We start from the raw sequence: 72,089 nt of genomic DNA, 5'->3' as shown, positions 1-72,089 counted from the left end.
TCATTGATAAATAATTGTCTGAAGAGATGTCGTGGCTCAGTGGATAAGTCATTGGACTTTGAACCACAAGGTCCGGAGTTCAAATCCCACCGCAGCACTCTGGCAAGGTGTTTATCTACTTTTGCCACTCTCAGGGGCGTCGATCCATTTTTCAGATTGGGGGGGACAAAATCATTAACGTTCCAAAGGCGCTCGATCGTACAAAACACCAACCCACACACACACATAAATATATGTACACACACACACACATATGTGTGGGTGTGGGTGTGTGTGTATATATATATAAAAATATATATACATATATTACTCATGAGACACAGACACGTATCTCACCAACAAATTAATGCGAGCGCGAAGCGCGAGCTGATTTTTTTAGTATACTGACACGAAAAGCGTGCCTGTTTAGGACTGTTTGTAGTAATTCATGAGGAGGATACATATCTCGCTACACAGATAGTACAAGTGCCGAGAGTGAGCTGAAATTTCTTTATATTCTGACCTGAAAACTTGATATTCTAAGCATTTTTGGTACCAATGATTAAGATTTGTATCTAAAAGAACAATAGATGCGAGCGCTAAGCGCGAGCTGAAAAATTTGATATTTCGATGTGAAAAAAATGACAGTTTAATGGACGTTTTTGATGAAGAACAAGATATATATCCAAGAAAAGATGATTGCAAATCAAAGCAGGAGTTCTTTTGAGGCTTAGAACTGAAAATGGGACATTAACATTCACTTATTTAATCATGAAAAGTATATTGTTAATTTAATTTCCAGGAACACATAATATAATAACATAACGAATTCTCATATGAAACTTAACAATATACAATATACATAATAACATAAACAACAACCAATGCCTGGGGATTACCTAAAAGAAATAATAATTTCTGTATAAAGGCTCTCGTCATTGGTTGTATATGGGTTTTTGCTACAGAAATGATGCGAGCGCGACGCGCGAGCTGAAATTTGTATATTCCAATCTGAAAAGCGGACATTTTAAGCACGATTTTAAATAAAGAACGAGTTGTGTATCACCATCTCGCTTGCTGAACATTACAATCTTGTTTTTTTAATGCATGTCCGGAATTATTGGGGGGGGGGCAAAATGATATGTTTGCCCCCCAATATTTTCATTGGTGGGGCGATCGCCCCCTGCCCCCCCCCCCCCCAGGATCGACGCCTCTGGCCACTCTCCACCCAGGTGTAGTAAATGGGTACCTGGTAGGAATCAATTCCTTGAATGTTCGATGTGCCCGATCAGAATAGCCGTGCTATACCCGGAGTAATAAAATACAGCGCTGAGAAACTATATCATATTATAGTTAATTATATTAACTATATTATATTATAGTTAATTACATCTTCTGCCTATGCGCTTCGCGCGGAAGATGATAGTATTGTCTTTCCTGTATTCTGTGCCGGGGGTGGGGCACTTCCATTGACGTTTGGATACTTACCACGCGTGACAAAATAAAAAACACGTAGAAAGGATGTCTTTTTCAAGATAGGGCACGTTACGTATGTAACGTAATAAGGGTGTCAAAATGATAAATAATAATAAAAAGGTATATATTTCGCTTGGAAATTAAAACTTTGTGTTTACGGTTCAATTTGCGAGGGTATAAAAAGACTGAAATGCTTTATAAATTATGTACTTTTTGAACCAACACTACTTGTTTACATGTTTAGGGTCCTGCGGTAGATGGGGTGGTCTCGGGAAATTTACTAATAAGTTGTTTGTTTGTTTGTTTGCTTCTCTGATGTAACTGTAAGCTACTCAAATGTATACAGATACCAGAAAAATGGTTGCTGCTATAAATCTTGTTCAGGGTGTCAAAGTAAGGGAAGACTTGTCAAGGGTTCCATTTTGTTTCCAATAGTTGTTTAGGGTACGGTTTCACACTCCAATACTTGTCGCATTTCGAAACCCCATTGTCACACGTGGTATCCACTCCGGTTCTGTACACATCCGGGGTACACATCCCCCGGTTTCCAATCATTGCTATATAGACAATTTTTTTTTCGCAAGGCGGCTACTACATCATGTACAGGCAAGCATAAATCATTGCCGCATATACTCACAGTTGTTTCCATTTCTCATATCGTCTCTTTATCCTGCCTGTTCTTCGGTGCTTCCCTCTCATTTACCTCTTTATTTCCCTCCCCCCTCTCCCTCAACCGTCTCTATACATGCCTCATTCAGTTTGTTCGTCATTCCTCTCATCTCCCCTGTCTATCCCCATTCATCCTTCTCTTATGAACGTATTTATATTTAGCATGCTCTCTGCATCTATCTATCCTCCTCTCTTTGTCACAAAACTTTTCTTACACACCCGTCTTTCCTCTCGCCTCCTCTTTTTGTCACTTAATGCATCTCCATACACCCCCCCTTCCCTTATGAAATCATTTCAATTTAGTATGCTCTCAGAGGCTCTATCCTCCTCTCCATCACAAACCTTTCTCACGTCCTGTCTAACTCCTCGGTTTACCTTTTCCGTTCTTCATCCGTCTCTCTCGGTATTTCGATTTGCTTCCCTTTCAATTACACCCCCCCCCCTTGATGCTTGCCTTTCTTTTCTGTTATCCACCCTCTCCTCATCGTCTCCCTCTTTTCCATTCATTACCATCATTTCTCCACGGCTTTTTTATTTATCCCTTCACCGTGTACACCCGTCTCAAACTCTCAACTTCTGTCTTATCATCTCTTCCCCTCATAACCCATTTCCCCCTTTCCTCTTTTCACCTGTCTTTCCTCTTTGGCCCGTATTCTAAAGTCGGGTTTGAATTAGACCCTGGTTTAAAGTTGTGGTTTAAGTTTGAAGAGCCAATTGGGGCACAAATCCGTAATAGTACATATCCAATTTGTTAACTCAAATGAAACTCAAATTATCTGGGAAAGATAACTGAAGTATATTGAGGGATTTTTCTTCAATATGAAATCAGAAGGAAACAAATAATAAACGTAAGAAATATACAATATGAAAAGAATTTTTGGCTCCCATAACTTTAGCAGAGTTAGACCGTAGCCTAAATTAAACCTGACTTCAGAATACAGGCCTTTTGCCTCCCTCTTCTCGTTCTCTCTCCATCCCTTCTCATAAGCATAGCTGTTATACTGTGCTCTCACGTGACAATTTCATTTAACAAAGTTACAAATAAATCTTTCCATTTTCAAACCTGCACTGTTTCCAAGAAAGCATAATGAAGTTACTGGTGTTGATTCATTAAAAAAAAATCTTTATTACAGCCGTAATATTTCATTTGGCACATACAGACCAGACAAAGAATGACTTTCTTCTTTCTAGCTCTTGATTTGGATTACGAATAAGCAAAGAAACAATAAATGCCAGAGGACAGGAGGGAAGAGGAGAGAGACAGAGAGAGGCGGGGGGGATTGGGGCATGAGGGGAGGAGTCATAAGAAATACATGCAGAAAAACAAGTATTATAGGAATGCAATTATTGTTGTACATGATCGTTTCATTAAATCACATAAACATGTAGACACCAGTGATATCTTATATTTATCTGTTAGCAGATACAATGATAATATAGACAAATTTAAATGATATTTGAGTCCCTTTGAAGCCTATTTTTGAAGAAAACAAACGGAAATATAAACCAAAGAGTAAACATAGCTTGATCTTTTAGAACCCCTCCCTCCCCCCCAAAAAAAAAAAATCCCCACAAACTTACAAAAGAAATCATTAAAATTATTCAACACATGCAATCCATGTTAATTAAATTATCATAAAAGCAGAGTGAATACAAGTTAGAATGCTAAACATTTCTATAATTGGAAGTGAATATTACTCAACTCAGCAATAAAAGACAAGCATTACATAAAATCAATTACCTCCAAGTAACATCAATAAGGCAAATTTGCAGAAGAGGAGAAAAAAATGAACAAAGAAAAAGAAGTGTATCAAGCACTGAAAAATGAAGAGATTTAGAGACATTACTAAGTTAAAATGTTATAAGAAAGGAAAGGGAACAAGTAGAACACTCTGGCAGTCTCGCTTGCATTACACAATTTGATATAGCAGCAGTGCTGCCTTTGAAAACAGCTAAGGAATGATTTTTCACAGAAGTAAACACTAATGATATTAAAAATAACAAATAAAATAATAAAATATGTTCATAAACCAAAAATGAATTTTGACCATGATCATGTGACCTAAGACCTAAGTGCAAAGCAATCATTCATACTTGATTACCCTTATATCATGTTTCATGATCTAGATCCATAAACTTTCTACATTATGATGCCAATTCAACACGTAGTCCAAACATGACCAGAGTTCATTGACCTTTAAATGACCACTGATCTTGGCCATGCACACAGGATGTTAAAATACTTGATTGCTCTGATGTCCAAGTTTCATGAACTAGATCCATAAAATTTCAGTTATGATGATAATTTCTCAAATACCCCCAACATGGCCAAAGTTCAATTAGCATAGGTGACCTTTGACCTTGGTCATGTGACCTGAAACTAGTACATGATATTCAGGGATACGTGGTTAGTGTTATGCCCAAGTTTCATGAACTAGATCTATAAACTTATAAAGTTACGATGACAATTCCTCATATAACCCCAATATGACCTAGGTTTGTTGACACTAAGTGACCCTTGACATTAATCATGTGATCTGAAACTCAGGCAGGATATTCAGCAATACACATTTCCCTAATTTCTAAGTTTTATTAACTAGGTCCATATACTTTCGAAGTTATGACATTTAAAAACTTAACCTTGGTTAAGATTTCGATGTTGATTCCCACAACATGGTCTAAGTTCACTGACCCTAAATGACCTTTGACCTTGGTCATGTGACCTGGAACTCAGGCAGGAAGTTCAGTAATACTTAATTACCCTTATGTCCAAGTTTCATGAACTAGATCCATATACTTTCTTATTTATAATGACATTTAAAACACTTACCCTTGGATAAGATTTCAATGTTGACGCCGCCGCAGTCTCTGACAGAAAAGCGGCGCATATAGTTTCACTCTGATATGCAGTCGAGACAATAAAATGATAGAAAGAGATAAAAAACAAAAAGAGTGGGGAGAAAAAAATCATGAACTTAAAGTCAATTTTTAAAAGATCTTTGCAGAAAACAAGTAGATACACTAGTACAATGAATAGAAAACACATATCTTAGCATACATGAAGCCCCTGCCCCCTAAGAAAATAAATGAAATAAAATAAACCCTGAAAACCTTACAGAAGAAATTGTCAGCTAATGACAATTCAGTAAATATATATTCAACAAGTGCAATATTTGTAAAGCAAAAGATAACACAAGAGAGAAAAAAATAAGTTGGAATGCTATAAGTATATGTAAAAAGTTTGAATAAATCTCAACTGAGCTATGAAAAATCATTACATATTATTACCTTCAAGTAATGTTGGTTATACTCATATGTAATTTGAATTGACAGAAGAGCAAATAAGTGTACCTGAAACATGTGTGAAACAATTAAACGATGAAAAAAATATGAAAGGAAATAATGATAGGCGAAAAGGAGAAAAAAAAGAAAAGGGGAAGGAAAGGGATGTGAGAGAAGGGGCATACATGTAAACAAATAAAGGAATTAATTACTTAGATATTTATTCATAAACTACTGTACATTTATGATAAACTGAGCAGCTGCCTCAACTCAAAACTGTTTATATTAATAAAGAGGTGTGAGTAATTACAAATAAAGAGCTGAAAAGGCTAAAATTGTTTGTTAAAAGCTGAAATTCAAAGAGCTCTAATGCATTTTTAGACCTAGTGATTGTAAGTTGTTGCGACATTCTTGAAAGAAGCTTTAACACAGAACACCCAGCAGTGAGATACACAACAAGTTTCCTCAAAGAGTCAAACCTGTCTATTAAGGCGATCCAAGAAAAACTGAAGAGGTCACTTGAGACCAGTAGCCTTTATAGACAGGTGCTATAACACTAGACCAAAAGCTTAGGTCTCTGTTATAATGGTTGTTCCGCTGAACTCCGTTTAGCTCCACTCACTAATTAAGGAGACTGAAGTTCTAGCTCGATCTGCACAGGGACTCAATGGCCATATGTTTATGTATTAAGTTTGGATAAACCAGCAAAGTGGGAGTTGCGCAACAGCCGAAGTAAGTCACTGTTTTTTGTTCTTTTAAGTTTACTTTTTCCCGTTTTGGTGCATTTCAGGCCATAACGGAATAATAATCTTTATTTTGGTCCATTTTTTTTTAATATACTACTTGAAATAAAGACAAAAATCAATGAGCCCCGTCGGAAGGATTTTGCATTGTTAACCCCCTAATGGCGGCTGCACGATCGTGAGCCGTCTGTGTATGAGAAATTAAAGAAAATTAAATGTTAAAAACTCCTCGAAACAGACGACTGCCAGCTGTCTACTATAACACATATTTGTTTCAAATGGGAGACAACAGTAATGGCCAATAAAGACAGATTTTTCACTTTAGACAGGCGGGCACTGAGACAGGATGACTTAACACCACAGACACCCTCTCTTGTGAAATTGGGCAAGACAGTTTTTTCATTTACTTTGGTATATGATTGCATTTATCAAAACGGATCAATGGACCCACACAAAGCACATCTTTGTCCTATTCAATGCGGGGTTGGCCGAAATGGGAAATACTGGTGGGAAATATTGGTAAATACCATCTCGAATAATTTTTAGGAAAATAGCTGGAAATGCAGGAAAATAGTATGAAATATACTTCTTGAATATTCTCAAGTATTGCCAAGGTGTTTCTCAAGCATATTCTAGCCTTTCCCTGTATCCCCAAGTACATCTTAAGTACTTACCAGCATTTACAAGTTTCTTCCCCAGTATTTCCCAGCTGGGCAGGATAAACCTAAATTTCCTAGGAAACTGCCAACCCCGCTTTAATGGCAGGGAGTTTTCCCCGACTTCAAGTTGCATAATAATAGTCCACTGAGTGTACATGTATTATTCAAATATGCAGGGTCTAGGAGCAGCTAGACATTATCTCTTCTTTTTTCCCCGTCTGTCACCTTTTAATTTCCCTGACGGGTTTTTGGCACTTTTCTCCCACATGTAATAGATGAGTAAGACGACTATCGAGGGAGGGACGATGAATCGAACCAGCTTCATTACACGACTGGAAAAAGAATTTTCAGGTTTCTGTAAATCCACGAGCTCCGTGTCAAAGACGAGTGTTGAATCGGCTGTGAGATAGAAATGAGCAAGTGAACACATATACATATGGACATGTTTTCATTCATATCTTATGAATATTAAAGGGGTACTCCAGGTTGAAATAATATGATTTCATGTAATAACATCCAGAAAAGGAAAGTGGGGATATGACATCATCAGCCCAACTATTGAATATTCATGATGACGTACACATAACCTTTTTCACAAAATATCGCTTTTAACTTCAAATTCAATAACTGGTATTTATCGGATTTTGATGAAATTTCAGCATTTTGCTTGGTTACTTTACCTCTAATTATCCTAGAGTACCCCCTTTAATTTTTACATGAACAAGTATCTCAAATGTACATCTTTATCTCACATTAAACTTTAGGGATTTTTTTTACATCAATACACTCACATCCATGCATGCATGCTAACTGATTTCATGAGATGTGCCTTTTTTCATATGCTGATGTTCAATTGATGTTGAACAAGGACCTGAACAATCAAATCATAATTAAGAGTAAATTACAAGTTGTTTTGAACTACTAAATCTGTTGATATTTAAGCCAAGGAGATTATAAATTTTAAATTTCTCAAATAAGGTGTTTAATTGAGAAAAAGTTCCCTGAGAAAGGATGCAGATATGATCTAATTTCCAAGTACTATTTCTTCATTGCATCATTATGATGGCAGCAATGTAACACAAATACATGTGATAAAAAAACAGTACTTGGTAATACAGACTTGAGTTCAAATGGGGCTGCTAAATTCCAATCGTGAGCTACCGAGCTAGTAATCTAGAAAGTATTTGTGAGTCTCCTGAGATTACAAACATATAATTTAGTCAGTAAATTTTAGATAATAAATGTGTAATTGAGTCTGTGAATGTATAATTTAGTCTGTAAATTTTAGATTACAAATGTATAATTTAGTCTGTAAATTTTAGATTACAAATATATAATTTAGTCTGTAAATTTTAGATTACAAATATATAACTTAGTCTGCAAATTTTAGATTACAAATGTATAATTTAATCTGTAAATTTTACATTACAAATGTTTAATTTAGTCCGTAACTTTTAATTCTACTTACGTGGAATAGGTCCGCTCCCTCTCTTCCCATAACCTAGATGAGGAGGAATGATGAGCTTTCGCTTCTCCCTACATAATAATAATAATAAAAATAATAATTTTATATATTGCAAATTGCCTCTAAGCAGTTATTGAGAAAGGAAATATGAAGTATAAAGGAAATAGAAATACTTTGCACAACAAAATGTATCAAAACTAATATTACAATTTACAACTTTTTCTCACCAGATCATTAATAAAGATGACATGACACATACAAATCAAAAAGACATCTTCAATGCTAAATTCATCCCTATAACAAGTGGCGTTGCATCAACATTATAATCAATATTATAAAGATCAAACAACCCAGCAAAATCTTTGCTACATTTTGAAAAAAAAATAGTTTAAATTATTGCAGTATTACCTGAAAATTGATAGCCATAACATAGAGTGTAATGTGTATGCAAATTTGTAATGTGAGTTTGTCACTGTTCATTTCAATTTTTTGTTATGCTGCCCCTAAACTTTATAATACGATCCCATTTTCCATTCTATATGCTCTACATTCAAGAGTCACCTCAAAACTTATTTGTATGAGCAGTTTTTTTTTTATTGAGACAGTCTACATAATGGCTTTAATCCAATATTTTTTCCTTATCTATTTTCCTACTAGGCGAATAGAGATGCCCATGGGCAGTGATAAAGTACCAACTACTGGCTTGTATTGGAATCACATTTAGACCAAGAGAGTTTTAAAAAAAATGCTGATTCTATTGCAATCATCCTTATGTCTTTATATAATGTGAAACATAATAAAATACACAAGTGACTTTAAACATTGACCTTCTATAAATCAAATTATCACCTAAATCAAAGATTTTTTTAGACCAGGGGTGAATTTCATGCATAAGTGTCAACACACCATCTGACTAAAAATGCATCCCATCCGCGTGATCGGACAAATGCAGTGTACATAGCATTAGTTATCACACACAACTTGCATTTAAGTGCAATTTACGTCAAAGCTTAAATCTTTTTGAAACATCTCCCAGAGCATGCAAGACAGGTGTCATCTACATCTTCTAGGTTCTAAGGAGAACAGATTTCTGTATAGAAAGTTTTGACTAATACCTCTTCACATTTGCTCTACAGTGGCTGTACGGCGAGTAGAAAACAGCCGTTTTATTCATTATTTTTCATACCATCTATATGTAGCTATGGTAGAAAACTGGTAAAACCGTTGTTTTTGACTCGCCGTACAGCGACCGTAGAACAAATGTGACTGAGGTGCAATTCAGATTATGCGGTACCTCAAACTTACCCGACACACATGCCAACGATTCCCATCTCCCAACCCTGGATCACCATCTTGCCACCAAGCTTGAAATCAATCGGATCTCGGTTATCTTGCCTCGATGAGTCAAAGATGGCACCATTCTCAAATTTACCCTGTAAAAAAAAAACACAAAGGAAAAAAATCAAAGCCAGAGTAATTTATCCAGAGAGTATGGCCAGTACAGACATCCTGTGAATCTGCTTTATTGAAGGGGTTATTCATTTCCATAGCAACTTTTCCGCATGCCAGACTATTTTGTCTATAAAGAAATGTGAGAATTGGTAATGTAAAAGCTCTGCCTTGTGACAAGGCATGTTATTTCTTTTGTCATCGTTTCATGAAGCTATTGTCAATGCCAGCAAATTCAACAAAAATTTTGACTGTGAATCAGTTGGAGTATCAATCATATACATGTATCAATGATAAAAGTCCTTTTTTTGCAATCTTTTAAAAAAAAATCTCAATCTGATATTCACTGCACAGCCCTTTCCCATGAAGATTTGCTTTCATCACATAAAAGCCCATTATAATCTCATCAATCTGAATTCATCTATCATACTTACTGTGTAATGCACTTTGACAGCATCTCCAGTTTCTGCTACGACTGTACATTCTTCTGGTTTGTACTGCAAAGTTCAAATCAAGTGGAATAGAATTTGGTATAATGCCAACAAATAATATGAAAGAAACATTTGCCATGATTAACAATGAAATGATGTTAGTTTATAACTTATCATTTTTCCTAAACCATATGATCCCAACATGACTTGTCTGTGCTTTGGCCTCTGGTTGAAGATCTTTGTATGCAGAACCCTTCAAAATTTTACAATGTGCCTACTTTCATTTCATTAGTATCTCCACTCAAGTTCACAGTAAAAAATAATATATTATTACAAAAATTCCAAATTGGCCATGTGATATCAAATAAAAATACTAAATTGCCATTTGAAACTAATCATGTCAAATGTTCAAATGGACCTCACCCAGCTTTCTTTTCTTTAAATTTGCACCAGATTTAAACATGTTCCCCAAAATGATGGAAAATCCTTAACTATTTTTTCCCAAAGACAAGGCAGGGTCTACAACTCTAATGATTACATTCAAGCGAGATAAATAAATCAATTATTGCATTTAAAGCGGAGTGTCTGAGTTAGGTTTAGACGAAGATGACTCTTCTTCTTCTTCCAGTCTGGTACAGTCCGCCACTGGCGTATTATCATACCCTTCGCAGAACCGAGTAAAAGAATGAAATAATGAAAATAATAATAAAACAAACAAACTGAAAATGTCATCAGCAAAATATGATGGCTGTTGTGTCTCAAAATAAAACTTGACTTGACAAGTCATCACTGTCCTAGCCAGGAGGCTTCTAGAGAGTAAAAATCATTTACTAACATAAGGTTACTCTCATACGAAGCCAGGTCTTCTTTTCTATACATTTGTGTGTACCACCAAAAAACCTGAAAATTTTGCCCCCGAGATTTCTACTTTCTCTCTAAAAGATCTTGCCCTAAATCATGTACATGGGATACAACTTCATTTCCGACATTTCTATGCTATGGATTTTATTTTTGGACAAGAATTCATCAAAAAAATGAGAAAAATATCATGAAGACTTGCCCGATGTTTACGCTGCCATCTTGTTTACTATTGTTCTTCACCCACGATACGGACGCTTATCATGATATTTTTCTCATTTTCTCATTTTTTAAATGAATTCTTGTCTAAAATTTAAATCCATGGCGTAGAAATGTCGGAAATGAAGTTGTATCCCATGTACATGATTTAGGGCTAGATCTTTTAGAGAGAAAGTAGAAATCTCGGGGGCGAAAGTTTCCGGGTTTTTGGTGGTACACACAAGTGTATAGAAAGACCTGGCTTCATTTGAGAGTAACCTTACGTTAGTAAATGATTTTTACCCTCTAGAAGCCTCTTGCCCTGGCTACACTGTCCCACTGAGACCACTCCTAGTATGGTAGTGGATCGTATTACCGAACACTTTTCATGAATTTGATCATATCAAACACATTATTCCAATAAAATTCACCAAACTTTCACCATAAATGCACAAATACCTACAAAATATAAATATGCAGAAATTTTGCCGAAATTGTTTTTCATTTTTACGACATCAGCTTCCAATCGGACCCCTCTTCGCAAGTGAAAAATTTTGGTCACTTGAAAAGGTATCGTATTACCGAACGTGTGTTTTCTATGGGAAAAGTTGGGAAAACAACAAAGTCACTGATGAGCTATTTTGACCATATTTTAATGTTTTGAGGATATAAAGACTTCGAAATTGTGTTTTGATAATTTTTCATCATTTTTCTATTTAAGTTCCCTTTGGAAGGAAGTTGCAAAGGTTTGAGCGTATTTGATTATTTTCTGACGCATATGATGCGCGCGTTCGGTAATAATACAAGGCCGGTCGGTAATACAATCACTCACTATACCAATCAGGTCCAAACATTACATGTATGGACTGAGATTTGATGAGATTATTTATTATAATTTATATGGCTATAATTTTCTTTGTCATGATCAGCCCAATGCAAAATTAAGTTTTACTTTTGTTTCCCCCAGAACATCACTCCTAGATGAAAGCATTTTTGTATTTTTGGAGAATGCACCTTTGTTTTTCTCCAAATTTATGGGTGTGCCGACACAACTCCCCCCCCCCCCAAAAAAAAAAACCTGCAAAAATATGGTACGAATGGGACTGATATGTTTACCTCTGATATGATCTCAAGTTCCTTAGTCTTTTTCTTCTTAGCTGCAAGCGTAGTCGACAGACAGAAACATACTATTGCAATCAAGGGAAGTATACAATCATACTTGATTAAAATCATGGTGACTTGGATCAAACAGTTAAAGCAAATCAATTCAAGATTGAGACAACAAGCAGTGACGGGAACAGTGTGGTATACCGGTACTACTATTCACAATTTCTTTTTTTTTTGTGCGACGTGGTTGCGAACTTTGACCTTTCTGCAGGTGCCTCGGAAATCTTGAGCATGCATATTAGCCTTAGGGAGGGGGCGGGGCAGCGGAGGGGTATGGAGATGATCAGCGGGAGGTGACCATGCACCCTAACTCTGGGAATGATTTTTATTTTATTTATTTTTTGCAGGGGATGCTGGTTTGAACATGACAAGCCCACAAAAAAAATCGCTACAAAAAAGGAGATTTTCTATAGGATAAGGACAGAGTTTTATGACAAGCAAAAAAAAAGAGCTTTGAAAATAATTTATGTAGGTCCTTTGCCAACATTTCTCACATTGAGCATATATTTTTCCAGGGGGTGCTGCCCAAACACACGCAGCACCCCAAGGAAAATCTTGGGGTGCTTAATTACCGGCCCCGGCCGATATGAAGCATCCCCGCGGCCGATATAGGGCCTACGGCCTACCCCCACCCCCTTCTGCAGCCTTTAACTCCACTCCCTGTTAGTTTTACCTAAACTTAGGGTCACAGGCAAAAGAAAGAAAGAAAGAAAGAAAGAAAGAAAAAAAGAAAAAAAAGAAAGAAAAAAAGAAAAGAAAATAAAAAAGTAGGGGTACTAACTTTGAAGAAGGTTACGACTTACTTAGAGTAAAGCCAACCAGTTGGCAAATCCAAGTCCATGTAGCCAGGCTTAGAGCCCTACTAGTCAGCAAAATACAAAGGATAAAACAGATGGAGCTATATAATAACACAAAAAGTGAGCCCCCGGTCCTCCCCCAATATAAACAAGCTTGTGAGTTTGCAAATTATACCACAATTATTGACGATTTAACAAACACATTACTTTTGTAAAATTAGAGGCAAGACAAGGTAAATAAATATGGGGTGGGATGAATTTCAAAGGTTTAAGGAGATTAATCAAAGCCAAAGTATAGTTGGCAAATTAAAAAGTGGGCCTATTAAAGTGGCAGAACACTACGTTCTACCAGTCAGCAAAGTGATGTACGAGTACTCTCTCGTTTCAGATCTGAAAAGAACAGAACGCAAGACTTAAAAAACTGGTAACTCTGCAGTTGGCAAATTCATGAAGACAAGTCTACAACCTGTAGACTTGTCTACAAGTTTGCAGTTGGCAAAAACACAAAAATGTTCTAAGTTATTTTTACTAAATTCTGTCGCCAGAGATTTTTTTAATTTATGGTGTCAGAATGTGCTTAGGGTGGGGGATGGGTGGGAGAGGGGGAAGTTGGGGTTGCAGTTAATACTGCAATTCAAGGAGAAAATGCAGCGAACACTTGACAAAGTGAAGCCAATGTCACGTTTGCTCTTGCCTCCAACGCCATCAACTCCAACTATGGCAGATGTTGTTGACTTTTGTAAACTCTTTCCAAAAGAAGTAGATAACGAGGCATTGAAAGTGGAACTAGAATGCTTCCATGACATGGCAGTGGCAAGAGATCTGCAATTAAAGTTTCGCTGAAGCAGCCACTTTGGCATTTGACAAGAAGTCTATTCTTCCTTTCACTTGGAATGCTTACAAGCTTCTCATGACAGCACCAATAAGTGTTGCAAAGGATGAACGCACCTTCAGCCATATGAAGTTAATTAAGAACTTTTATAGATCAACCATGGGAGACCGGCGACTAGCTGGACAACCTGCTACTCCTGAACTGTGAAAAGGACCTAACAGATACTGCCGACTTAAATCGCTTGCTAACAACTTGGTCATCAAAACCAAGATGTTAAATATGATATAGAATAACATACAATATAAAGGTAACTTCAATAATTTCTGTAACAGTTTTAATGGCTGAAAGAGATGTCATGTTAGCAGTCAGTGGCGTAACTACGGGGGGCATGGGGGCACGTGTCCCCCCCCCAATCGGCCGGCCAAAAAAAAACGGGGGAAAGGAGGGAAAAAAAATTTGGGGGGAAGAAGAAATTATTGTATGTTATATTATTTCATATTATTGTATGTTATATTATATTATATATCATGTTACATAAGAAATATTTTTTTCCGTAACTTTATAAAACATAGCTTGCTTAGGACCTATATAGGTCCTATATCATTCCTGGTGCTCGCATTGTCTGACTAATGAGATATGTAGTCCTCGTGCATTTTAAGGCCATAAAGATTATGCACCAAATTATCTCCTCGCACTTCAAGTTATTATTGTTTTATGTAGTCACATATGCTTTTTTCGTGACTATATACTTAAAGTGATTGCCCCCTTTTAAGGCCTTGATATAAAACATTTCCAGTTTGTGCTTACGTTCGCATTGGTGTAAACCGATATAGATACCGGGCTGGTGTTAAATCAACAGCGTTTTTGCAGTGTACGAATTCCTAGAGACAGTCCTTAAAATGTCCCTTTTTCTGATCTAATTATAACAAATATTCAGCTCGCGCTTCGCGCTCGCATCACTCATTAGTGAAATAGTAAATTCCTACAAACAAGCCATATCCTCTTCAGGTCATAATTTCAAAAATTGTCAGCTCGCACTTTTCGCCTGCAATATTATCATGTTCATGATTACAATGACCATAAAAAGTGTAATTCTAACAATATCAGCAAGCGCTTAGCACTCGCATTAGATGACGAGATACGTACGCACTTCATGAATTCCAAAAGATAGTCCATAAAATGTCCCTTTTTAGGGTCAAGTTACACAAAAAAATTCAGTATTTTGTATTTGGCTATAGGGCTCTGAGCCTGGCTACATGGACTTGGCCCGGGAATTGGATTTGCCAACTGGTTATGTCTTTACTCTATAAGTCGTAACCTTCTTCGAAGTTAGTACCCCTATTTTCTTTCCTTTTCCTTTCTTTCTTTCTTATTTCTTTATTTTTTCATCCTTTATTTCCCTCTCTTTTTCTCCCCTATCCTCCATTTTGCCGACTGCCATGAATGTTGGGGGTGTCACCCCCCCACCCCCCCTCCTCTAGCTACGGCCCTGTACACGACCCCTTTTTCTTATCCTTTCTTCTCCCGGCTGGCCAGTGGGTATGGGTCCATTACCGAACCCACATCCCCTCCAACTCCCCCCCCCCCCCCCTCCTTATAGAATGGGAGAGATACAGAAGGCCATTATGATGATCAGTTTATGGCAATTCTTATGCCCACATTTCCAATTGGAATACCACAATACCGTGGTACAATCGCTCGAATTGCACGCACGGAATTCGCGCGGCCGGCCGAGTGATACATTGTGCGTGAGTATTGTGCTGCTAGATGTGGTTGAGAGACGGCTTTGACCGGTCGGCACTGTTTTGGGTAAGAACTTCATTTAATTAGGTCCAAGAATTCCCCATTAGTTTCTTTTATTTTTGCACGAACCCTCAGAATTTTTAAGCTGGAACTGGAGTGACTGTAGCTTGTTAAGCATCGATGAAAAACGCAAATTATAATGTTGACTAGGCTACCTCCTTCGCTTCGCTGTGTTGCCAAGCTCTCGTTCCACGGCCACGGGGCTGGGCGGCCCCAACGCAACGAGGCACGATGCATTGCTTTGCCTTTGTACGAGATCCGTTGCCAGGGAAGGTGGGGGGGGGGGGGCAAAAATAGCTAACAGTTGGATACTGGATCTCAGCTCAGTCAATTTTCAGTTATGAAAGCAAGATGGGTATACAGTACATGAACATGCAATGTGTCTCAGAGATTCATTAATATCTATTTTTTATGCTTGGCCGGCAACATATTTATACGGTAGGCCTAAATCATAATCTGAAATTCTGAATTCTGATTTGTTCCCAGACTGCTAGTGCAGTGCCAGTTCAACACTCGCAGTCGTCTGGCAGGCAAAAGTCAAAATCTAAATTTTGTTACTTTGCTAGTCTATTGTTTCTGTTTTTATCATTTGCTTGATTTAACTGACTCATCCAGAGAGTAGTCGGCATGCGCATGGTCAGCCAAGACATCTGGCAGCCGTCTGTTTCAAGGAGTTTTTTAACATTATTAATTCTTTTTTATTACTTGTCATAGTCATACACAGACAGCTCGCGATCATGCAGCTGCCATTAGGGGTATACATGTAACAATGCGAAATTCCCCCCCCCCCACGGGGCTCATCAATTTTTTTCTTTGAAATGCCCCAAAACAGGGAAAAAGAAACTTAAAAAAACAAACAGCGATAATATTATAACCTAATCAGGATAGGATCTAGGAGATAGCTGATCTGCTCTCTTGTTTTGGACATTATTTGGACTTTATTTGTGACTTATTGAGCTATTTTGAACTTAGAATGCTGATGGATATGTTTATTTAAATCTGTGGATACAACTTAAGGGCAGTCAACATGAGGATATAGTTAATTTATTGCAAAAAGTATGTTTTCTTCTGGAGTTTTCATCCTAGCTTTGGACCCTGATTTTCAGAACTGGTCCCATATACTGATTTTTGCATTTTGCTCCTGCACGCTTTCTTTGCTACTGATCTCAGCACTTCTATGGGGCATTCCTCTTCATCTTTTTCAATAAACTTTATTGTGAGCATATAATGCCTACCCGGTACATAATCACCTATTGATCTCAGCTCATCCAGGTACCAGACACAGAGTTGCTAATTTTCCGTATTTTTCCGGAATTCCGGATTTTTTCCTTTGCTGAAAAATATTCCGGAAAAAAAATCGATTGTCAAAGTGAAATCCGTAAACATTTCCCCTCCAAATCTTGTCACGGAGTTCGCTACGGAGAGCGCAATTTCAATTTTGGATGGCCAATTTGCGCAGACGGAAAATTATTAGCGTTGTGCGCAGCATGAAGTTTAGCTGTTATACTGTACTTGTGCACGGTACGCCCGAGCAATACATTGTAGCAGTTGCAAACGCCGCCCTATACCATGCAGGGATACGGGTGTCAGCGCTATCCCAGTCGGGCGATCGCCCGGTAGAACCGCTCGAAGCACGGCCCGGTGTGGCTGCAATTGCCTGCTGCTGCGTGAGTGATTGGTTGTCTGCCGCGGGATTTCAGCTGAAAACCTATTTGCTACCATGAAATATGTGTTCTCTGGTGCGTATTCATCAATTCATATGTGTGAACTATCCATCATTTTGATAGAAATTGTGATTTATGGATTTTCAATAGTATAGGATTGTCTTGTTGATGAGTACAGTGAGTGAAAAAGGGCACCCCAGCTGCTACATACACCCGTCCCGAGTCGCAACCATTGGCCGCAGCATATTAACCCGCAGCAGGTTAACTTGTACCGTAATGAGTACGAGTTACATGATTTTTTTGAGCACCTTTCTTGCCTATGATATGAAGTTAATTATGTCATTAATTATTTGTTATGTACTACTGTAGGTTAATGATTTCAGCCCTCTAAAGAATAAGAAAACGTTCCAGCTTCAGGGGGCTTCGCCCTTGACCCCGCCAGGGGCCCTGGGCGGGCCCCTGGACCCCCGGCCTGGGTTTTCAGGATTTTTTTGAGCTATCAGTTAGCATCTCTGCAGACAGTAGCCTTTTCATTGTTACACAGAGGTGCTCAAACTGAATAACTTGACTTTGAATAACTACTCAAGAGAATGTAGGTGCCCTGGTCATTGACTTTGTCCCTGCCTGTATCAAGTCATGCCAAATTACAACTTGAGAAGATCAGATAGAAATATGGCTTCTTCAGATGAAAAGTGCCCTAAAGACAACTGTGAGCAGATTGGCGAGGAAGTAAAGGAGTATTTCAACAGTCAGGAGTTTAGAAAACTGTTGAAGGTATCACTGATGCCATTACAAAGCAAATGGTGGACCTTAGAGACACGTTGGAGAAAGCTGAAGGAAAAATCCTATCACTTGAAAATATTGTGAAAGAAAAGACTTCCATCATAGATAAACTCCAGGAGAAGCAATCACACATCATAGAAGACATCCGGACTGTTCACCGAGATTTGAATGATGCAGAACAATACTCTCGACGGAACTGTGTTAGACTCAACAGCATCCCAGAACAGCCCCAGGAGGATACAGATGCTCTGATACTGGATCTAGCAAACCATGATCTTCAACTCAATCTGAAACCAGATGATATTGACCATACACATCGAGTTGGTCCTCCACGTCAACCCATTATAGATGGAAAACCAGTCCCACCAAGACTCATCATCTTGAAATTCACCTATCGTGTTTGGAATCTTATGATCAGGAATAGGAAACGACTGAGAGGAAAGAGAAAAGGTATTGAAGAAGATCTCACTGCGGCGAATCGACTGTTACTGAAGGAAGCCAAAAAGGAAGTTGAACAAAATGAAAGATTGGATGCTGCTTGGTCTTCAGATGGACGGGTAATAATTCTTGTCAAAGCCACAAACGGAAGGACAATTCGCAAAAGGATTCAGTCTGCAAGTAATTTGAGGAAATTGTGATGTCTGAACTATAAATAAACTCAATCTTGACATGGAACTGTATTGTTCTCTCTCGATGATAATGTACATTGTCAATGCCCATTACTTACAATTTTCATATTTGTAATTATCTTTTTACCCCCATTTTAAAGAGTGATTGACTAGGGTTTATTTTGTGGGAATGAGTGTGTGTGTTCATTGTGAGAGCACTACTCTTTTCTCTACTCAGTCATGGCTATGTCAGTATTGTTGTGCTACTATTTTTCCATTCAATCATGTTGAAGATGATAGTGAATTTCATTGGACCTTATTTGATTATTTCAATTTAAACAAGACAATTGATATCGAGCATTTGTTGAAATTGAAATTAAATCCATTTTCAATGAACAAAACTGATATTAATGCATTTTCTGAATATATATTTTGTGAAGAATTCAGTAGACATTTTAGCAATGTTAAGTCAAAACTTTCTATCTTTCACTTAAATGCTCGAAGCCTAAATAAAAATTTCGATGAAATGGAAATTGTTTTATTATCTTTAAACTTTGAATTTGATATAATTGCTGTTACTGAAACTTGGTTTAGTAGTTTCTACAAATATAGAAATGTATGAATTAGATGGTTATTCACTTGTTCCTAAATGTAGACCTTCCAAGACTGGTGGTGGAGTTGCTCTATACTTAAAAGATGATCTTACTTATGATTTGTTGTCTGAATATACTTGTTCTGAATCTAATTATGAAATGGTATTTTTTGAAATTGATAACAACCCAAAATCTACCGTTATTGCTTGTGTTTATTGTCCACCAGACTCTGATATATCTTGCTTTAATGACAAATTACAAAATGTTCTAGAAGCACTGAGGAGAGAAAGAAATATCTATATTTGTGGTGACTTTAATATAAACTTATTGAACTATGGTTCCCACAATAAAACAAATTAATTTTTAGATACTATGTTTTCATTTAATTCATATCCTTTAATATTAACCATCTCGAATTACTGACAAAAAAGCATCAATGATTGATAATATTTTTACAAATACTATACAAGATGAAAAACACAAAGGACTTATCTATAGTGAAATTCAGATCACTTTCCAGTGTTTTTGATATCATGTGATAATAATCATGCAAAGCCTGTTGTAAAAAATGTTAAAAAGCATGTTATTAATGATAAAGAATTTTTATCATGCACTGATTGGAGTGATGTTTATAATTGTGAAAATGCCAATAAATCATATGACTTGTTTTTTGATGAATTTAATGCAATGTATAACAAATGTTTTCCTATTAAATCAATGAATTAGAATAGAAAAGCACATTAACCTTTGATTACACAAGTATAAAGAGACTTAGTTCTAATCATAAAAACAAATATTTAGAGTATAAAAATAAGTTAACAAATATCAGAACATAAAAAATGAAATATTATGAGTCTTTATTTTGTAGCTTAAAAAAATGATGTGAAAAAAACATGGTCTCAAATTAATGTAATACTTGGCCGAAATAAACATAATAAACTACCTCAAACCATGTTTGATAGATATGTAAAAATAAGTGGTAAGAAAAATATTGCACATCATTTTAACAACTTTTTATTAGTGTAGGTAAAAAACTTACCTCATTTCAAAATCAAAGTGAAAAATACCTGTCAAATCCAAACCTAAGTTCATTTTTTGCTAGGTCAACAACTACTCATGAAATTGTCCAATTATCTCATCTTTTAAAAATTGATAAATCAAGTGGACCTGATTCTTTTCCCCTAAAGTTGTTAAAAAATGTATAAATAGCTTTGTTAATCCACTACATGTGACATATTTAATAAGTCTTTAAATAGTGGAATGGTCCCAAACAGACTAAAGGTGGCAAAGATTGTACCCCTTCACAAGAAAAATTATATTAATGATGTAGAAAACTACAGACCCATAGCCCTTTTATCAGTTTTTGCAAAATTAATAGAAAAGGTTATGCATGAAAGACTTGATGATTTTTTACTTAGATGTGACATTCTGACTTCAAAACAATTTGGCTTTCGTCGAAACTATAGTACTGATTTGAGCATCATTAATTTTACAAATTGATATCCCCCGTGAAATTTCTAATGATATGTTTTGCTATGGAGTATTTGACACCATCGACCACCATATTTTACTTTAAAAATTATATCATTATGGTATTTGTGGTGTTCCACAATAATGGTTTTCTGATTATTTACTTAATAGAAAACAGTATGTGGTGGTCGATGGTGTTGATTTTGATTATACATGTATGAATGTTGACATTGGAGTACCATAGGGATCAGAACTTGGACCGCTTCTTTTTATTATTTATATCAATGATATTGTCAATTTGTCTAAAGTACTTAATTTTTCATTATTTGCAGATGACACTGTTGTTTATCATTCACATTCTTTAACATAGTACAACTGGTTTCCCTTTTAAATGAAGAATTAAATAAATTGAATGTTTGATTTAAATGTAATAAGCTGTTTTTAAATATTGATAAGACAAAATATGTAATTTTTCATAAGAAGAAAAAGAAAATACCTAATTCAATCAAATATGTTAAAATAGACAATGTTTTTATTGAACGTAAGCAAAGTATATTTTTCTTGGGTATTTACATCGAGGAGTGTCTTGATTGGAAATGTCATATTGATTATGTCTGTTCTAAAATTTCTTGTAGTACTGGTGTCTTGTATAAATTAAATATTCTTCCAAGGAACATATTAATAAAAATTTATAATTCAACAATCCTTCCACATTTAAATTATTGCAATGATATTTAGGGAAATACAAAACAAAACTAGACATAATTTATAAGTTACAGAAACGCATAGCTCAGATAATTACAAATAGTCATCATTTATCCTCAAGTTTGCCGCTGTTTTTAAAAATGAAAATTATTCCTGTAACTTACTTGATAAAGCTTAATACATCCATGTTCATGTTCAAATTTCACAAAAACCTTTTACCGCCTGTTTTTATTGGTATGTTCCAAGACTTCCAACCAAATTCTGCTACAGACTATACTCTAATATTTTACATGTATTTTTATGTAAGGCCCAGTTTATAAGCAGTTTTGCTTCTTTTGGGTCCTGGCCATTTGTAAATTGTTATCTTGTTTGTCACTGATTGATTTGTATGATACTTATTTTATGATGTTCATGTACTGTTGATTTTAAATGGTCAAATAAATGAAATGAAAAAAAAAAGTCAAGTGAATCTAATATGTTATCAAGAGATGCAATCATTCAATTGTGATATCATCAATATTGTATTGACCAAGGTAAACTACTGACAATATTTGAACAATGGGTTGTGTGTATAGCCAAATATACAGACATGTTAATGTTAAAAAACAAACAGCGATTACTTTGAAAATTTTCTTGCCATACATTTTTCACCAATAGAGGGCATTCACAAAAATATGCCAAAAATTCATGTTTTTGAGCACGCTGGTTAATACAAAAATTAATTCCAAGTTAATATGAAAAATAAATTGCAACTGTATGGAAATTAGTATTTTTGGTCACAAAAGTGTTATTTTAATGATTTTTTAAAGAGTGTGTTGTGTACTGAATAGGCATATTACATGTACAGTATGTGCTTGCCCCCAGCGACACACTTGTTTTTTAATTTTATGGTATGGAATAGCTTGTCTTGTCTGTAGTGTAGTTCTAATATCGTAATAAATTGAATTCATTACAATGAAATTGATATAATGCTTTTTGTTTGCTTTTTTATCTATTTTTATTTTTTTCTGGTATTAGACTTTTTAGTGATCAAAATATATCATTGCAGGAAAACCAGGGGCCTCTTGTTTTGACACATGGATATCGTGTGTGTCCAAATAAAAAAACATGTAAAGGGAATTCCATTTCGCGATACATGGCACATTGGGTACATACATGTAAGGTAATAGAGGTGTAAAAAACAAAAAAAAATGTACTTTTTGTACGGTAACCTCTGTGATTATGGTGTGCTTGCATTGACTATCAGATATGATACAGGTAAACAGCACTGACTTTTTTTTGTATCTTTTGTCTATTGGTTGGTTTTAACAGGAGGAATTGTATTGTACCCAAAATACAATTATCTGAAGGACGGGGGAGCTTTGAGATCCTCTTTACCCCCAGTTGGATGAAGAGGAGGCTGGCTGGTGCAAGATGTGGACCATAAAGCTTCTGCGTTTCAATCAGGTAGATATGAAAATAAACTTTAAAAAACACACCTTTTTTTCAAATCATATGTTTTATTGATTTTGGAATCAGGAACATAGTCACAATATTTACATACATTCTATCATTGGTATAATTAATGGAGAAAAACAATGGAGAAATAACAGTAATAAAAAAGGGAAAGTGACCAGAAGAAAATACATTTTGAAGAAAAGAAAAAGCACCACACTATATAGAAGAGGTGGAAAAAATTGTCTTTTAACATCCATTATGCATACAATTTTCGCATAATTTCTCTATTTATGAATTCATTTTTCCTGATTGTGCATATTTACTGACATATTGTCATTATGTAGAGTTCTTGTTTTAAGACATAATTATAAGACCTGTATGCACTCATATAGCCATGTAGGCCTATTGTAGGGTATGTCTTACATATTTAACCTTGCATAGTTTGTGAACAGATGCTGGTACAAATTATACCAATTTCTTGTTTATATTATAAATATCAAATGTCTGCTTGAAAGTATTTCATTTAATTTTGATACTTTCACTTAACCTGTCTGTTTTAAAGACTACAGAGTTAAGATTTCTTTATTCTTTTACTATTGAAACAACAGAGTTGATATTTTATTTCAAGAAACTCTCACATTGATCTCCTCATTATTATGGGGGGAGGGGGCAGGAAATAGAATTTCTTATTACAGGTACCAAGAGTTACAGTGTATGTGCTGCAAATTTTCAATGATATATTTTCACATTGAAGATAAGAGGGAAAACCAAAGAAGACATGCCTTTCATGTAGGCTATTCATATCTGTGGTATAAGTACATACATATATTTTACAAGTATTCCTCATATTTATGAAAAAAAAACATGATTAGATTCTTCAGTGAATATGTGGAATTACCTTTTTATTACACCCATTCCCACAATTAGAACTTCTTATTGAGGTATAACTCGCACTATATTTTAGGATCAGTATCACAGGGTAATACTATTCACTACCCTTTTCTCCATTCTTGAACTCATTGAAGGTTCCTTCCGACTTTCACGAGCCCTTCATCATATCGGGGTACCGCTCGTGCCGTAGCAGCGTCGCATCTTGCCTAGTCAGCGCCATCCAGGGATCCAATGAGACCATCAACTTCTGGACCCATTTCATCCCCGCTATGTGGTTTGGCTGGACCACCCTGCGTCAGGTGACCGATGGGACGGTCATCGAGGATCCTTTCTCCTGGCCTCTCATCTGCTTCCTCCTCTCGTCCTTCCTGTACCTGATTGCCAGCTCCATGGCACACTTGTTCAACTGCATCTCCTTGCCTGCGCGATACGTCACTTTCTTCTTTGACTACGGAGCCATAAGCATCTACAGTTTTGGATGCAGCATAGGTAGGCTTGATGTATTCTTATTTCTTAATGTGTTTATCATGCGTTGTTATAAAGGTCTTGTGGATCCGTTGATAAGTCACTGGACTGTGAGCCATAGGGTTCAGAGTTCAAATTCTACCACGGCACTTGCGTCCATTGGCAAGGTGTTTACCTCCATTGCCACTCTCCACCCAGGTGTAGTAAATTGGTATCCCGTAAATTCCCTGAATGCTCTCAAACCCGAGAAGCCATGCTATAAAAGTTGATGTAATAGTATGCAGCCCTTAGAAATGGTGTATTATGTACATGTACTATAAATGTAACATATTATTAGGTGGTCTGTCTTTGACAGATCACCTCTTAATTTCGTCTGAATTTTCTTTTTATTTCTTTCTTTCTTTCTTTCTTTATTTTTACGGATTTTCTTGTCGCCAAGTTTTCTCCGAATCGGCTGAATCAATTTTGCTGATTTTTTCGTCATACATAGGATCTGTCATGGACACGTCAAAATAAGCTTTTCAAGGTCATCATGACCAGGTCATGATGACGTCATCTAGGCGCCATTTTGTAAAATCACATTATCAATCATATCTCCATTATTAATTATCAAAAATCAATCAAATTAATATCACATCAATTTAAGGTCAATAGTCATCAGGTCATGTCATTAAAGGTCACCTGAAGGTCACGACGCGCGCGTACGCGCGCGTCAAAATTTAAAAATGCTCAAAATCACTTTTTGACCGAACGAGAGTACGTTTTAGGTCATTTTAAGCATTTCAAAAATTTTGCACGCGCGCACGCATGCGCGCGCGTAACGCCTTAACACAACGCAGAAACACCGTTTTTTTTACATCATTTCATTGATAATAAAATTCTGAACAATTTGATACCTTGATCAACCTTCTACGACCATTAATAACGAAATTAACACCCGTTAAACTTTGCAGCACGTGTGCGCGCGAGCTCTCACTATAGGCCATATATGGGCAAAAACATGCCTATTGTAAATTCACTGTAGCTCTTTAAATAGTCCGTTGACCCCCAATTTTTTTTTCATATATCGATAGAGTATGAGTTGTAGATTCGATTTCATGTCACCATTGTCCCTAAATTATATCGTGACGTCATCAAAATGGCGCCTAAACTAAAAATTTCATTTTTTCAAAAATGACGTCATCAAATTTATGCAAATTTGGTTGTAACTTCTCGAATATAGATCATTTTTCGCCCAGATTTCGATATGTTGTAGTTTAGAATGTACTCTTTCTCCTCAGTAATCATTAATTTTCGTTTTGAGAAACGCATCATTGCGTAAAACAGCGATGAAAAGAGGCATGTCATTTTTCCTCATTTTGCGTGTAATCTCTATGGGACATGACTTTTTCTCAAAACTAGATTCGACATTCCTCTATTTCGTGAGCCATATCTCCATTTTTTCTTGTCAGTTTTCTTTAAGCTTTTAGTATGTTGTAGCTGAGATTCTAAGCTTTCGCAAGTGTGCCCTTCATTTTTTGATCAGATGCCGTGATCATGCCCGTATTTCACTTGCAAAATTGGACTTGTAATTCTCAAAATTGCTTACGTGTATTCTCTATGGGGAATATCGTGGCTTTGACTGCTTTCTAAAGGGCGCGGGTTCGAGTCCTGGGGTGAACAACATGATTTTTTTTTCACTTTTTTTTCTTTTTGCCACTTCTTACATGATCCTTTATGATAATTAAAAGGTATAAAAGTTAAAATTTAGCAAGATAAAACAGATTATAATTGCTTTTTTCATATCACATGTGTTTTGCGTGTAATCTCTATGGGACATGACTTTTTCTCAAAACTAGATTCGACATTCCGCTATTTCGTGAGCCATATCTCCATTTTTTCTTGTCAGTTTTCTTTAAGCTTTTAGTATGTTGTAGCTTAGATTCTAAGCTTTCGGAAGTGTGCCCTTCATTTTTTGATCAGATGCCAGGATCATGCCCGTATTTCACTTGCAAAATTGGACTTGTAATTCTCAAATTTGCTTACGTGTAAAGTCTATGGGAAATATGCTAGCTCAATCGGTTAGGCGTCAGACTTGCATCTCATTCAATCATGCGGGCAGGGGTTCGAGTCCGCGGGTGAACATGAATTTTTTTTTTTTTACTCTCTTGTGCATGATCAGTTATAACAATTCTAATAATTAATACCTAAAATATTGCAAAATAAAACAGATTATAATTACTTTTTTCGTATATTATATCTATCTAATCATATCCATCCATCCGCTATCTGTTATAAATCTATCTATTTATCCATATATATGTCTATCTATTTACTTACTTTGTATATGTATCTGTCTATCTATCCCTCTCTCTCTGTCTAATATAACATATCTATCTGTTTTGATATGTATATCTATCTATCGTTCTATATATCCATCAATCTATCTGCCTGTCTCTATCTATCTTTATATATGTATGTCTGTCTGGCTATCTATCTATATCAATCTATTTGTCTCTATCTATCTATTTATCTATCTATATGTCTGTCTATCTATGTTTTATTAATATAACCACCTATCATTTATCTCTCAATCGATCACTTGATCCATCCATCGCTCCATCCATCACTCCATCCATCTATATATATATATATATATATAATCATCTATCTTGTATGTATCTGTTTGAAGATGTATGTCTGACGATTGTCATCACCACATCAATAATCACATTTAGCAATGGTCAAAACTAATTCTTAGGATGTCTACGATCAAGATTATCAATATATCTAAATGATTTATTTCATACATTAGCCGACACTGAATGACAAATCATGACAGACCACCTAATTCGTCCGCATGACGAATTAAATTCTAGTTTTGTTATTGTTATTTTGATTGTAATAGGATACACATCTCTGTGATCCCAGACAGTTATCTGGACATTAATTAAATGCTTACAATGCTGCAGGAGATTTTGTAATTTCAATATTTATGGCATGATATATAGGCCTACATTAAAGATTTTAGGAAAGTGTATAAAAGACTAACAAATTCATGAATTTTCAGAATTGTTATATCTTACATAACATGTGATCCCCATCTTTATGCATTTATGTCATATGATGTGATCTGAATTCCATAAAAGTCAAATCCTAAATGTCCCTTTATTTCAAATATTTGTCAATCATTGATTTAAATCTTGTCTGTATCAAATGTGACATGATCATTACAGTGTTTTGCATTAATTGTATGCTTATTTTCTCCTCCCCTATCTTTTAAACAGCTTACTATGCATACGTTTTCCCCCCGGAGCTTCTCCTCACCGTATTCCATCAGGTATATCTTGTGGTGGCCATGTGTGCTGCGGTGATGTGCACATTCCTCGCCTGTTACAGCCGCTTCTCTTCCAACCACTTCTTGTATCACTCGGGACGCTTACCAGCGTTTATGATCCCCTACATATGGTGCAGGTAACAACTAGATTTCACCATAAACCCTCGGGGGGGGGGGGGATTTCCAATTGGTCCGAAGCCAAATCGTCCCATTACCGACTAATCTTCTATCATTTGGTCTACCATCAGGGGAGCGTTTCATCAACCTTTTCGTCCGACATGTTGTCAGATCTGACAACTTTCCTTGATTTTAATTGGCTGAAAAGCACTGTTACTATAGTAACTGTCGGATAAAATAGGACTTGTCAGATAAAACGTCTGACAAGTCCTTTCATGAAACGCTCCCCTGTTCGTCCACTATCCACATGGTCCATTTATCATTGCATCCACTCACCAGTTCGTCTTATAAGCAGTTGGTCCAATTAATGGTCCATATACCATTTGGTCTAATTGGACTAAGTGTTAATTGAGTGAAAATGAAGGAAAAGAAAATGGTAATTAGACCAACTGGTTGTGAGACCAAATGGTCATAGCAAACTGGTGATTAGAAAAAATTGTTGTTGGACAAAATAGTTTTTAGACAAAATGATGATGTAGGACGGGCCACAGACTAAATAAAGGTAGACAATGTGAGGAGTGGATGAGTTGGCAATAGATAAATTGGCAATTTATGGGGGGGGGGTCATTTGGTCCCCTGAACAAAATTTGTGACTTTCGCCCTATGTAGCTAGCTGTCTTTTGCAACTTCCTAATATCACTTCATGCTGCAGAGGGGATAGTGTGTATTAGCATACATGTCCCTCATTAGCAAGCACATTAATATGTAAAAATGGACTCTTCAGGACCTTATATTGTGCTTTTAACCTGGCGCATAGGGACATGGTCAATACAAGTGACATGATTTTTTAATAAATCGCAAGTTCCAAGAAGTGAAATTATTTCATTTGAATTTCGGCACAATCCTAGGAATATTAAAAACAGAATTCTGCTTTGTTGCAAGCCTGTTGATGCAGCCGAATAGATTGGAATTTCAAGAGTACTTAAGGTGGTGTCACACCTTGGCGTTTTAGACAGCGTATGCCCGACGTATCAAAATTTCTCTAAAATGTCGGCATACGCTGAACTTTGATATTTTTTTTCAACTCTGGGCGTATACTTAGCTTATTCATAACGAGTTGGACGTATACATAACGTATTAGTAACTTATATCGAACGCTTCGTTAACTTATAAGTAACGTATTCCAACGAATGCTTAGAGTTTTGCTGGTGTACACAACTTATGCCCTTAGATAGCCTAACTTACGCATAGCGCGCGGCAGCGTATCGCTGACGAACACGTGTCGTAGCATATAAAAAGGCTGCCGCTCGACTATTCAAATCATAACCGCACGATACATCACCGTATCAACACCACCGCCATGCCGAAGAAAACTCCTGTGAACCCCACCTTTATATACCAATTCCTATAAACGTTGTCAATACGCCATTATACGGTAGCTGTAAGTTATAAACACGTTCAGTAAGTTTTGTGGTCGTCCGGAGCACGTCTTCATACGTCAATATACGTTGGAGTTAAGTTACATATACGTTCAAAGCACGTTACTCATAGGTTAGAAGTAAGTTTTAGGGTATGCTGGACATTATCTCGACGTACATCGACTTATGAGTAACTTACGAGTAACGTGTGTCAACGTGTATCAACGATCGCGTAACTTGCCTACAACTTATGGCCCGCGTATGCGGGACGTATGAGCCATACGCCGGCATACGTCGAAAAATTTTGAGCTTGCACAAAATTTTTCGACGACCTCGCCGTATGACTACGTATACCAGCATGTTTTAGTGTACTCTTAACGTATGCAAAACTTATCCGTAACGTATTCGACGTACGCCAGCGTATTCGCCAAATTCCTCATACGTCGGGCATACGCTGTCTAAAACGCCAAGGTGTGATAGCGCCTTTATACCACTATTTACAACTTTGATCCTTTAGATTTTATAGGTTTAAATGTGCTTGTTAAATGCTAAACAATTTATTTAAATATTGGATCGCAACAGATGGTGAGTGTACACCTGGCTTGAGGTTACAAACATTAAAGGTTAAGGAAATAAAGAAATTTGAATTATCAGCAACACAAAGAACAGATTTGCAGAGGGCTACGTAGGAATTGGCAATTGCCTCAAGTTAAGAGACTTTTCTCACATTGAGGTATTACTTTAGTGATCCAATTAAACTCATGCGTTCTGGGTAGGAAACTTTTTGCAAACAAGCCTTCATATAGAATTATAAGCTACAGGTTTTCTTGTATCATTTCTTTAGTCCTTTGAGTGTTTATACAGTACATGTACCTGAACATAACTTGACAATGTCAAACACTGCAAAAATGGTTATTAACAAGCCCCCTAACATAACTGCATGAAAGTACGCATGCATGAAAGCCAAGCATATCAAATGCAAATATTTATCAACCATTTAAGCAGGGGCTAAATAGAGAAATCCCTTCACTTTGCAGAGCCTCTTGGGTTAATACTCTTTCAGGTGATCTGTATCAATGTGCACCTTCAAAGTATTTGTCTCCTTGTAAACATTTGTTTCTCACCATGCAGTCTTCCTCTGTTTTACCGATTACTCTTCTGCACTGAACCCAATCCTGATTCCAATGCTGCACTCTTTCATGTCCGACACATCCTCGGAGCCGTAGCAACCTCTTTCGTCTACGCTAGCCGCTTCCCGGAGATTCTAGCCCCCGGGTTCTTTGATTTCATCGGGCAAAGCCACCAGCTGTTCCACATCGGAGGCGTGTTCGCAACGTATATGCAGTATCGCGCCCTTTCGCTTGACATGTCCGAACGTCACCAGTTCCTGGTTGAGGCAGTTGGGCTTCCGACGGTGGGGAATACTCAGAGAGCTTTTCTGGTGGTTTTGACGTTGAACCTGCTGATCATCTCGGCCTACTCTCATTGGGTATCGCAACCAAAGTCACTTGATATGGTAAGGCAGCGGTTAGAGAAAGAGAAAAAGGGGTGTGGTTGCAGTTGTGATTAACAAGGTATTTCGTAACCTGACTCCTTTTTTTTCTGAAATATGAGATGGTGTATAGGCTGAAATATCTCTTGAGATTCTTGCATTTTATGTGTTTTAGGTGTATTTACCTTCTCAGGTCAGCTGTCGATTATTTAAAAACTTTATTTTTTGTATTTGTGTGAGCGTTTAAATGTATTCATCTGTGTGTAGGGTATTTCAGATTTTTAAAAAATGCAAGTTTGTGAATGGATGTATGGTTGGTCTCTATCAGGGAATTATTTTAAGACCATCCATGTTTTTCAATCCTTTGCAAACAAATATCCTACTACATACGTTATTCATGCACTAACTATTTATGTAGGGGAAAGATGAGGCTGGATTTCATGGCAGTTTTGATGACCAAAATACATGAAGGTCATGGGCAGGCATGGATCCAGCGGGATACAATAAAAATGAAATTGAAAAAATAAATACAATTTTAGGGGTCCTATCTTTACAAAAACTGACCTGTTTGGCATACATGCAAAAATAATGCAATTAATTGTGATTGAATTATCTGCTGAATCTGTAAATTTTATTTGAATTCTTGAAAAAGTTGAAAATTGCTGCATATAGGAAGCATGAAATTCTTTCAGCATTTTTAGAGATCTTCATCATACATTGGAACACCCCGGATCCTACCGGGAGAGCATTTTATCAACACTTCCGACAACTTTTCCTTGGATTTGATTGGCTGAAAAACGTAGTTGTCTGAACTGTCCAATAACATGGACTTTGTTGAATAAAACACTAGATCGTGTTTCATAAAGGCTTGTTGAATGCACATTATAGCAAATATACTATCAGCCAATCCGATTGAAGGATTACTGAAGCTACAGATCGTTGGTCCAGTGGATAGAGCATTGGACTCTCGCAAGGTTGTGAGTTTGAATCCCCACTCTGCCATTATCTCCACTGATAAAAAGGCCCGAGAGTAATATCTGTCATCTATAAGGTCAGCCATTATGACTGATTAACCTAAACGTAAAATGTTTCCTACATGTAGGTAATTGGGTATATACCAGCTTGGCGTTCACCAGCAAAATGTTGTCCTGCCGAGTTCCTATGGGAGTTACCATGAACAGAAACAGAAGCTTATAACACTACATTTAATTGCAAATTTGTCGTTTTATAACACGTTTTATGAAATTGCCCCTTGACCTTTCAAGAAATGCTCTCCAGGCATCCATCAGATGTTTGTGTGGTGGCAAATTGTCAATATCTACTCCAAATGACTTCTTGTGCTTTCCTGAGATTTGAACTCTTTACCTTGTGATGCAAGTGTCATTGCTCTTTCAATAAGACCATCACATCCCAGATTCGGGGAATGTTTTGGGGTGGTTTTTTTTTTTTTTTTGCATTGACATCAAACTTTGTGCAAGCTAAAACTCTATTTCTTTTCACCTTTCAATGCTGCCTTATGATGTCATAAGCCTTGCTTGCAGCTGGTATCCAAATGCTTCCTTGTCATATTTCTTTGATGAGCAAAGATTTTTTTTTACTGCAGAGTTTTTTTTTTTCATTACCAATTTCGTATTTCTATCCAGTAATCATTGTAATTTATTCCTCATGGTCTTCCAGGATACTCTTGGATTTCTGAGTCTGTTTGATTTGATACAAATGTGGAGGAGCCGTGGTGTAGTGGTTCTGACTCTCGCCTTGTAAACAGAGGGTCGTGTGTTCGAATCCCACCGCGGTCTGGCGTCCTTTGGCAAGACGTTAATCCACACTTTGCCACTCTCGACCCAGGTGCTAAATGGGTACCCGGTAGGATGTGAAAGTCATTGTAGCTTGTCCAGTATTGTGTGCGCCTCACAGGCGACTGACTGGAATACTCCCCAGGGAGTGGAGGATGTGCACACATGGTGTGCGGGAATGACTGATTGAATCCGATGACCGGGGTAATAATATATCTGTAAAGCGCTTAGACACGTCGTTCCGATGGATTAAGCGCTATATAAAAGCGGATTATTATTATTACAAGAATTTATAATGCTTTGTATTTTGTATTTGTAAACATACTCAGGGTTCCCAGCCCATCCAGGAAAATTATTATTTTATTTCAGTCAGGGACAAATCAAGAAATTTGATTAAAAAATACCTCAAATCAGGGAAAAATGATTCCAATGAGGGAAAAATCAAGGGAATTTTGATTGGCCCAAAAGTCAAAAGCGTTCATGGTAGTCAATCAGACTGTTGTATTTTGTTGCATATCAAAGCATCATCCATTAAATGACGGGTTATGGGTATGGTGGAAGGCTTTTGGGGAGAAGGGAGGCAATTACATGACTGTGTAATAGTACTGATTAGTTTTGCATTATTGTTTTATTTTGAAAATACATGCAATTCACTGCCACAACTTAGAAAACATGCGAAACTGGGAGTGGGTTTAAATAATTATCAGGGAATTTTTAAACTTCATCAGGGAAAAATTAGGGAATTTTGTTTTCTTGAAAAGCTGGGAACCCTGATACTTATGAATGTGTTTACACCCTAAACACATGATTCCTTGAATCATACATGTATGTCATTTTCTCATGTATATTTTGTGATGCATTATCACTTCATAAAATAAGAATTTGATAGTAATATCTTTCTTTCGTTTTTTTTTTCAAATATTTCTTTTCATTTGCTTTCAGTCACTTATTTTGCTACAGGGTCATTCCATAAAGGTCGGACGTACATTCGGACACATTTAAGAGCTGTATCTCCTTTAATTTGATGGCAGTGTTTTATTTATTTTAGTACATCATAACATGTGACCTAGGTTATCATTACACCATGACAGGACCAGGCTGCAATATGAAGAATAGAAAATATGGGCAAAAATGTGAGGGGTCGGACGTACATCAGACGAAAGCAGGTTTTATGCTTTTAGATTTCATGTCAAAATCTCTGTGATTTTTGTGTTGCAGGTACTAAAATTCTAATATGAGGTGATAGCTAAAGGATGAATCTTACAAGAAATGAAGCAAAGAAATTGATAGGCATTGCCTTGTTTTAGTTACAGGCTGATCTATTTGGGGTCGGACGTACACTTTGAAGGGGTCGGACGTACATTGTGCAAAATATTTGCACACTGTACGTCCGACCCCCTTTGAAGATCAGTTACACAAAACATAGACATTCTAAACTGGATTTTTTTTAATATACATACTGTTTGGTTAGTTGTCTTTCACATAAGACAGAATTAACAAATGAATCTAATGCTGGTGAAGAGTTATGCTTGATTAAAGTTGACATGCATTCAGACAGTGTACGTCCGACCCCCATACTGATTTTCGTACAGTCAAGCAAAATGCACCTCATATCTATTACAAATGAGTCAGTGGGTTTAAACTGTTTCCATTTTGATATCTACATTTTTAGATCACATCAATAATGAAACAACTCAACTATTCACACAATGCAGAATACTGTTAAACTTCAAGTAAAATGTATTTTTTTAATGGTTTGCAAAAGACATGACAAAGAATTTCTTCAACATTAACAAAACTTGTTCTGTTACAAACTTTGTTTTTACAAGGTGGGTTACGAACCATGAGTCTTCCCTGATGTTGCAATAAAAAAAAAATGCAATATGACCTTTTGACCCCTAGATGACCTTTGATCTCTCCATCCTCAAGAACACATGTAATTTTCCCACTGATCGTTTTCTTCCAAGTTTGGGCAAAATTAATGCAGAAATATGTCATTTGACATTTTTACACCTAGATGACATTTGACCTCTCCATCCTCTTTAACAAATATGTGGTACTACCCACTGATAATTTGTTCCAAGTTTGAATACATTTGAATACAATACACATAAAAAAAAAACTACCAGTATCAAAAGTTAACTTTTGATCCCTAGAAAGCTTGAACAATTGACCTTGAATAACAAAATGAGCAAAAGTGACCTATTGACCCCTTAAAAAACCTTAGGAATTATCATCTTCATCAACAAAAATATTGTATTACCCTCTGATTTTGTATTTCAAGTTTGAACAATATTGATGCAAACAAAAAATTGATTTAAACAAAATCTGTCAGAAAATGACTAAATGGCCTCCTATCTTTTGACCTTTTGACCCCTAGATGACCTTTGACCTCATCAACACACACATGGTATCAACCAAGGATCATTTGTACCAAGTTTGAACAAGGTTGATGCAGAAATAAAGAAATGAGAACAAGTCAAAATTAAATGAATAACCCTTCACATTTTCTTAACTTACACCCCTATAGGCAAAAGTAGAATAGTCTAGACATCCATGTATCATTACAGCAAATGGGCAGATCTATTTCTCATAGAGGGGCAATTGCTGTACCTGAGATTGAGGGGAAGGGGCAATTTCTACTTTTATATGGAACTTCTTTGTTTATTAAATTTCTCATGTATTTGTAGGTTTTTACTTTTTATTTTCTTTTTTAATTTTCTGCAGGCTGTTATTCAGTCATAATTACCACTAAATTCATTAGGTTACATGTATGTGATAATTTGAGATGAAGGAAGGCAGTTTCCATTGAATATGCACACAATACACAAATAAATCACCATTTCTTGAAGATGATATCATCATTTAAAAATCTACATGTTGTCAAAAATGTGAGGTATTCTTTGTGAAATTTGTCTCAAAACTTGTGCAAGACTTCAAAGAAAAAACCAATAAAACTATACAGCGATATCAGGGTGTGTTAAAGAACTATCATGCAAAATGTTTAAGATGGAAGGTGAATTTTGCCCCCAGTATTTGTTGGGTTAAGAAATACAAAAAAGGTCATTTTAAACTAGATTGAAATTGAAATTTGTATTCAATTTTGAAAGATTGATATGAGTAAAAGATGTTATGATATTAAACTTTTGCAAAAAACATCTGAGCAGTGAAAGATAACTTCATAAAAAAAGTTTCAAAGGGGTCGGACGTACAGGGGGTCGGACGTACAAAAAAGTTGTACGTCCGACCCCCACTTATCTTGAAATCCCGGACTAGTGGTGAGCTACCTTCTGGTGTATATATTAAACAAACCAAGCTTGCTTTGCATCTGACTTTGGGAAAATTTATCTGCTTTTGTTTTGCTTGTAAGAAAAAAAGTGTATGTGAAAAGGGGTCGGACGTACATTTGAAAGTGCCTGCTTTTAATATATTCGGTTTAAGAAATTTAAGAAAAATAGAAAAAACCTAACTTATTTTTTAGAAACCTGACATAATAACAACTTGGACAACATCCAACTTTAATTATTTCAAAGCTTATAAAAGGTTTAAAATTTGTTGCAAACTTGACCTTTGAAAATAAGTAAAATTCTGTTTTGTTGCTATGGTGATTTCAATACCTTGTCAAAATGAAACGATACATTGTTTGAAATTATTTCTTTCAGATTTATACATTTCAGTTTCTTAGCTTTCATTTGATACATAATTTGTTTTGTTTGTAGGATTTTGTAATTTTGACCAAAAGGTTTACTATTTTATGGAACTGCCCTACATTAACTATGCATCAGATGTTCCTGTACTATATTTTTGCATTTTTTTTTTATTGGATAATGTGTGTGGGGGTGGGTTCGTGCGGGTGTGTGTGTGATTACTGCGTAATAGTCATTATATTCTGCCATAATCTTGAGGGTTATCAGCAAATATTAGAAAAGAGTGTCCAAAAGTTAGTGTAATGGATAGTGGTGACGATGCCTTCATCCCAAAGAATAATTATACTTTTGAATGATTGAAAAAGAAAAATATTAATGATTATAATTAATAATGATATTACTCTATTTGTCCGATGTAAGAGGGCTTAGTCCAAAGAAATTTAAGGCTGATATACATGTATGTGTGCAAAGATTTTATACTAGCAATACTGGTATCGTGGCTTTAAAATTAATTTGATTGTGACAACGATAATGTCTGCTCCTTTTAATTGCTATGTTTATCCTTGTAAGAATGTGTAATCAGGGGAATGTTCCGCAAAGAGGAAAAATTTGAACACACGCATATAAATGGTCCACAGTTCAACACACTTTAGCTAGCTTTGGAAATGTCATTAACCCATTCCCTACTGGAACCGGGTGACCGCTGTACAAAGCCTATCTGAACCACAGAATAAGTAGTCTACAGGTTAATTGTTCATGATACATAGAACTGAAATCACCCAGTTGGTCAATTCGAAAACCTGCTCTTGATAAGCAAACTTCTGGAACGTGAAATCCGAATGCAATGTTGCCCATTTGTGTCTACATTCTCTGCATTTGCTGAATGCTTGTGCCAGCGGTTTCGCACCACCCATCATCTTTGATACAGGGTTTAATAGACGTATATAGATCTAAATAAATCATGATTCGCTGTGCTTAGAATAGAACTGCATTACAGGCTTTGCAAAATTATTATTGGTTTTGTGGCTTTTATATTGGTAGATGCATGTAGATAGATCATAGTGTGCAATGCATGTAGAGCGACTAATGCACTAAAGTGAATCCATGTTAAAATTTTTCTTATTACTGTATATATTCTATAGCAGTGATATTTCAGAGGTTGAATCATTCTGTGTATGAAATTAACATAGTTTTTGTAGTACATGTATATATATCTACCCTTAGGCTGAAAGTTTAAAGTAAAGAGACTGATTTTGAGAAATTAAACAACTTTGTTGAAATAATAATCAAAATAGAAATTATAGAATACTTGTTATATATTGTTTTGTTTTTGCATTTACACAAATCCAATAGTGTATATGAACACTATTATTACCCCCCTCCCATATTTAATTTTATATACATGTACCTTGGACATGTTGGCCCACCCAGCCATGTAAACAAAGATGAGATTTCTTTACCAAGGCGTCAATCCACAATTTGCCTAACTCCACCCAGGTGTTAAATGGGTACCTAGTAGGAAGCGAAAGCCTATGTAGTATGCCTAGCAATTGAGTCTTGGAACTCTTGTTGGAATGCTCCCCAGAGAGTGGAGAAGGTACATACATTGTATGCGGGCAAGCAAGGATCTGATCACGGGTAATAATGTATATCTGTAAAGTGTTTTGAGACGCCTTTCCGATGTGTTAAGTGCTATATAAATGCAGACTGTTATTATAATTAATATTATTAAACAGTGTTTGAATTTGACTATGTCTTTTCATCTCATGAGAGTAAATTATACGCAAAGAAAAACAACTTCTAAGTATGTGGTTTATGGCTGAAAATGATGAAAAATAACTGTTATTATGATATTATCTATTTTTACTGCAAAAAATCTGTATGTACATGTACATGTATATATATTTTTGTAGTCATATATTTACTTTGCATCGAAAGAAATTTATTTATGAAAAATTTTGGATTTCTAGGGGGGGTATTCATATGTAGTTTTGAAGCAAGAGTGTGTCCAGTCTATTTACAAAAATGTATACATGTACAGAAAGCATAACTGCCACAGTACATGAAAATACCTACTTATTTATTTACTGATGTAGATTGTTTTTTTTTATGTACATGTACACAGTCATGTATTTTTTTACTTTTCTTCAATGAGCAGCTTCATTTGCCGTTTATACATATAATTTCTTTAATGCAAATATTTTGTTTAACTCTGTATCTACAGTATATTTCTCAGAGATAAAGTGAGATTTCTATGATACGCACACTTTAGACATTTCTTCTCATGCAAATGTGATCACAACTCTTTTCTAGTTTTTTTAGTGGTGTTCATTATCAATCATGAGTTGTGGACTGCCTACCGGTGTGTATATATATATGGCCACGCGTCTTGAACTCGCCCCACAAGTTCAAGATGCATGGCCATTTATATATTTGGATAATACTCTATCATAGTTTGAATGATAATTCCTTTAATTTTGTTCAAATCCATGTTCATGTTGTTATGAAATAACTTATCTTGATATTGATCAAATTAAGAGTACAATGTGAGATCCTTGACAGCTGGCTATGATTTGTGTAAAATTATCAGTTAATGACTGTGAGTTGCAATCATGTTTATTTTTAGCAATGAATGTGACTGGGCGAATACTGTTCTTATTTTGGATAGGGCCCCTCTTTCAAGCTTCTCTGTGAGTCCTGAAATAGTTCATGTAATTATTTGACCCCTGTAATATATTTTAATATGGATTCATATAAAATATGGTATTTGTTTGGTGTTGAGCCAATCATTCATTCATCCCACTCATTCATTCATTCACTCACACATTCGTTCATTCACTCATTCATTCATTTATCCATTCATTCACTCATTCATTCATTTTTCATCCATTCACTCATCCATTTTTTTCATTCAATTCTAATAATTCTAGACACAGCTGCATATTCAGGGGTCCAAATTGACATGCTGTTTTTAACTTAGAATTGATATCTTTAAAAAAAGAAATTAAAAAACGGGATGATCTTATGTTAGGGATAAATAAAGTCCGATATAATTATTACCATGGTACATGTATGTATTATGAAAACAATGTAAACACGAAATAGTCATAAGGGGAAAATGACGTTGGTATGCACATATATATATAGTAATCTGCTCAGAGTGAAACTAACATAGATTGAATAACTTGACCAAAAAACATGTTTCTTGAAAAATTTGTCAGTAATTGTTAAACTGTATGTAATGACTGTACATGAAAATAGAAGCCGTTTGTGTCATTGACCAAACACACTTTGATTTAAAGTCAAAATAGCAACCTTTATTCGTATTACTGATGTTGTAATGCATATCCCTGTAACGAATTATTATATCCCAATCATTAATAGACACATGTACTGTCAAAATGCTTTAAATCAATCCATCTTGAAGGACAATTGTTCTATGCCTTGCGTAAAATTTATTTTGCCTTTTGGAAAACACCTAATTTCATGAACCTTTTCCAACTTCATTGTGCCTTTAAACTTATTTTATGGTTTAGGCTAGCCAGATGACAGATGTATTGACCAGTCTTTCCAGTTTGATGTAACTTCTGAAGGTTTCCGTGGTTTCCATTCAGTTTGCTTGTATTTTTTTCTCTGCAGGTCGTATGGTAGACCTTATGTATGTACATCAATATTCAGTTTATGCAGATTTTTTTTAAAAAATAATGTTCAAACTACATTGTGCTTTCATGGGTTCGCAAGTTGCCACTGATGACTTTATAAACTATTGAAATATAATTATTTTTGAGGGGTCTGTTTTTCTCTCTGTACACTTTGTGTCTTTAAAGAAGCAATGTTTATTGTGCTCTTTAAAGGACAAGTCCACCCCAACAAAAACTTGATTTGAATAAAAAGAGAAAAATTCAACAAGCATAACACTGAAAATTTCATCAAAATCGGATGTAAAATAAGAAAGTTATGGCATTTTAAAGTTTCGCTTATTTTCAGCAAAATAGTTATATGAACGAGCCAGTTACATCCAAATGAGAGAGTTGATGACATCACTCACTATTTCTTGTGTATTTTATTATATGAAATATTCTAATTTCCTCCTCATTTTCCTGTGAAACAAAGTTTTATTTTGCCCTGAACACGTGGAATTCCATTAGTTTAACATTTTGTGCTTCAGGCAAGGAGGTCCTAATCGTCAAATTCGTAAAAATTGAAATATTGTATAATTCAAACAATAAAAAAACAAAAGAAATAGTGAGTGACATCATCGACTCTCTCATTTGGATGTAACTGGCTCGTTCATATAACTATTTTGCTGAAAATAAGCGAAACTTTGAAATGTCATAACTTTCTTATTTTACATCTGATTTTGATGAAATTTTCAGTGTTATGCTGTTGAATTTTTCTCTATTGATTCAAATCAACATTTTTCTGAGGTGGACTTGACCTTTAAGTTACCAGAATGCCTTCACTCTCACTTGGATGGATGAAGAAAATATAAATGATTATATTAAAGGTTTTAGGTAAATACATCAATTATATTTGAAATTATAGACCTTTGTGTGTAACTTTTAATAATTCATTATGTTTTATAATCATGTATTCTATAGAAATGTGAATATATATCTGGAATTAAGTAATTATGTAATCTCTGCTGTTTTTCTACTGTTTTTGTCTTTCTATAACTTTATTCTCTAAACTGATACGAAATCATGTTTTACATAAAAAAATATTGAAATCATGGAGATCGATTTTATTTGTATTAAATGAAGACAAAATATATATGTGTATATATTAAGAAAGATAAATATGTTTCTTATGAAATTGTGTGTTGTTAGATTAAAATCAGTTCAGTTAAAATTAAAATCATTCATAAGTGCACAGGGGTGTGTGTGTTAATTATTGTGACCTTTGAAGATATGGTATTTTTCACATTTATGGTCATGGGTCATCCAGGAATGTTGATATCGTTTTGTGAGCAGCTCTCAATGAATATTTGAGTCTTAACTCTGTTTTTTTTTCACGCTGATGGTTTTGATATTGACTGCCATTTCTATCTGCATCACTTTTGTAAAATAAATATTTATGATAATGAACTAATAGTTGTAGCTACTAGTATCTTTTGTATGAGGTTTTGTTATACTTTAAAGAGACGTGAGAGAGGGAGGAGCTGTGGAAAGGGGTGTGGTATGTAAACTGACAAATACCACACTCCTGTGGAAAGGAGTGTGGTATGTAGGGTTTCTAGCCTATCAGGGAAATCAAGGAAAATTATTTTTACTTTTTTTCTAGTCAGGGAAAAATCGGGAATTTAATTTTTATAAATACCTCAAATCAGGAGAAAATGCCTCAAATGAGGGATAATTATGATTTGTTTTTGATCGGCCCAGAAGTCGAAAGCACGGTAGTCAGTCAGACTCTGTTATATATAGTTGCATATCAAAACAACATCCATTGAATGACTGGCTGTGGTGGTGGGGGGACGTTAATCTATTTTTTACATGTAATCCACTGCAACGACATAAAAGACATGCGAAACTGGGAATGGGTTTATCAGGGAATTTTGTCTTCTTGAAACGCTGAGAACCCTGGGTATGACATACAGAGTGAGGGGGAGGGAGAGAGGGTAAGGGGGAAGAGTGAGTAAAAAGAGAGATAAAAAGAGACCGACGTGGGAGAGAGAAAGACAGACACATGCAAAAGAGATACAGACAAAATATAGGCAAAGAGATGGAGAGATAAAGGAAGACAAAGAAAGGGAAGGAGTAAAGACCGGGAAAAATAAACGAGAGAGGAAAAAAGAGTAAGATAAAGAGAAAACCAGAATAAAAAGAAGGGACTTGAGGTAGAACCAGTGACATTTTACATTGTGAGAGGGGATCAATGGAAGTTTAAGATGGGGGAGGAATTAGAAAACTAAATAGATTAGATTCTAGTTAAACGCCCTGATAAGCGATCGAAAAGAGCAATCTCCTTTCTTGCTCTCACCAGACAGTAATGCCCATGGAGTGTATGGGTAATAAACATGCTCCAAAATTGCACACTTGAAAATAAAAATTATTGTCAACGACTTATGAGTCAGCATGATTATCCCCCCCCCCCCAAGACTTGGTTGATAATATGTTCCATTTGTAAGTATAAAACCTTTAAAACACATTATTATACAGTCATGACAGTCTTGTCTACACTCTGCATGGGAGTAACGCCACTGGGGACGGGAGCAGGGTGCACCCCTCCATTGCCTTTTGGTTTGTGAAGGGGTAGAGAGAGAGGGGGGGGGGGATAAATTGAGAGATCTGGACGGGTTAACTGCCCTGTAATCTACCCTGTAATTCAACTGGGGTAAAATTATGACAGCATAATAATTATTTCGATGATCTTGCCACCCCCTTCCCCGGCCCTAAGCCCCACCCCCTCTGGCAAAATATCATACCGCATTTTCTTCACTTAATATCAAATATCTTTACAAACACCTGGTGCTATGTTATCAAGGTCTCTCACAAGATAATAGTGAAGGCGACGGCACGAAAGTTCAAAGTCTATTTGCTCTAGACCAAATAATGAAATTAAACGACATCTCATTTTCAAAATTGGCATTTCTTTTGCACATTCATTGACAACGTACACCTATACATTCAAGGAATCGGAGTTTGTTGTTGCAAGAGTTATACAAGGTAAGTGATTTATATTCCAGTATCACTATATAAGTGTAGCTTTTTCATTGTTATTCACTTTCTCCTCGCCCTTTCTCTCTTTCTTTTCATTCCCTTATCTCCATCTTGAGATCGCTTTCGCTAATTAACATTCATACGAAGCAAAATCAAATTTAATTAAATTCCCCCTTATGTTTTGAAGGCTAATGATAATTACTGCCTTGAATTCACAATGATATTTAATCAGCTCCATTCGATCATTTCCCTTTTATCATGTTTATAGAGCTAAAGCATGCTGCGATCGTCAGAACGACATTTTGGGAATGGATATATATTTTTGTCATTCACTGAGAATTAAGATGATGATACTTAGAATCATTGGCATTCAGGGTTTTTTTTTGGTCGGGGGGGGGTTACACCGAAAAGGGGGGTGTAGAGAGAAAAAGGAAGGGAAAGAGTGAAACATATTGTTTTCAAAATATCATGTCAAAAAATCTATTCAAGAAATATATAGACTTTGTATTAAAAAGTGTTTTTCTTTCTTTTTAGAACTTTTGCTTCATCCGCCATTTGAGCCTCTCATTTTTTAAAATCACTATTATTTTTAGTTCACCATGCCACTGACTGGTTAGAACTTTCAAGTCTAATCATTACAAAACGAAATATCATTTATTCATCATGTTCATATTCTAAGACTGAGTTTACAGGAGCGGATCCACGATTTTTCGAAAGGGAGGGGGCACATTTTCCCGAGGAAAAATTTGACAAGCAGAAAAAAAGGTTTTAACCCACAAATTAAGGTGATTTCGTCCACGAAAAAAATATGACAAGCGAAAAAACAAACAGGGTCTTCACTTTCAAAAGGGGAGCACCCTTCTGTTTTATCGCAATTTTACATTACAAATTTTAATTGTGCCTCTCAAAAGCCGGCCCGTGCCCCCACCCCCTGGATCCGCCAGTGCTGCTAAGGGTCTATCCTCAAACATTCCATAATTCAAAAAATATATATGTTTTTTTTTCAAACAGAAACAAAGTAATGACGAGTGGCAAGAAAGAGAAGCTGAAGGACGAACCACGTCCGCAACCTGACATCGTCTGGACAGAGATGACTCGGGCACTAGCCCAGGTGGTCATTGGTAACCTCATGATCATCCTCGGGGCTGGTTCAATCAGTTACTACTGTTACCTGTATTATGTGTCAGCTGGGATCTGGGTCGGCCTTACGGTGAGTTTTCTCCTTGGCATTATTAACTTCATTATCAGTATTTATATTAATGTTGGTAAGAACATGAAGAAGCGTTTTTGAAGAAGTGTATTTGGCGTTTGGATGAAAATGATTGGATAGTACTTTGCAACACCTCCACGATCGTCATGATCGTCATCACCATTATCATCACCGTCATCATCATCATTATCATCATCATCATCATCATCATCATCATCATCACAATCATCATCATCGTTAATCATCAATGTCGTCATCATTACATATATTATTTTTTTTTACAAAACCTTATGTGAAATAAGTTCACCTATCGTCCTACAACTTAATCTTTTTTATGTGACAAGACGAAACTGTCAATTTTGTTATTGCTTAATCAAATTCCCCCCCCCAAAAAAAAAAAATCATGACATCATTTTCTCTTCTCATGAAAACAAATACGTACAAAAAAAATAATTGTGCAACATTCATTTCTAAATTTTGCTGTTTTTGATTCCTGATAGATACATTTCTTTGATTTTTACTTCGTTTTAATGAATGTGAATATTGTAAATTATACGAAAATCAATAATTAATCCAACACCATATACAGCGCCATTAGATAATGCAATAAAATACTCAAATAAGAGTGATTACATAGATATATATATATGATATGTCACAGGTATAATGCTGGTAATAGGGGCTTGTTCCTCTGTTTTGCTTGTTTGAAAGGATGCTCCGGGCTGAAGAAAGTATGATATAAACAGATATAGAAAAATCAGCAAACAAAACACTAAAAAATTGATCAAAATCGGACAAGGAATAAAAGAGTTATGGCATTTTAAAGATATGCATTATGCCGGTGAAACAGTTCTAAATAAATTATGTCCTCATGAATATTCAATTAGCAAAATGGTGATGTCATATCCCCACTTGTTCTTCCGTTTTTTATTTTATATGAAATTAGGTTTATTCAATTTTTTTCTACCAACAACCGAAAATATTGGTTTGACAACTGATTTAATGCATTAGATATTCATTGCTGCAACTTATTTCATTATAAAGGAGACACATTGTTCACACGTGTTAATGAAACAATTAGGATTTCACGTAATACATAAGAAAAGGGAAAATGGGGATGTGAAATCATCAGCCCAACTAATGAATATTCATGATGACGTGCAACTATTTTCACAAAATATTGCAAAACTTTAAAAATCAATAACTTCGTTATTTGTTATCCGATTTTGATGAAATTTTCATCGTTTTGTTCAGTATTTTGCTTTATCTATTTAGAAATAAATAATTTCAGCCCGGAGATTCCTTTACATCCTAAGGAAATTTCTCGTTTTCAGAGCTATTATATCATTGATGTGCTTATGCACTATACTATTCTCACTGCAATGAATTATCTAAAAACCGTGGTGTTTGGGAAAATAAACAAATTAATAAAATTCAACGGAAGATGTCTTGCATAATGCGGAGCAATAATACAGTGGCTAATATTAGATTTGTATACGCAAATACTAATGTAAAAATTTGAAGGAGTCCTTGTGATTATTTTACCTAAACACAGGTGATGGCCACAGGCATCGTTGGCGTTATACATGCATCTCGAAGTTCATACGGAGTGGTACGTTTTTTTTATAATTCATTTCTGGAATGTTGGCACTTATCTCCCGGATTTATGAATCTTTTTTTCTGTTTTATTATGTGGGTCTGGTGAATTCAAAGACCTTTGAAGCCTTGCCCCAATAGCCCCCTTTCTTTTTTTCTGTCTCCTTTTTTTGGGGGGGGGGTCTTTCAAATTTTCAACATTGTCACATTTATCAAATGTAACTTTATATATTTTATAGAAGGAATATCGTGCTTTTCTAAAAGTCCAATTCGTCAATTAATCTTTTTATGGGTCAAAGCAATAGGCCTAAATATGAATACCATCGTTCATATTTTGTCTTCTATTTCATCAAAAGTATCAGTGTATGACAATGTATAACAGTAACACGAAAGCTTTACTCTCCAAAATGTTGGTCATATTTATGTAGACAAAGTTAGATTTATCGTGATTCTGCTTATAGACCGCCGTATATATATGTATATATACTCCATCTCAGTATATCAGCAAACATTGAGAAGTAAGGTATTACCCCCCCTTAAGTCAGTGGCCTTATGAGCAAAAAAAAATTAGGGGCCCAGCCAAGGTGTGTGGGGCAAAATTTCTTTTAAAATAAACCGCGATCGAATGAAGCGATTTATAACTTTTTTTTTACATTTTGCATACAAAATAGTATGGTGATATACTGTGACATCATTATTCAGAAAATGATATCACACCCCCTTTTATTTCAATTTTCTCTCTCGTCTCCTTTTGGGGGGTCCATGGCCTGCAGCCCCCCCCCCCACACACACACACACACATACCATATCTGTACGACAGTGCCCCATATCGTTTAAAATCATACAAATATATTGTACCTTCTGCCAAACAATTGTTCACCCTGGGTGAACATTTTGTGGGGGGAAAATGGACTGATCAGATTTTTAAATGACCCCCCCCCCTTGTCATTTTCTACTTAAATCACAGGAATACACCTACAGTATCATGTTGGTCATCGCTATGACCTTCGCCGTGACCTTGTTCGGGGTCGAGGTCGCCGCCTACGTCTACGACAGTCGAGATTGTGACAAACCCATATTCGGCAACCACACTACCACCGCTGCACCCACCACCACATCACCCCCGTGGTCGCCCTATCCAACCCACTACCACTGGCCATCTTCGTGTATCGTAAATAACATTTTGGGTTTTTTTGGCCCGTATTATAGGGAGCACTTGTAGGCCTTTTTCTCCGACAGTTGCCATAGTAACAGTGCTTCTCAGCCAATCAGAGTCGAGGACAGTTGTCAGATCTGACACCTCGTCGGAAGGGAGCGTTTCATGAAAGTACTTGTCAGACGTTTTATCCGCCAAGTCCTGTTTCATCCGACAGTTACAATAGTAACAGTGCCTCTCAACCAATCTAAATCCACGAAAGTTGTCAGATCTGACAACTTGTCGGACAAATCAAGTTGATGAAACGCTCCCCTTGACTCAGATCTAATATAGGAATAGTCAATTGTGACAGAACATTTCTTTTAGAATAAAAGTTGAATTTATCAGCTTATTTGGCACGTTAACCATTCACAACTATGCGATAAAATTAACAAAAATAATTCACCCCCATTAAGGCACGGAGAAATAAATTGGCAAGCTATATAGATGCGTACAATGTAAGCAAAACCTCTACATCTTTGGCTTCTCATAAATTAATTTAGCTATAGACCATGGTCATGATGGTCAATTTTAGTCGGGACTTCAGAAAACGGACCTTTATGTATTCATTTAGGCCCTTAGTTATTTTCGTCATCAATCTTGAAATTGTTGTCGTAATGACAATACCATAAGTAATTTTTTCAATATTCTCTTTGTTGTAACGATGAGTCTATACACTGTCAGAAAATTTATCCTTAAAATATAAGACCTTCCTGCAGCAGAGTCTCGAGAACACCTGCAATCTTAACAGAATGCGTAATTTTACTTTACATCATGTAAGATTACAGGAAATTGGTATTTGGTGTATGGGACCTTACAAATTTCCTTAAATAAAACACCATTTACCGATTTTAAACAGACCTGTTCTGTTAAATTGCAGAAAAATTCCTGTTTTATGAATTTACAGAATGATTCCGGTATTGCTTTCTGCAAAATCTTCTTTTTTTTTCTGTAAAATCAGCGTATTTTAACAGTGTAGGCTACTTTCCACAATCAGATTTTGGAGTAGCTCTATATCTTCACAATTATAATCAGTATTTCTTCTATTTAGGCAGTCTCTGAAAGTATTTATGACTTTGATTATTCATTTATTAATCAATGCTTCAAGTTATGTCTGTTTATTAATTAATTAATTCATTATTTTACAAGTCTTTTTGATGCAATACCGTTTGCATGTATAGTGGTCAAGCGCCTCCCAAAAGGCCCTATATTAGTTTGCCCATGCATACTAGTAACAATTTTTAAGGATCAAATTTTCGGTAGGCATTCCATTATAAGGCGAAAAAAGTGTGAAAGTTTGTTTTCTTTTTAATTTCAATCAATTAGATTGGACAGTACTATAATAATTTTCCTCTCACTTTGTATTTTCCCGCCAAATCAACGTGACAGATGGAGTGCGTCTACATCCATGCAGCCGAAGGTGTATTGAGTCTCCTGGAATTCGCGGGGGCGATCGTTTGCATCTACTACCTATTCCAGGCGAAGAAGAAGGCAGCACCTCCTCCTTACGAGCCTATGATGCCAGACCCAATCCCTTACAAGGCTTAATCAACAACTTTGGGCATTTAATCAATACCACGCACCTTCTTCTACCTATGTGGGCCTATACTACAAAAACTACCCAACTAATATTTGCTTTTACTTTTCATTCATTTTACATAAAAGTTTGTAAAAGTCATGGTCGAAAATGAATCAAATTAATTTAAAAATTGTGCAAGTAAAATCGTCAAATTTGAACTTCGGGAAAAGAAACTGCTTTATTTTTTTTCGATTTTTTTTAAACTGCAAACATTTTGTTGGTATTAAAGGAAAATCACTTTCACTAAAAATATCTCTTGAAATGACATTACTACAATTCGAAATTAACTCCGTTTTATACAGAGCTTGTACTGAATAAATGGCTTTAAGAATTAATAAATAAATAAAGCTTTCGACTTTTTAATTTAATACTTCTGACTTCTTCGATGGTATTTCGTGTCTTAATGAATGCTCGTGTTGAAGAGTCGCATACAGGCAGTGTATGAGAATAATTGGTTTACACGTCAGCATAATTTTATCGCCAATGACGTTTTTAGCTTTGGGAAGTGACTGTCAGATATTAAATACAGACCAGAAAGAGTTATTTGAAATATGAATGTCAATCTTATTATTCCCTCTCATCTCAAAAACTCCCCAAACGCGAAAAATAAATGCTATTACACTGTTATGTTACAGCCCGAGCGTAATTTGAAAGGCGAGTGGGATTAGACTGGGGTCCAGCTTAGGTCTTATATTGGTTGGCACACATTACTATTACCGAATTATTCCGTCATTAAAATCACCCGAAGAAAGGGTGTAGGTGGTACAGAAATAATTGTCATGTGTCATGTTTTTATCAATATCGTGAGCAAGTGTATCATTTAGATTAGCATGTTTCCAAATTTCGGGTATGAGAAAAAAAATATGTGAGGAATTATTTTGTTCGAGAGAATCAGATCGAGAGATGGCGGGGGGGGGGGGGAGGGGGTGGGGTAAAGAAAAATGAATGAGATGAAGCAAGAGCGAGAATGGAGTGAAGAGAGGGTGAGGGGTACTCTGGAGAGGAAGGGATGGAGAAGGAGGAATAGAGAGAGTGGGGTAGAGAAGGGGAAGAGAGAGGGAGATGGAGGAGGAATAGAGAGAGGGGAGGGGGGGGGAGAGAGAGAGGGGGATGGGAGAGAGTAAAGTGAGAGAGTGGTCGCGTGGCATTGCTCTTTTCTAGCCAATTAGAAACAGTATTTAGAAGCTAATATTAAAATAACGAATTCTCATCAGGAGTACACACACTCTGAAAACACTAAAGTAAAAGTTTACCCAAATTGGGTAAAAAGGGAACATGCATGATTGTGCTGAGTATTTTTTTTACCCCATATTGTGCTATTTTAACGCAACATTGCGTCTTTTTACCCAACCAACATACATGTTCCCATTTTACCCAATATTGGGTAAACCTTTTATAGAGTGCAATGACAGAACTCCAGCACAACTTTTTTTTCCACACGCGATGTTTTTTTACCAAATTGTTTAAATGTATTGGCGAATAAAGAGAAGGAAAGAGTGAAAAGAAATAAAGAATCCCACCGCTGTCACCAAATGTTAAAAAATAGGGAAGTGAACAAAGACAAGAAACAGATTTGAGAAAGTGGAGAAAAGAGGAGATAGGAGTGAGTGGAGAAGTAAAAGAACAAATGAAGAAAGTGTACTTTCTACAATATACCCTGCATTTCTCACACTTTTCTACCAAAACATAAATCGATCATCCTCAAACGGTAAGCTGACATCATCTAGCCTTTTTTAAAGAGAACACTAGATTCTCCTCTCTTATTATTCCGCTTAACTATCAGGGCATGCATAGTCCTGATAAAAGATTTCATCCGATTGAACTTCTTGTTTTATTTAATTTATTTATCAAGCCTCAATATACAAATCAGAAATACATAAATAAATTTATGAGATTACCACAAAAAATCAAAGAGCTTGTAGTTTAAATAGGTAACTTTAATACAAACGAAATACAATAAACTCATACCATTTTATAAACTTGCATATTGCTAATGCTAAATATTTGTGAATTTTCTACTGCAACTATATTGAAAGAAAATACGCATATTGCTTTGTTAACTTGGTAAGCCGATGATATTCCTCAAGAATATTGAAGACAATATAGAGTGTAAAAGGTGACCTCAATCCCACAAATATTTCAGTAAAGGTTCGATTTATATTTCAATTGGGTCAAACTGTTGCAAGGTGTGATATGTGACAAAATGAAGACAAAGAAATAGCGAATCATGCCCCCAAACCAAAATAAAACATGATATAAAAACCTAAGAACACAAAACACATCCATTTAGTACTGACTATATTCATATTACAAAGTTGAGTAATGTGGTCACAGGCATATTAGCTGGTTAAAGTGTTTATTAAGTACAGAGAGTAAAAACGTTTCCAATTTATTACGATTTTTTTTTAAAGAGTAATGAAAAATGGATAAATAATGTAAAAAATGCACTTCAACAAACAAAACAAAAGGCGACTATATGCAATGATTGACACAATGAAATACAGTGGTTATTATAACCATATAACTTCATGTAAAAGTTCAGTGATTAAGAATTTTCGTTAATTTAGTAACTCATGCCTATTTCAAAGTTGCTACGATGTTCCTATCGGATTAGTCTACGATTTGTAGGGGCGTCGTAGTTGGCTACGGACGATCTATATGTTTGCAATATTTACGGCCAACGTATGATATTTCTTTATGTTGTGCATCTCATACAAGGCCAAATTAAAAGGCGTACACAGAGGCCGTCCAGAGATACGGATATCGTATGTTGCTCCAGTGTGGGCTGATCGTAGGATGTCAGCAGGGGCCGTCCGGAGATCGTACAGATATCGTATGATGCCCTATTTTCTCACGATTGTTCCAAAATTGTAAATCTACATGTACAAGGCTGGTTATTACGAGAACCGTACCGGATTCGTTATTACTGAGAATAATGGAATGCCCTTCGTATATGTTTAAACAATCCGTATAGATTTAATTTAGTCTTTCTTTGGAGGTATACTCGGTGCTTCTTCCAAATGATGAATTTTCGCAAGTTGGCCGGGTTTACGAAGCCACAGACCAAGTCCTACTATAAGGATGCCATGCAAAAAGACGTTCGCCAGCAATATCCCAAAGGTCTCGGCAAAAGTCGGCATGCCACTCAGATCCAGAAGGGCTTCCCGGTGGTCGTGCATTTCCATGGAGAGGGAGCGATACTGGCAGTAGGTCATGGCTACGGTGGAGAGGTGGAATAGCTGGTGGCTGTGGGCGATGAAGTCGAAGCGACCGGGGGCCAGCGCTTCGGGGAGGTGTAATCCGTACGTCGCCGCAGCAACGATCGCGGCGGCGGTCTGGGCAATGTAGTATGCATCGGCTGTCGATGACGATGACGAGCCAAAGAGAGCACGGTAGGCGATGGGGAGACTGCAAAGAGAAAAGAATCCAGACGAGCTTTAAAGCAAATGAGAACTAGCAGACTTGTATATAGCACTTCCTCAGATGCTCAACTACTGTACTCTGGCCAAGTTCCTCACCCACAATGCAACATGATGAGAAGTGAAGTCTTGCAATATAGGCCCACTTAAATGATAATTAATTCACACTTAAATATCCTTCGGCTATATTGAACTAAGTCCAGGGGCTCGTTTTATAAAGGACTTGAAACTGTTGTAACTTTACTATTGTGGCAAATACAACGGAAACCTTGATTCTGATTGGCTGCCTAGCCCGGTTACCATGGTAGTTGGCAAAGCTACAACAGTTGCAAGTCCTTTATGAAACGGGCCCCAGAATGGGCATTTGGTGACGCTGATCGTTATTACCCTGTTAAATGTTATGCAATGCATTGTTTTTTCTTTTAAAAATGTAGTAGGCCTATTGGGGAATTGATTTCGGGTTTGAGTACGGGGTTGGGGATTCAAATTTTACAGGCCTTTATTTATCAACGTTTCTTTCATTCTCTTGTTACAGTAGATTAAACAGTTGGTGTAAATTACATCCCCTTTTCGCGTATATACATTAGGTTATCATGACTAAGGGGACTTTTGCTAGATATTCGGCGTTTTGAACACTTTATTTTCGTTCCGCCCGTTCCGCACCGACCCGCGAAAAACACCTCTTTTCCGCGTTCCCTTTTTTATGTCGACTCTGTGACCCCTCGGGATCGAGGGTTTGCTTTCTGTTCATATTTTCTCATTCGTTCGTTCTTACCATCAAGGAGGAGGGGGAGGGGTGGCTGAACTTACTTGCACCACGCAAAGTATGCTGGGAAGGTCACTTTTCTCCCATGAATCCTCAGTAAGTGATGTCTCGAATACCTGGTTCCACAGGAGGTTGCAGAGAAGAGAATGGAGAGGAGAAATACCATAGGAAGATAGATGCGATGGATGGCCGAGTTCATAGCGTAACGCGGAAACGCATATTCCTTGTATGCTGAAAAGGGTAAAGTCATCAAAAGAAAAGACAGTTAAACCCCATTACACAGAGAGCAAGTCCTTTGAAAGACCGCTTTAAGACCATGAAACTTGCTTGATCTTTCAGAGGTCTTTCAATCAACTTTCAAATTAGATCTCCGAGGTCTTTCATGATTCCTGACCGATCATTCAATAATCTTCGTGGTCTCCACGATCTCAAAAACTTTTTGAAACGGTTCAAAACAGTCTTGTCTTTCAGTGGTCTTTCAGGAAAATTGTCTTTTGATAAGGCTCCCATTCCACAGAGGGGAGACCTTTCAAGGACCTTTCAAAGACCAAGATTTGACAAGGTCTTAGAGCAGTATCCAAGATCACTGAAAATGTTTCATCTCTATTGAATGGCTAAGAAATACTCCTCACAGAAGACTTATAGATATTTTTAAATGGTCTTTCAGAGATATTTTATGTAACAAGTGATCTTTCATAATTCTTTCCATGGACTCTCCCTAGTCTTTCGATGATCTCTCACGAGTCTTACAGTGATCTCCACAAAAATCTTTAGAGACTGTCGAAAGATCATGGAAAGACTAGTAAGAACATCAAAAGTTCATAGAAAGACCGCTGAAATAATGCCTCAGGACCATCAAAAGACCATTTTCCTGAAAGACCGCTGAAAGACTGTTTTGAACCGTTTCAAAAAAAGTTTTGGGACTCACGAGGACCACGAAGACCAGTGAAAAATCCATCAGGTATTGTGAAAGACCTCGGAGATCTTTGACATTTCATTGAAAGACATTTGAAAGATCAAGCAAGTTTCATGGTCTTACAGAAGTCATTCAGAGGTATTGCTCTCTTTGGAATGGGGGTTTAAACAGGATTGCAACAAGATCACGCAATACGATTTCCTCAGCATTCTACAAAATGTTTTTCGTTTGAGAAAATTTTGCTAAAATGACTGTGATACCAGGAGTCCAATTTGCAGTAACAGTTTAAAGCTACTGAATTCACTTTGCTCAATATGACTGGTTCACCTTAAACCTGGTATTTATAGAAATTTAACATTTGTTATTCTAACAAGTCTTTTTGAAACGGCCCCCATGCAGAAGCGGCTCAACAGGGGGCGGGGAGCGACCGCCATACGCCCCTATATGATTTTGCAAATAGTGAAAAAGGAAAAAGGAGAGGAGAAAAAGTGAAAAGAAGGGAATGAAAATAGGACTTGAGCTATTTTTCATCATATTTCTATATTACACCTGTTATTCAATCGGGAAAATGACATACATTTGCATCAAATTTGGGTTGTGCAATGGAAAACAAAACATGAACGCAGCATAAATGTATCAAATACACCCATTGGCGGCGGAAGCCAAAAATTTTAGGAGGGGACAAACAAATTTTTTTTGACAAGCAAAAAAAAAAGGTTCTCAACCCAAAAATTTTAGGGGGGACGTAGGAAAATAAAGTGACAAGTAAAAAAAAAAAAAAAAAAAAAAAAAAAAAAAAAAGGTCATCAACAACAAATTTAGGGGAGGACCGTCCCCCCCTCCTCAAATTTAGGGGGGGACACGTCCCCCCGCTTCCGCCGCCTATGTATCAAATACACCTTCCAACCAGTCATATGATAGAATCTTTGTTCGAGTGTCAAATGAATTATTGTCATAATTTGTACTAACCTACGCATAAACCCATGACGTATATACTAACAGTTGAGTAGTCGATGAAGTAACATATATAGTGACAGAACTCCGAGTAGGAAGCGAACATGTGAGCTAGAGAGCTGCCAAGCATGTAGCAGCAGCCTGAAAGAGCAAAGACCAGGAACGGCCAGTTGAACGGGTCTGATCTGAAAGACGGGTCCAGGACGTGTTGGCTGGTGACGAGGGCTTGGACCAGGAACGGCACGAAGTGGGTCCAGAAGTTGAGGGTCTCGTTTGTTGCGTGGAAGGCGCTGAGGAGGCAAGTGCCGAGGGTACTGCCGCATGCCCTGTATCGGGAGAAGATATAGGGTTCCCTGTAGGCCGCTGGAACCTAAAAAGAATAAATTGAAATCCAAAGATTAAAAAAAAATGTATACCGACCCAACTTGATGATAGAAAGCCCCTGCAAACAACGAGAGGTGTCGTTTTAATTGGATTTGGGGCTTTTCCAACCCAACCCGCGTCCTGTAAAAAATTGGCAAACATTTAGCAAAATATACGCATAATGATTTTCAAATTTTTTCCGAAAAATGTAGACAAGAAAAACACAACAAACAAGGTTAACGTTAATTATATGGTGACAGCCCGCTAGACCGAAGGTCCGCGAGACCGAGGGTCCGCTAGACCGAGGGTCCGCGAGACCGAGGGTCCGCTAGACCGAAGGTCCGCGAGACCGAGGGTCCGCGAGACCGAAGGCCCGCGAGGCCGAAGGTCCGCGAGACCGACTTTTTTTCCCTTCATCGGTTGCCGCGGTCGAGTGGTTTAAGGCGCCACGTTGCAGCGGCGTAACAGGTACTTGTTATCAGAGGGGGCGGGGGGGGGGGGGCAGAGCCAAATATTTCCGAGTAATTCCGTCTAGAATTAATTGCTAGGATTTCAGTTTAGGTGGCAGAAGTGAGCACGGGAAGCGCGTTCCGGGGGGGGGTGCAGGGAGGGAGTGTACCTACCCCCCCCCCCGCGAGATAAGAGGAAGGTCCGACGTTTCTTTAAATTGTTCCTTAGCTGCTCTCGCTCATCTTAATCCATCCTCTGCCTGTTAACGGAGGGGGGGGGACAAATTTCGAATTGCGGAACCCCCGACGTTTCTTTGAATCGTTCACTAGTCTGCATCCGCTCTTATTACATTTTCTGCCTGAAATGGGGAGGGGCACAACAAAAAACTTCCCGTTAACTAAGTCTAAAATTAGTGGCAAAGCTAGGATTTAGTTAAGGGGCGGTAGTCAGCACGCGAAGCGTGTGTGAAACACTTATGAGCGCGCAAAACGCGTTCCCGGGGGGGGGGGTGCAAGGAGGGAGAAGCTGCGACGGTCCCTTGAACTGTTCCTTGTCTGCTCTCGCTCGTCTTACGTTCTCCTATACATTTGTATTTTCTCGCTCACGTTTCCCCCTTTTTTTTGGGGGGGGGGTGGCGTTTGTTTTTTTTGGCTACGAGGGTGTAATAAATTGTTCATTTATTTATTCATTCATTCACTCAACTATTCTTTAACAGATTCCCTTTTTAACATCATTTTTTTATATAGATAACATTTCAGCTTCTGCAGATGCCGGAGTATCATTAGACTGGGAATAGTTTGTAAAAATGCTTTTCATAATAATTTTTAACATTTCAATGCGTAACACATCTCACCCAGGAAATTTGGCAATTGACCACTGAAAGTGCACGGTAAACTCAAACTAAGATATTTATAAACAGTTTTCTTTTCTCTCAATTTAAAGTTGGGAGTAGAATTATCGAAATCTCTATAGTCAAGGGCTAATTTTAATAGTATGTGGCAATTAAAATGTATCGATTTCTTTCTTTGTAAATGCTGTATTAGGCCAAATTGGGGGAGGGGCTGGAGTGCACTATTAACAAGGGGCAGATGAAGCTTACATGATATGCGAGCAAAGCATCGACAAGTGCAACAATTACATTTTTTAAAAACCCTGAACTAGGCCCTTTAAAAGGCTATAAAAATATTATGAGATGCTGAAGCGAAATATATTAATGAGGGGAGCAAAGCGAACGAGCTTCAGAAAAATGTGGCATTTAAACCGTCAGAAGACTCTTTTTATTATCTGATGCATTTACACTACGAATGGGAAGGGGGCGCTTATGCCTCAATATTAATATTATGAGTTTCTCCATTGTCTACATAATCTTTTTTTCTCCTTTGCTTCTACGCTCACCTCCAAGTGCCACCCCATGTTACATTTGAATTTCTTTCAAAATAATGTTTAACCCTGGCGAATGCTGTATAAGGCCACACCGGGGAACAACATTCAAAGAAGCAAAAAAAAATTCTACTTAAAAAAATCTTCTATATAAAAAAAAGGCTGGTCAGTACATCAGAATACTCAACCCTTGGCGTAAATCCCGGGGGATGGGGGATATAACCCCGCCCCCACACACTCACTTTTTGGAGTGGGCGGTTGGCGTGTACAAATACCCCCCCCACACACACTTTTTAGGGAATAAAATATATTTTAAGTAATTAGTAAAAAAAAACGTACTTCAAAATTTCTATTTGAAAATGCGATTGAAAACCAAAACAGTGGTTATTTTGGGGTCGCTCGCTTCGCCCCCTCGTAATATTTAAAATTTATATTATGAAATGTGATTAAAAGCGAGAAAATTGGTTCTTTATGGCTCGTCCGCTTCGACTGCTTGCTAAATAGATATTCAAATGTGTGTATAGAGGGGGCAGGGGCGGATCCAGCCTTCGCCATTAGGGGTCCCTGAATTTTTTTCATCCATATTTTCCCCGATCGGCCGCTCAAAGATGATTTTTTGTTTCTTTGAAGGGGTAGTCCTATGAGTCACTTCTTATCTTTATTCTTTAAATCAACGTAAATATATAATATCATAATCCTTATTCAATAATGCGAGCGCGAAGCGCGAGCAAATTTCTTTTTTAATTGTTTGCATTTTTTCCTAAAATTTGAACATTCTGAAAAAAAGATGTGCCTGCAATAATTACTACGAACGCGAAGCGCGAGCAGAAATTGTTTATACATGTTTTGAAATGATCGGAAATGTAGGCCTACCTGTTAAAGACTGCTTGCAGTTAGCCATAAAGTTGTTACATATTTCAACAATCAAATAAGGCGAGCGCGAATTACGAGCAGAAAAAAATTTGACATTTCTACATAAAGAATGGAAAATTATTTTTTGTAATCATGAAAGGATACCTACATAACTAAACAATTGATGCGATCGCGAAGCGTGAGCGGAAAAATTCTTGTTTTAGACCTAGAACGGAACAATATTCATGTTTTGTAAATAATGAAAAGGATGTGTAAGAGGGGATATTCTTATATTAATAATTCGAGCACCAAGGGCGAGCAGAAAGTTTTTGATATTGTGATCTGAAACTTGATAACTGAATGAACATGCGCGCGCGTGTTTCAGATTTAGACATAGGCCCGTATTCTGAACTCAGGTTTAACTTAGACCATGGTCTAACTCTGTGCTAAAATTATGGGAAGCCGAAAGTGTCAAAAATTTTATTAAGATGTATGTTTTTTATATTTACTGTGCTCTTTCCTGATTCATCGATGGTGAAGACAATCATCTATTAATAATTCCTAGATAATTATGAATGATTTGAGGCCAAATGAGCCGAACTATGATATATATACTGTTAGTGATTTATGTAACAATTGGCTACCCATACTTAAACCACAACTTTAAACCTGAGTTTAAATTAAACCCGACTTCAGAATACGGGCCATAGAATCTAGGCATTCTAAATACAACTTTTAGTATGAAATAAAGGTGAGCGCGAAGCGCGAACTTAAAATATTTGATATTCCGATTTGATTTATATTTCAAACACTTTGTAGGAAAATTGTAAGGTGGATATAAATCGCACTTGATAAGGAGCTGATATTTTTCATTATTATTTTGAGTTTGGGACAAAGGACTATGACATCCTTAGGACATGTTATCATATGAATATGATGACTATATATCTTCCTATTCATCTTGTTAAGCGCGAGATTAAACAAAAGGGACAATTTAATTATTAAATTGATACCTTATTTATTAATGCATAATGAGGGCGTGAAATCTGATGATATTATGGCCTGAACAATGTACATTTCAAGCACTTTTATAATCATGAATAGGATGCTTCAGTAATCAGTTGATATATTTTTAACCATTAATGCGAGCGCAAATCGGGAGCCGAAATTTTCTTATAAACTGCCATGAAAAGGGGATTTTAAGTAGTTTGTTGAGACAGAAATACCTCGCAAATCAAAATGCAAGCATGGCAGCGCTAGCTGATATGTTTTGACAATCAGACCTGAAAAAAGATATTTTGAAAACTTTAGGGAATACATGAAAATAATAGGTACCTGATAAATCAATTTCGCAAGCGCGCAGCGCGAGCAAAAAATGTGAATATTTAGACAATAAAACTGACATTTTTACAGCAGAGCACTTTTTAGTCATCAATTTGTAAATCACACAAATTAATGAAAGTTCGATTTCCAAGGAGAAATATGTTTTGTATATTGACTTCCAAACTTGATATTTAAGCTCCATGTTGAACAAGATATGTGAATCGCCTGACAGGCAATGCGAGCGCGAAGCGCGAGCGAATTTTTTTTTCAAGTCTTCCTCTCTTATTTTATTCACTCGTCTTCCTACTCTTCTTTTTTTTCTTTTTTGCTCCGCCAATAGGAGGGGGAGCCGGGCCCCTCGCCCCCTGGATCCGCCTATGGGGGGAGGATAAAACTCGATCATCCCCCACTCCTCAAAGTGGATTTACGCCGCTGTACTCAACACTCCTTTTCGAGACAAGTCCCCTCCCTAGTTCCCATGAATAGGTGTTTATTAATTTATCTTGAGTTGAGTTTATTAACATTAACATATTTACATGAATGAATATATTATGTATAATACATATTTACAAGAATGTGTTTGTATAACATGAATTATATAAATGCAGTTCATAACATAGGCATAGTCTATATAAGAACACAATGTGATACCCCATGATATCAGCATATAATACAAGAGTCTTGATGCAGTTTCACCTGACAAGAAGCAAATCACCATAAAAATTGATCGTATGCATGAACATAAATTATTAATGGTTTCGGTGATTTTGCACCAAAAGAAATGCTGTTTAAGGGAGAACCAAAAGTTAGCAAAAGTGCTAGTCGAGAATGGTTTCCCCAAAAGGATCAAAGTGCAATGTATCTACTCTACTAAAACAACTTTCTTTTTATTTTTTCCCCCAAACTCATGTCAATCATCAAACTTCATTAATCAAGAGAGTTTTCATATCTTTTACGAAGTGAAAACCGTGTTCTTGAATACTCTGGGGCAAACTATTAAAAAACTCCAATAAAATATATAGAAAAAGTGCCATGTGTAGTGTTACTTTTCATGCTTTTGGGGAGTCTTAGCATGGAATGTTCTCCCCGCTCTCAAGCCATCCTGTCGCGATAACTGGAGAAGGGGTGGGAGGGGGGGGGCTTCTCTCGATAGGGTGCGGCCATCCCCGCTCTGCTCACCCACCCTTTCGCAACATCGACAATCCCTTCCCCGCTTGCTCTCCCTTTGTTTGCTTTTGTTTTGTGTTGTATTTTTTTGTTGTCTCCAGCCCGGTTGAAGAATTAATGTGTGTTTTTTTTTCTTGGGGGGGGGGATACCCCGACCCCTCTGGCTATGTAATGACGCAATCGATCCGCATCTTTTAATTCTTGTATATCACGTCGATCTGTCATCATCTGTGGGATTACCCAGAAAGGTGGGGGACTGAGGCCATGTGGCATGTTATCTTTTAATGGAACTTTATACAGAATACTTACCCTCATCCTATGTGGACGAGCCCCATCCTCAACTTGGAAAACAATTGTTGTTGCTCGTCCCTGACATTGCTTCCTTCAACAACGCCAAGATATATAGATGCCACATTTACTTTGATTTTGTGATATGGCCATGAGCAACTAGAACGAGCCCCTCCCAATCCAGGCTTTGACACATGCGTCTAATTCTTGAGCCAGTTTGTCAGAAGATAAAATGAAAGATAAAATGAAAGATGTGCCCGTTCTCAGGTGCATGCCATTGGTCAAGTGGGATTGTACATATCATGAATGTTAATTTCGTCGTGAGTCTGCCAGAAGGGCGTTAACTCCCGCTCACACTGTACAATTCACATAGAGAGCGCTCAATCTAACGCCCTTCTGCCAGACAGAAAAATTGAAATTGGAGCTCGCGCATGCTTCCCTTCGCTTTCTGCCCCCTTTTCTGCCAGCTGTATGCATTGGCGGCGGAAGCCAAAAAAATTAGGGGGTGTCCACCTGAAATTTTCGTATGGACACATGTAAAAAAAAATTGACAAGCAAAAAAAAAAGGTTATCAAACAAAAATTTAGGGGGGACCGTCCCCCACCTAAAATTTAGGGGGGACACGTCCCCCCGTCCACCCCGCTTCCGCCGCCTATGGCTGCATGACGAACTTTTTTCATTATGTATTCACCGTATTCTAGGGAAATAAGCATGAATGTTCAATGTTCCAGGTGTATGTATTTCCATAATATTTCCAGTTTTCTTGTTAAACATTAAATGCACAAGATCATGAAGCAGAATTACCATAAAAATAAACGTTAAAGGACAAGTCCACCCCAACAAAAACTTGATTTGAATAAAAAGAGAAAAATTCAACAAGTATAACACTGAAAATTTCATCAAAATCGGATGTAAAATAAGAAAGTTATGACATTTCAAAATTTCACTTCATTTCACAAAAACAGTTATATGAAAGAGCCAGCTACATCCAAATGAGAGTCGATGACGTCATTCACTCACTATTTCTTTTATTTGTTATTGTTTGAAATATGAAATATTTTTATTTTCTCGTCATTGTCATGTGAAATGAAGTTTCATTCCTCCCTGAACACGTGGAATTCCATTATTTTAACATTTTGTGCTTCAGGCAAGGAGGTCCTAATCGTCAAATTCGTAAAAATTGAAATATTGTATAATTTAAACAATAAAAAACAAAAGAAATAGTGAGTGAGTGACATCATCAACTCTCTCATTTGGATGTAACTGGCTCGTTCATATAACTATTTTGTTAAAAATAAGCGAAACTTTGAAATGTCATAACTTTCTTATTTTACATCCGATTTTGATGAAATCTTCAGCATTGTGCTTGTCTGATTTTTCTCTATTGATTCAAATCAACATTGTTCTGAGGTGGACTTAACCTTTAAATGAGTAGAGGTAATGATTAAGTAGTGTCAGTAAAATTAGGCAACGTAAGTTTCTACTGTAAGTATCGGAAACACCCCCCCCCCCTATAAGAGAGCCCTTTCAGTATAAGTGTTTCGCACGATTCGCGTGCTCACTACAGCCCACTACCGGGAAATGTTTTGGCTCTACCCCCCCCCCTCCGAAAACAGGCATACGCCGCTTCAACGAGGCCCTTTAAACCACTCGTCACCTGATGAAGGAAAAAAAAGTCGGTCTCGCGGGCCTTCGGTCTCGCGGGCCCTCGGTCTCGCGGGCCCTCGGTTTCGCGGACCCTCGGTCTCGCGGGCCTTCGGTCTCGCGGGCCCTCGGTCTCGCGGACCCTCGGTCTCGCGGGCCTTCGGTCTCGCGGGCCCTCGGTCTCGCGGACCTTCGGTCTCGCGGACCTTCGGTCAAGTGGTCGGACCCCAATTATATTCTTGGTAGCAGGGGAGGCGATTTCATTTTTTGGGGGAGGTCCATTTAGGGGGGAATGGGAGGGGGGATGTTGCGAAACGACCCTGTTCAATAGGTTATCACACTGAACAAATTTGAAAATCAAGGAGGTCCCCCTCCCCGATTTTTGCCAATTCTATTTAACATGGTAAGTAACCAAAAACTGAGGTTGTTCACCTAAATCGCTTTTAACGGCTCCTGCACAACGCGAAATAGAATTAAATGTTGTTTCTCTTTTTCCTACTGATGGTAAAATTCTATCTTCAATCATTGCTATTTTGAAGTAAACTTGCTCCATGCAAGACCAGCAGCAATACAATATTATAGTCCAGGATAGGCCCCATAGAAACTTGACCAAACCTTGTTTTTTTATATATACAATATTTTTTGATGGTTTCTTGTCAATTCGAGGGTGCTGATTACGAATCTGGATGATGCCACTCGTGTAACCTTGAACATTTTCCGCAAATTGGCAAAATCCAATATGGCCACCAAAATATGCAAATTACCCATGAAAATCCTAAAATTGTCCGCACATTGGCTATGGAATGCATGAAAGCGTGTGGCAGGAGTAAAATACACTCTGAAAAAATAATTGTTGACAAAATATTTATTTTCCTGATATTCAAAATGGCCGCCATAGTCCATTGTATACTCTATTATGTACAATAAAAATAGGGAATACCAATTTTCACAAAAATGAGCAATAAAACCGCAAAAAATTGCGATGTATGAACGAAGTAATATATGCAAATCATCATTACTAACGAGATATATATCATTTATTATGTCATAAATGGGAAAATTTCTGTATTTTGATATCAAAAATGGTAGCCACTGGCCCAAACAGTATTGCGTACAATGGCAATGGGGGCCGAAAAAATTCACAAGAGTGATCACAGAAATGCATATTATTAAGATTAAACGAGTGGAATATTGACTAAAACCATAATTGTTAACGAAATATATTGGGATGAATGTTGTATTTTTTATATTCAAAATGGCTGCCAAAGGCCCTAAAAGTATCATCCACAATGAGAAAGTGGGCAAATAAATCACAAGAGTAATCACTAAAATGCATATATATGTGATAAATTACTGTTTAAAAACATATTTTCTAACTCAGGTTAAAAGTGTGTGTTAAATACTGTATTTTTACTTTCAAAATGGCCGCCAGAGACATTAACAGTATTATGCACAATGCAAAGTGGGAAATCAATATTCACATGAGTGAGCACCATAAATGCAGGTATTAGTGATCTATGAGTAAAATATTGTCTGAAAGCATAATTCATATTAAGCAGTTAAGAGATATCATTCATTCTGCAAGTTAGGTGATAATGGCCGCTACAGGCCCTTATGATATTATGCACAATGTGAATGGGAACAAATTATTTCAGCAGAATTTGGCTTTGCTTGGCCAGATTTTTACAGAACAGATATGCTTTAAAAAAGGGGAAAACAGTTTTATTACAATAAATTTGTAAGGGCACATGCACAAAATACCAATTTTCTGTAAGTTTATACAAATGCATGCATGTAGGACTACACAGAGCAGTAAGATTACAGGTGTTCTCCAGACTCTGTTGCAGGATTTTTTTTATTTTTAAGTATAAATTTTCTAACAGTGTAAAAAATGGCGGAGTTGAAAATTGCAAAGTCAAGATGGCATATAAAGCAAAAATGAAAGAGATATTGGATGCTGGTTTGTTAAAAAGCCGAGAAGAAAAAAGTTTTCATTCTAAAATCAAAGGGGATTTGGTCAAGGGGGAAAATGACTTTAAAAATTATTTCAACTAAGTGAAGTTCTTTTGACTCAGAAAAAGAATTATACCAAAAATAATAACAATCAGATAATAAACAATATTTCTTAGCATACCAAGCTAATTATACCAAGAGGGTGCTGCTTATGGTGTACAAAAATACCCAACAGCACTTCCGCTTCCAAGGGTTATGACCATCAAGCCGTCTATATCATATTGGATGCAATGGTAAAGAAGGTTCAGGGTCTTCTTTTATGCAAAGAATCTGAACCAGACGGTTCCCCTCGATCGACCCCAAATTGGTTTACCAGTCAAGATTATTATTGATTTTCATAATCAGTTACATATTCAGTACCAAGCCTGGGAACGCATGCTTATTGTCATTCAAATATTTAAAAAGAATAGTACAGACGACGTTACAAATAAGGACATAATATTCAACCACAATCATTCGTGACATTTTCAAGGTCCCGCTATGTTCTTTTCCCACCCCTAACCCTCTCTATCTCTCCACCTCTCTTATGTCTACTCTTTCTCCTTTTTGTAACGGTAAACCTGGCAAAACTTTAGATATAAAAAAAAACAGCTAGACAAAAAGGATTGTTATAAAATGATGAATGAGAATAGTGCAGTTTCATTTTGCTCCTGATGAATTGAATGAAAAAATATTTGTCGTTTGATTTCTTTTTAAAAAGCCTTCACGGTACACCTCAACGAATTCGTAAATAGCATTGTTAGGCCGATATCGATAAAGACATAATGATATGATGAAATTAATGCCTATCCGTGACATGCACTTCTAATTTAATCTTTGTACATGCGGGGACTTTTTGACAATTCATTGCTTCGGGGTTTGAGGCTGGCCATATTTTACCTAGAGCTGTCATTTTTACCTCTCCCATTATGACTTCTGCCATTTTACCTCTGCCATTTTTACCTCTGCCACTTTACCTCTGCCATTATTACCTCTGCCATTTTTACCTCTGCCAATTTTACCTCTGCCATTATTACCTCTGCCATTTTTATCTCTGCCATTTTGACCTCTGCCATTATTACCTCTGCCATTTTTACCTCTGCGATTATTACCTCTGCCATTTTTACACCGAGCCGGCCAGAGGTGATGTACACTGTAAAAAATATTGGGCAAAATTTTAACCAGCACGAGGGTAATTATGTATCCAACCAATTGGGGTAGTATTTTACCCAATGTGGAAAGTATATTGTCCAGTAAGGTTAAAAATAAGCAGAAATCACTTTAGAATGAGCAACATTTTCACCACACTGGATAATTAATAATGCCCAAAAGAAATACCCAATGTTGGTTGGATACAAAATTACTATCATGGAGCATTTTTAACCCAATATTTTTAAGAGTGTATGAGTAAAATATCGTCTGAAAACATGATTTATAACCAAATATATCATATCTTATGTAATTTAGGTGATAAATACTGTATTTCATTATTCAGTGGCATAAAGAGTATTATAATAAAAAATAAATAATAACGTTTTATTTACCCAGGGTAGCCACTTCAGTTAGGAAACTGCTTATGTACAAGGGAAATGGCCGGGGCAAAAAAGTGACAAGAGTGAGCATTAAAATGCATATAATTAAGATAAACTAGTGGAATACTGACTAAAAACATCATTGTTAATATGCCATTTATGTGATAAATGCTGTATTTTGACATTCAAAATGGCCGCCATCATCCCTATATTTATTATGTACAATGCGAATGGAGAAACTAATTTTCACAAGAGTGAGAATCATAAAATGCATATGACTGTGAGATACGAGTAGAAATATTGTCTTAAACATGATTTCTAACTAAATACATCACATATTGGTTGTGGAGGTAATAAATGCTGTACTTTGAAATCCAAAATCTAAAAGTATTATGTACATTGTAACATTGGACATATAATTTTGACATAATTTGGCTTTGTTTAACTCTAAATATTGCCTATAATTGTGAATTCTGATGCAAGGGTGAAATGTTGTCTAAAACCATGGTTTCAAACAAGATATATCATAATGTCGTGTATTTAAGGTGATAAACACTGCATTTTTAAATTAAAATGGCCACCATAGGCCCTTATCGTATAATATATAATTTGAGTGTAGACAAATAATGTTCACAAAAAGGGCATATGGCAGCCATTTTGAATGTTGAAATACAGTATTTATCACCTAAATTACATAAGAGATGATATATTTTGTTATAAATCGTGTTTTCAGACGATATTTCACTCATACATCACCATTTGGCCAAGCAAAGCCAAATTCTGTCGAAATAATTTGTTCCCATTCACATTGTGCATAATATCATAAGGGCCTGTATCGGCCATTTTGACTTTCCAATAACAGTATTCATCACCTAACTGGCAGAATAAATGATATCTCTTAATATAAATTATGCTTTCGGACAATATTCTACTCATAGATCACTAATACTTGCATTTATGGTGCTCATAATTGGTTTCCCACTTTGCATTGTGCACTATGATACTGTTAATGTCTATGGCGGCCATTTTGAAAGTAAATTTAAACTACAGTATTTAACACAAACTTTATACCTGAATGATATATTTCGTTAGAAAATATGTTTTTAAACAGTATCCCATTAATTTATCAGATATATATGCATTTTAGTGATCACTCTTGTGATTTCTTTGCCCCTCTTTCTCATTGTGTGCATAATACTTATAGGGCCTTTGGCAGCCATTTTGAAAATCAAAATACAATATTCATCACATACATGGCATTTAATGATATATTTCGTTAACAGTTATGTTTTTAGTCAGTATTCCACTCGTGTAATCTTAATAATATGCATTTTAGTGATCACTCTTGTGAATTTTTTTGGCCCCCATTGCCATTGTACGCAATACTGTTTGGGCCAGTGGCGGCCATTTTAGATATCAAAATACAGAAATCTTCCCATTTATGATATAATGAATGATATATCTCGTTAGTAATAATGATTTGCATATATCACTTCGTTCATACTTCGGTTTTTTACAGTTTAGTGCTCACCTTGCGAACTAGTTTTCCTCTTTATATTGTACATAATATACAATGGACTTTGGCGGCCATTTTGAACATGAGGAAAATAAATATTTTGTCAAAAATCATTGAATTTTTCAGAGAGTATCTCACTCCTGCCACACAATTTTATGCATTTCGTAGCAAATGTGCGGACAAAATTAGGATTTTTATGGGTAATTTGCATAATTTGGCGGCCATATTAGATTTTGCCAATTTGCGGAAAATGCTCAAGGTTACACGAGTGGCATCATTCAGATTCGTAATCAGCACCCTCGAATTGACAAGAAACCATTAAAAAATATTGTATATATAAAAAAAACAACGTTACGCCTCTTCTATCCTGGACTATTACAGATAATATGGACTGCAGCCGTATGTCTTACTTACTACACTGTTAAAAAAATTATTTGAATAACTCTGGATACTCTGTGATTGGCACAGTAGTTGTTCAAACATTTTAAACAAGTGTTTAAAATAATAAACAACAAAGTTTTCATTCATTTGTTTAATTATCAATAATTCAAGCATGGTTGTTTAAGACTTGAAACAACAGTACTGTTTGAACAACTACTGTGCGATTCACACAGTAAACAGCGTTGTTTAAATTGTTTTTATCATTGTATTTTATCCCCATATACCATCCACTTCTTATATTACTCTATTGCAACTTTGACGAATTTCATATTGTGTTTTGTATTTTGTATTTGTTATTCGGAAATCAAACAAACAAAACAAACTTTTCTTCTCAACCATTCATACCAAGCGAACATTGAAAATTCAATTAATAGTGAACTGATGGCGAGGGGTAGTCTGCTGGCACAGACCCTGATTAAAACTTTGATCAACAAGGGGGTCTTCACGTAAGACTATCACACACTGACATGTAAGCAGACTCGTGAGGGTGGAAGTTTTGTAAATATTCGTATCACAATCGAAGCTAAAATCTATGACATTTTATCTCTTGCTCGATTTGCTCTCTCGTAATTATTTTTTCATTCAGTGGAAGATCTAAACCTGTAATTACTATAAAGTACAAGCGAGTGGTCATAAAAATAAAGATGTTCGCAGATATATTGTGCCTCCGTTTTAAAACGAAATACATTGCAACGATCTTTGACCCCCCCCCCCCCTCCATCACAAACACGAAGCGACGCCAATACTATTCGTCATGGCTACAAACAATACGTTATGCTCTGCTGGCTCCAAAATGAAGACAACAGATTAATATAGATGTCACAATTGACAATAATACGTACGAGTCGATGCTTATTTGCGAATACGTAAAAAGTGAACTTTATGCAGATGCAAATATAGAACCACCAGTATTTTCTCTGACTGGGTCAGGGTCACTGCTTGTGAGGAAATTTGTAGGATGGTAAAATGAGAACTTGACAAAGCATTATACATTTAAGGTTCAAAGGAGAGAATTAAAAACAGATATACGTGGTAGAGAGAGAGCAGGGAGAAAGAGAAATGAAGAGAGAGAGAGTGAGAGAGAGAGAAAGAAAGAAAGACAGACAGAGAGAAACAAGCAGACAAAAATAAACACAGAGACAGGGAGAGGGCAAGCTAAGAGAAATGTCTTCATATATTTTCTTTTCATTTCCTTAGAATCTTGAAGGAACTCTAAATTTTGCAAAAATATCTGACATCTGAACAACTTTCTAAAATCATAATTGTCATTCTTTGAATCATTTTTTTGTTCTTACCTCATTCCGTCGTAAAGTCTTCATGGTAGATGAAGTCAGTTCGGCGCAGTGTTATTTTACCTTTCCCGCGCACTGAAATGAAAATTTAAAATGACAATAGATTAGTATTGACACCGGCGGATCGGGGGGGGGGTGGGGTAGCAAAGCCCGCCCGTGCCCCCCCCCCCCTGAGAGGCACAATTAAAATTTGTATTGTAAAAATGCTGTTAAAATAGAGTGTGCCCCCACCCCCTAGGAAAATTGAGTATTGAGATTTTCTTTAATAAGAATAATGAAACATAGTATTCATAATCAAATGACTTTTACTTCGGTCTTTTTAAGAGATGGATCCTGAATTTCAATGAGGGGAAAATAAAGTCATGATAGTGGGTCGATTTCATCAAAATTGACTGATAAACAAGACTAAATAATGAAAAAATGTATAAATGAAAGAAATGTTATAACCCAAACTTAATTGGGTATTTATTCCTCTTGTCCCTTTTATTTTCTACAGACATATTTTCATTTTAAGATCACCAGGGGTGGTTATCCTCACCCCCTGTTGTACCCCCTTCTATAGAATAATTTTTGAATAACACATCGTGATTTCTTTATATTTTCATAATCATTATTTTTTTCAAGTTGATTGTATATACGAGGCGGGGAGAGAACTGAACCCAAACGCTCGTAAGGATAGCCATCCCCCGCAAAGAGAGTAAAAGAAATTAATAAAATTAATGGGTGAATAAACAAAAAGTTCACCAATAATTATTTGTCCATCTGACCTGGGAAATGACAAGGTCAACTAGAGTGATCGAGCCCAGAAGGCCTACTCATTTCCCGTACTTATTGGGAGGAAAATGCTATCGGCAGCCGTTTAAAGCCAGTTGTGCTAGAGGCCAATAAGAAAGAATAACTAGGGGGGAAAATAGCGAAATTAACAACAAAATACATGCATGAATGCGCAAGCATTGCGAAAATAAAAAAAATCTGAAGTATCATTGCAAAAACCACAAGATACACTCATAAACAAAAACACACACTCCAACAACAATACTCGTACATTGGTAGTTCATTACAATAATGCTATTGATATAATAATTCAAATGATGAATCGTAATGAACATCAAAGTAGAGGCCATACAGCTTTCAGGAAAGGTAAAGCAGCGGCGATTAGGGATAGCATTATGGCACATTTTTTTAATTATTTGTTTTTAAGTTAGTAGTGCATAGTGAAAAACTAGAGGCGAAATGAATAAAAAGGGGGAAATAAGAAAGAATATCAATTACAGAAATAGAAAAGTCTGAGCACCGAATCTACAGTATTGCCCATTTCACTTGAGAAGAAACTCATGACCCCCCCCCCCGCAGGCGCCCCTGGGGAAAAAAGTATGATGCATAGTAATATAGTCAGTCACCTAAACCATGCAGAAAACATTACATAGAATGATTATAATCCAAAGAGCATTTAAGAATTAAGCGCTATATATCAATGTAACTATAATATTATCAATATTATCTCTAATCCAATGTAATATATACTGACTTACCTACATCTCCTTCTCATCGAGTGTATTGCATGATAAATTCTTCGAATTGTCTCTGATTCGTTCTTATTAGCCTCTTCGAAAAGAATAAAATCCAATGATGAAATCGTTTTTGTTTTTTTTATCTCATCTGCGAATCTATTCACATCTGCATGCGATAGCATGTAGTGTATTATGCGGGGGAGTAACATGCATGTGCAAATGCTCCCAAAAGCTCCAAGCTAGGATTTGTGTGTGTGTCTTCCGACCATGACAGGTGTGTGGTGTGAGATAAGATAATATACAATAACCTCCTCCTACATGCGCAAGATGAATATAAATAAGGAAATACCGCGATCATTTTCAAAGCTATTATCAGAGCTGATAATTATATAGGTAATAGGTCTACATAAATGAAACACTGATGGAAATTCCGTATCTCAAATATTACAAGATGATAAAAATATATACTTACATCCTCGCAGACGATCTTCGTGCACCCACCGACGGCGTTGGATCATTCCGTAAATCGAAAGATGTATCTCGGCAGACGACACATTTTGGTCAGCGTGAGAATTACCGTGAACCACCAGCGCGCGCCCAAAAGCAAAAGATGTATATACCCCCCGCGATGGATATTGACAGTGTACACACGTACTGAGAGTAATATACTGCAGTTGGATACCGCTGTAAACGCTATATCTGGATTGCTACGCTGTTTCGAGTGACCGGACTATTACTTATTTCTTATGAATATTGATATTAATCGAACCGTGAAACGTAACAATAGTACGACGAGTTCATTGCAATGACCTCGTCGTCCTGAATCAATATGATAAACTTGTTTGCATTTGGGTTGAATTCACTTATTGGTGAATAGTGATTGTATTCATTTGTTTATTAATTAATTCATCTATTTATTTCAATATATTTAACCAGGGTTGTCCACTCAGCAATAAACTGGTCTCCCGTGGGGCCCTGGAATACATGATGAAAACAAGTATAAAAACATATACATGCAAAATATACACAGAAATATTCTAAATAAGTTGACTCATATCATAACAGAAATCAGAGTAACAAACATACGGCATCGTTAAAAGCATGATACTAATTAACAAAATTACACACGAAGCAGTACATATAAATGAAATAAAGTAGATAGACAGAAAAAGTTGATTTCAAATTTAAGAGGCAATAATAAAACTTAAAATTTAAAAAGATGTACTTTAAGTTTCTGTTTAAAGATTTTGACTGTTTCAAATTAAATGGCAAGTTGTTCCAACGTAAAATCGCTGAGTAAAATAAAGAGTGTTTAAACATTTTGGGATGAGTTTTTGGGGTGATCAAATTATCTTTTGCTGCATATCTAGTATTAAAACAATGAGAATCACTTGCAAAAGTAAACACATTACGATAGAATTCCGATGACAGACCATTGATACATCTATACATAAAAATACACTTAAAATAGGTAACGCGATCGTTGAAGAGGAGCCATTAGAGTTCACGAAACAATTTTCTTTAGAGGGGGTATAAAAATTACATTTTAGGATTAATCTATAGCTCTTTTTTTAGGTTTATACGATCTGTGTGCATATTGAAACACAACTCCCAGATTTCACAGCAATAATCAAGATGTGATTGGACTATACGGTATAGAGTCTTGGGGGTATTTTCGTCAACTGAAGCATACTTAGCATACCTAGGCTGGCATACACCTTTTTACATACATTGTCAACTTGGTATGACCAAGATAGGTGTTGATCAATGATGACTCCAAGACATTTAATCTTTGTACATTGTTCTATAACATCTCCATTAAATTTGAAGCTTGAAA

The 72,089-nt window shown here is 36.5% G+C and overlaps 4 protein-coding genes across 5 annotated transcripts; 2 read left to right on the top strand and 2 right to left on the bottom strand.

Moving 5' to 3' along the window:
* Positions 1 to 6,315: 6,315 nt before the first annotated feature.
* LOC121417180 (FK506-binding protein 2-like) lies at positions 6,316 to 12,543 on the bottom strand. Its single transcript, XM_041610780.1, has 5 exons — positions 12,326 to 12,543; positions 10,157 to 10,219; positions 9,579 to 9,706; positions 8,277 to 8,344; positions 6,316 to 7,207 (listed from the first exon to the last, which is right to left on the bottom strand). The coding sequence occupies exons 1-5, from the start codon at positions 12,440 to 12,442 to the stop codon at positions 7,005 to 7,007; spliced, it is 579 nt and encodes a 192-aa protein (XP_041466714.1). The 5' UTR covers positions 12,443 to 12,543; the 3' UTR covers positions 6,316 to 7,004.
* A 3,081-nt stretch (positions 12,544 to 15,624) lies between these two features.
* LOC121417172 (membrane progestin receptor gamma-B-like) lies at positions 15,625 to 31,303 on the top strand. The gene is made up of 5 exons (XM_041610767.1): positions 15,625 to 15,814; positions 22,943 to 23,077; positions 24,094 to 24,448; positions 27,691 to 27,877; positions 30,407 to 31,303. Exons 2-5 carry the CDS (start codon positions 23,045 to 23,047, stop codon positions 30,843 to 30,845), a joined length of 1,014 nt encoding a protein of 337 aa, XP_041466701.1. The 5' UTR covers positions 15,625 to 15,814; positions 22,943 to 23,044; the 3' UTR covers positions 30,846 to 31,303.
* An 11,496-nt stretch (positions 31,304 to 42,799) lies between these two features.
* LOC121417162 lies at positions 42,800 to 49,204 on the top strand. Its single transcript, XM_041610756.1, has 5 exons — positions 42,800 to 42,872; positions 43,878 to 44,076; positions 45,632 to 45,688; positions 46,640 to 46,843; positions 48,257 to 49,204. The coding sequence occupies exons 2-5, from the start codon at positions 43,888 to 43,890 to the stop codon at positions 48,413 to 48,415; spliced, it is 609 nt and encodes a 202-aa protein (XP_041466690.1). The 5' UTR covers positions 42,800 to 42,872; positions 43,878 to 43,887; the 3' UTR covers positions 48,416 to 49,204.
* A 1,064-nt stretch (positions 49,205 to 50,268) lies between these two features.
* On the bottom strand, positions 50,269 to 70,894 carry LOC121417145 (membrane progestin receptor gamma-like). Of its 2 annotated transcripts, none has more exons than XM_041610739.1 (5): positions 70,725 to 70,894; positions 68,745 to 68,816; positions 54,517 to 54,871; positions 52,676 to 52,862; positions 50,269 to 51,854 (listed from the first exon to the last, which is right to left on the bottom strand). In XM_041610739.1, exons 2-5 carry the CDS (start codon positions 68,766 to 68,768, stop codon positions 51,428 to 51,430), a joined length of 993 nt encoding a protein of 330 aa, XP_041466673.1. In that variant the 5' UTR covers positions 68,769 to 68,816; positions 70,725 to 70,894; the 3' UTR covers positions 50,269 to 51,427. The 2 variants fall into 2 exon arrangements, with proteins under 2 accessions (XP_041466673.1, XP_041466678.1); XM_041610744.1 differs by lacking the exon at positions 70,725 to 70,894 and adding an exon at positions 70,274 to 70,652.
* Between the last annotated feature and the right edge of the window lie 1,195 nt (positions 70,895 to 72,089).

This window comes from Lytechinus variegatus, chromosome 1 (assembly GCF_018143015.1).
Source record: "Lytechinus variegatus isolate NC3 chromosome 1, Lvar_3.0, whole genome shotgun sequence".
NCBI lineage: Eukaryota > Metazoa > Echinodermata > Echinoidea > Temnopleuroida > Toxopneustidae > Lytechinus > Lytechinus variegatus.
Note: the sequence above shows the minus strand (reverse complement) of the source record. Positions and strands in the feature narration are given on the sequence as shown.

Excerpts from the sequence above, each read along its gene's own strand:
- LOC121417180 (XM_041610780.1), bottom strand. The coding sequence starts at position 12,442 with ATGATTTTAATCAAGTATGATTGTATACTTCCCTTGATTGCAATAGTA. Across the intron at positions 10,220-12,325 it reads AACTTGAGATCATATCAGAG|TACAAACCAGAAGAATGTAC; the intron begins GTAAACATATCA and ends TGAACTTTGCAG. Across the intron at positions 8,345-9,578 it reads ATCGTTGGCATGTGTGTCGG|GGAGAAGCGAAAGCTCATCA; the intron begins GTAAGTTTGAGG and ends ATTATTATGTAG.
- LOC121417172 (XM_041610767.1), top strand. The coding sequence starts at position 23,045 with ATGTGGACCATAAAGCTTCTGCGTTTCAATCAG. Across the intron at positions 23,078-24,093 it reads AGCTTCTGCGTTTCAATCAG|GTTCCTTCCGACTTTCACGA; the intron begins GTAGATATGAAA and ends AACTCATTGAAG. Across the intron at positions 27,878-30,406 it reads ATCCCCTACATATGGTGCAG|TCTTCCTCTGTTTTACCGAT; the intron begins GTAACAACTAGA and ends CTCACCATGCAG.
- LOC121417162 (XM_041610756.1), top strand. The coding sequence starts at position 43,888 with ATGACGAGTGGCAAGAAAGAGAAGCTGAAGGACGAACCACGTCCGCAA. Across the intron at positions 44,077-45,631 it reads GGATCTGGGTCGGCCTTACG|GTGATGGCCACAGGCATCGT; the intron begins GTGAGTTTTCTC and ends ACCTAAACACAG. Across the intron at positions 46,844-48,256 it reads ACTGGCCATCTTCGTGTATC|ATGGAGTGCGTCTACATCCA; the intron begins GTAAATAACATT and ends TCAACGTGACAG.
- LOC121417145 (XM_041610739.1), bottom strand. The coding sequence starts at position 68,768 with ATGAAGACTTTACGACGGAATGAG. Across the intron at positions 54,872-68,744 it reads AGACTTTACGACGGAATGAG|GTTCCAGCGGCCTACAGGGA; the intron begins GTAAGAACAAAA and ends TATTCTTTTTAG. Across the intron at positions 52,863-54,516 it reads CGTCATGGGTTTATGCGTAG|CATACAAGGAATATGCGTTT; the intron begins GTTAGTACAAAT and ends TACCCTTTTCAG.